This window comes from Glycine max, chromosome 12 (assembly GCF_000004515.6).
Source record: "Glycine max cultivar Williams 82 chromosome 12, Glycine_max_v4.0, whole genome shotgun sequence".
In the NCBI taxonomy this organism is placed as follows: Eukaryota; Viridiplantae; Streptophyta; class Magnoliopsida; order Fabales; family Fabaceae; genus Glycine; species Glycine max.
The window spans coordinates 2,393,415-2,465,503 of record NC_038248.2 but is presented as its reverse complement, the minus strand read 5'-3'; the positions used below and the strand labels follow the sequence as shown (position 1 = coordinate 2,465,503).

Sequence of the window (72,089 nt, the reverse complement as noted above, 5' to 3'; positions counted from 1 at the left end):
TCAAAATTTACTCCTGAAAACAAAAAAGAAATGTGTTTTTTTTCTTATAAAAGTGAATAAACAAAATAACTACTAACTATTTTTAATTTTAATAAACTGCTTGACCTGGGGTACAGTACGTTCCCTTAAAAGAATTCCTTAAATGTGCCACTTCCTTAAATATAAAGAAATTCCAACAAAAATTAAGGGTGATATGATATGAGAAGATTATAACAAAAAGGACAATTACTTACCGGTTTATTTTTCTTTTATGTAGTTCTTTTGGAACCTATCAAATATGTTAAAATTTTCACGTACCAAAATAAGTATAATTGGGTACGTAAGAGAAGCTGAGGTACGAAATTATGGTTTTTATTATTATTATTCAAGAACTTATGTATCTAAAATAATAACAGCACACTATTGAATACCAAATTACTAGTCCATGTGAACAGATAAAGGTCCACCTACCTTCTAGCCTCCAGATTCCAATATATTTTGGCCATTTGTCTTCAGTTCCTACCAAACACCCAAAACCAAGCCACTAGGAAACGACTTTCTGTAATTATTATTGCAAAAAAAAAATGTTATATTCTGGAAAACTTAATGAACGGAACTACATGTTCCGCAATACGGGTACCAAATTGAATGTTCAAAAATAAAACTTGCCCCCTGTAATAGGGTGTTGCTTTCTATACTTCCACTGTTATTTTTTTTTCACTTTCCATTGTATTTTAGAAAATCTACTTTGAAATAGACTTTCTAAAATGTAATAAAATATGCAGGAAACAATAGTAGGATTACATAAAGTTTTAGTCCCTTAATAATTTGGTCTTAAGTCCCAAGCATAATTCTGAAGAAAAAAACCCTAACCATAACTCAAGTCTATTTACGGTTTATCTCAATCCATAAAAAAAGAAGCCCGGCCCGTAAGACAATCCATTAACTATATATATATATATATATCTTTTTTAAACTTGTTTTCTATATAAAAAAAATAGATACCCACTTTCTAGTTTGACCATTTCACACTTTTAAATCTGCACGTAAAAAACTCTTTAACTTTTAGTATTTTTAATGTGAGAGATATTTTTTTTAACTGCCAAAATTTTTATTAAGAGGTAAAAATAAAGTACAAGGTGTATACTAAACAATCTCAAATAAAGATCTCATACTGCACTTGTACAATCGAGAAGAGACCACAAGATACATGTTGATCATGTTGTTACAACACACATCCACCATCAAAATGCAAAATGCACCCCTTCAAAACCAAATTAAAACAGCATGCGTGCCTCCCATCCTCATGAAACTCCCCTTATAAGCTTGTTCCTCCCCCTCGATCACTTTCACGAAATAAGTTTGACTGATTCCATCATTTTAGAAATATTGGAATTAACACCTTGAAAAATCACTTCATTCCTTGCCTTCCAAAGCATCCACACCACCCAAAACCAAATCAATTTTCCAACCTTCCCTATCCACACTTAACCCACAGCCAAGCCCCCAAACTGATTAAAAGAAATGAGACACAGCTTCATCTTGAAACGTTGTTGCAAGGCCAAATCATTGGCACACAAAAACCAAATTTGAGAAAAATCAAGGCACTCATAAAATAAGTTCTGCGATGATTTAAAGTGCACATTGCAATCAACACACCGCATCTCATCCCCTTCCAAAATACCTCCTCTTCTATGTAAATTCTGCTCGATGGAATCTTATCTTGCAACTCGCGTAAAACAAAAGAACTTACTTCTAAGGGAGTAATTTTGCTTCAGAAAATAATTATATTACATTATAAAATTTATACTTTATCGGTTGTATATTAGGTAGAGAAACTATTATATACTTTGGCTATTATATTAGCTATTATATTATGTTTATACTTTGTCTATTATATTTGGCTAATGAATATTAGTATACAATAGATTAATATTATATTATTTAGCTTTAACTTCTTATCCTTAAATTTTATGTTATTCCTATTTTTAAATTGTTGTCTTTGAACTTCTAGTTATAATTATTATTTTATTTTGACATGTTAGAATACTTTTTTTAATATTGTTTTTATGTGTGTAAAAAAAAAATCAGATTGTTAAGATATGACCATTCAAAGAATTCTTCGGACCAAGTTTGTTTCTAACTCTAAACATGGTTGCTAGTGTCAATCATGGCACACCAAATGTTATCTAACATATTATGACATTCTCCGTTCCAACTTACATATAAATAAATAAAACATATAAAAAGACTGATAAATAATATGTGGATAAAAGATTCGCATTCACTTTACTATTATCAAATAAAACTTATTAAAAATATATTCGGCTCAGAACAAGACCGTCAAAATTTACACAAAAGAAATTGTGTTAAGTCACTGAGGTAAAATAAAATAAAATAACATCATGTAATTAAAATAAAAACTCATTTCCAATGTCACATCCTATCAAAGCATTGTGTTCCAGCATCCTCTAGCATGAGGCACGAGGTTCTTTAAAGTTATCCACCTATTCATGTGTTGTTCTCACGAACACAAGATTCGAGATCATCATAGGATCCAAATACAAATAACATATAGTGAATGAGTTATAACATTTCTAAAAAAATACAAATGAACAAAGACGTAATCAAAATAAACTATGGAAGTAATTATAACATAGCTCAACTTAATATAATCCATGTCATTTCACCACTTTATTATTTAAAATTTATTTTTCAATCACGAATCACATCACGCATGAATTACACACTCGGGTCAAGACGTAATAACACTCATCAATTTCATAATAAATAATTAGCAAGTGTTATGCAACAATTATACTAAGACTCAAGTCTATATGCAATGTGGTACCATGTAGTGAAAAACCACCCTAGGGAACTTAGGAGTACATAACAAGACACACCACACAATGGGTATGTCAGGTCACTCTCACTAAGTAAAATCATAAGATGATCGATCAGGGTCACTCTGTTTTGCGAGAATATTCCAACCATATGCGATCAACATAAGCTTAAAGGAACACTTAAACCGAGAGTGTCTTTACTCCCAAGGCCTAGACTCTGAAAAATTCGTTAGGATCTCACCTTCCTGATTCAGGTCCAACCCCTAAAACAATTTTTGCACGCAAACACTGCTTATGAATTATACAATACTCACGATTTCACACTCGTGTTTCAAACACGTTTAACACATTGTGTTACAATTTAACACTTCAGATTCCTAACTAGGAATCCTATACTTTTCCTTTAACACTGCGCATATATAAACAATTTTCTCAAGGTAAACACCAATCGGGTTATTGTATAATTCACAACTCACAACACAAGTATTATCACATCAAGTGTTAACCACACACTTATTCACAATCAAATCTCATGTCCACAATTTAACATTTCATAATGTCACAATCCATCATCACATGTTTACGTGTATCTCACAATTTAACACATGTTCAACTTTACACTTATACTCAATTTCAATAACAATATTATAATCTCAAAGCAACATATTATCTCAAATTCATCACATATTCAATTTATCATTTACACACAATTTTAATCACAATTTCATGATCTCAAAGTTACAATTTATCATGCTCACCTAGTAAATCTTATAAAAAAACTTCGTACCCCATTGCCCAGAGGCTCTTCGCTATGCGAAGGTATGGGAGAGGAATATTGTACGCAACCTTACCCTTGCATATGCAAAGAGGTTGTTTCCGGATTCGAACCCATGACCAACAAGTCACCAAGGCACTAGTAAATCTTATCCAAAATATAAATAATTTATACAAAAATCTTTCTCATAACATGAGGAGTAAAACCTCTTAAATAATTTCACATAATCATATTAAAATCAAGAAATAAAAAACATAGATAAAAAATACGAAAACACCAAGAGCACTCAATTTATCATCTAATTCGCATCAGGACATCAATTTGTTCGTCAAACACAACAATATCGTATTTATAATCATAAAGAAAAAATTATAATTCAATAAACATCCCAAAATAAACTCAATTTAATCCTCTAAGGATCCCTACACATATTCATTCTAACCAAATTGCAATAAACTCATCTCTTACCTCTAAGCAGGCTCACATGTATAGTCCGACACCGATAGCTACATCTCTAGCAATTTCCTAAGATTCCTCAAATTTTTCCTTTGTTTGCTCGGTTAGGGTTTCCAAGCGTTAGAGAAAAGGAGAAGAGATTGTAGCCTCCATTTTACTGTCAATGTGCGAGACTAATTTCTCTATGCAAAAATATTATTTTACAAATCCCAACGGTGTGAGAAAATTGGTTCTGAAGATGGTGTCCAAATTTCACAATGATTCAACGGTTGAAGAGTCCAGGATCGTAGTTTTGCTGGGACAGGTTTTGGGTCTCTGTGGGGAAAGAGAAAGGTAGGATGCGAAGAACATTTCTCTCACCTCATACATTGTTTCACAAATTCCAAGGGTGAGAATATTCAAAAATGAGTTTCGAACTAGGTGCTCAAATTTCACAATGATCCAATTGTTAACAAGTTCGGAATCATCATTTTATTAAGACAGGTTTGGGTGTATGCAAGAAAAAGTGAAGGTTTTCGAGGAAGAGAAAGCATATAGACGTATCAAAACTGACCTAACATATCTCTATTTATAACTAGGGTATTTTCAACCTATTATTTATTCTATTTTTTTATTATTTTATAAACAAGAACTCTATTTTATTTCCTATCAAATGAATAAATAAAATATCTTTTTTTTTATTTTCCTTCAAGCCATTATTTTAATTAATAAAGTTACTTCTCTTTATTTATTTAATTATAAAAACCTCATCATTTTTCTAAAATCATTTATTTTTAAAGAAATAAAATCCTTTTTAATTTATTTTTAAAAAATGAGATATTACACATTAGAGAAAATATTATTCAATTTCATTTCTTATTTTTATAAATAGTTACAAGCATATTACATTTGATGTTTTCTTTTTTTAAGAAACATTATACAAGATTATTTCTTATAAATCTTTAAAAAAGAGAAATAAATAAAACAAAACAATGTAGTACATTATAATTATTAATAGAAAGCATTATGATTAAGTTTAAGACATGCTGTAGGAATACTTGTGGAATGGACAACAATTTGAACAACGCTGAAGACAAGACATTCAAACTATAGTGTGGGGAAGAGAGATAACGATAAGATGATGCCTCATATTATGAATATAGATGTCTCCAAAATTATAGCCAACATAACAAAGAAAACTAAGTAGGTGGCAGTGAAAGAAATGAGAAAGCAAAATATACATGTGACACGTAGGCCTAGGACGAAGCTTAATCATGACCAATGATTCCTAACAGAAATCCAAAACGGGAAACCGAGTTTTGCTCTAATACCTTAAATACACATGTTACTTGTCACTAATGGAATTGCAGAAACAGTTTCTGAGCAACTATTGCATCTAATTAGAAGGAGGGTCACTTCGATCAAACCACACTTTACATCTTTCTCTTTCTCTCCATTCTGCACATACAATCTTAACATGTCAATTCTCAAAGTTCTTTTGATTACCATCATTGTTTCATTGGTCATTTCTGCCAGCAGCGCCCATGATGAAGACAACAAGAAGATGACTTCTGAAAGCGATGACAACGACAAAGACAAGAAAAAGACTGTGACTTATGATGGCAGGTCTCTCATTATCAATGGAAGACGAGAGCTTCTCTTCTCCGGTTCCATTCATTACCCACGAAGCACCCCCGAGGTACCTTCTTCGTCACGTAACATCGGATCTATCATACGATACATTTCACGAGAAATTATTATATCATCTGTGGTTTCAGTCATTCTCAATGTAACATGTAGTCGAATTTTATTAATTCTCTGTTATAAACTAAAAATTCAACTCTAAGTTACGTGGAAATTGATTGACATCAGGAATATGTGGTTATCCGTGATCATGCATAATTTGTATTACTTATTAATATTTTCAAGATACTTGTTAGATGATTCATAATAATATACTACTAACCAATCATAGATAAAATAGAGTTTCAGCTAACTGTTTTGATGTGTATGTGTGCTATGTGTGCATGCACGCTTGTGTGTTTTCAGATGTGGGCAGACATTCTTGAAAAAGCAAAACATGGAGGCATAAAGGTGGTCCAAACTTACATATTCTGGAACATTCATGAGCCTGAGAAAGGCAAGGTAATTGAATTCCAGAACCAGAACTACCTCATGCATGCATGTAAAGTTTGATTATTATTCCAATTCCAAGGTTAATGAATGTCCTAGCTTGACTAATTGGTGGTTTGTTCCGTTTTCCAGTTCTCAATTGAGCCGCAGTATGATTACATAAAGTTCATGAAGCTCGTTCAAAAGAAAGGAATGTATGTAACCCTCAGGGTTGGGCCTTTCATCCAAGCTGAATGGAACCACGGGTATGCCCTTTAATTATTTTATTTCAAAAGAAACAACAAATACCGTATACCGTTCATGAATGGTGACCATACACTTTCTTAACTAATTAAGTGTAAAAAAAATTATACTCACACATGAAAATGAAATTTAATTAAGAAAGTGTACTCTGTTTATCTCTGATTTGATAATTTATTTCCTTCAATGTTAATACGTCAGAGGACTTCCATATTGGCTGAGAGAGATCCCTGATATCATATTCCGCTCTAACAATGAACCCTTTAAGGTAATCAACCGTGTTCTGATCTCCGTATATAGATATGTAGAACTCGCGAGCTGCTTCTAGTTTCTGGAAATTAAGACTATAATTCAAGATTACTGATTAAAATCATTTCTAATGTGCAGAAGCACATGAAAGAATATGTATCAACTGTTGTAAAAACGTTGAAAGAGGCGAAGCTCTTTGGTCCCCAAGGAGGCCCCATCATCTTGGCACAGGTTCTGATTTTCCACATGACCCTTCTGCAAGGTGCTCAATAGTATACGCAAACTAGTGCTCACAACATTCTATTTACGTGCTACAGATTGAGAATGAGTACAACCATATCCAACGTGCTTTCAGAGAGGAAGGAGATAATTATGTCCAATGGGCTGCGAAAATGGCAGTGTCGCTGGATGTTGGAGTTCCATGGATCATGTGCAAGCAGAGAGATGCTCCTGATCCAGTGGTAAGTTCATGAAAATATTTTGACATAATTTTCCTTCCTGATGGAAACCTTGATAAGTCATAGGAAACTTGTGGCGATCAAACCTATGACTTATCACTCACCTTCTCACAATATCCTTCCCTAATAGCAAACCAAAAATCAGTTCCTAAATTCTGAATTCTTCAAGGCGATTCGTTTCATTTCTGTGTTCGTATCACTTCCAGTGATCGATGATAAATAATGCATGTGTGTTTTCTATGACCTGACCATGCCTACTTCATCTGGTAGATTAATGCTTGCAATGGAAGGCACTGTGGTGATACCTTTGCAGGCCCCAACAAACCTTACAAGCCTTCTCTATGGACTGAAAACTGGACGGTTCAGTAAGTATATTCGTTAGTGATCAATTTTTTAGTCCTAAGTCAGTTCCTTTTTCATGTATTCATGCAATCAGTAAATTAGAACTCTCAAATGAAGATGAAATGACTCGTATTTTATCTTAGTATTTGATCTTCATGTAATAGTTCTGATTGACTATATGCATGAATACTTGACAAAATTGATTGTGTTACCTATTTTTGTGAGAAAAATAAAAATGACAGTCACTTATTTTTTTCAGTTTAACTAGTTCTTTTCAGGACATAATATTTCCCAAACAAGCACAATGTTCTAGTTTTGGCTTACCCCACTAATTTGTTGGTAATTTGAAACTACAGGTATAGAGTGTTTGGAGATCCACCATCCCGAAGATCAGCAGAAGACATTGCCTTTTCAGTTGCTCGCTTCTTCTCTAAGAATGGATCTTTGGTGAACTATTATATGGTAACAAATAACCTTATCATGCTACCAAACTTTTTTTACGAAATTAACTTATGAAAATTGTGCTTCTTACTAAACTCAATCCGAAACTGGTGTAGTACCATGGTGGAACAAATTTTGGTAGAACAAGCTCTGCCTTCACTACAACCCAATATTATGATGAAGCCCCTCTTGATGAGTACGGTATGCAGAGAGAACCAAAATGGAGTCACTTGAGGGATGTGCACAAGGCATTGAGCCTATGCAAGAAGGCCTTGTTCAATGGTGAGTCTACCGTCACAAAACTGAGCCAACATCACGAGGTAAGCATTGATCTGGCACAGCCTTCTCAAAATTCACATTTCCATAAGACAATTTAAGCCATGCTGCAAGTTTAAATTTCGCAGACTATAGTTTTCGAGAAGCCAGGAAGTGATTTGTGCGCTGCTTTCCTCACCAACAACCACACCTTGACACCAGCAACCATAAAATTCAGAGGTACTGACTACTATATGCCACCACGTTCCATTAGCATACTCCCTGACTGCAAGACTGTTGTCTTCAACACTCAATTTGTAAGTAACTTTTTTAACCCTTGCCTTGCTTTTTTACAAGTTAGAGAAATCTCAGGCTTGACTTTGTAGCTAACCATTTTGATTTTTGCATTGCCTCCTCAATCTTCAGATTGCTTCACAACATAATTCAAGGAACTTCAAGAGGTCAATGGCAGCAAACAATCATAAGTGGGAGGTGTATTCTGAGAACATTCCTACCACCAAGCAAATTCCAACCAATGAAAAGATTCCTACAGAGCTTTACAGTTTGCTTAAAGACACCAGCGACTATGCATGGTACACCACCAGGTGAGTTCATCTTCATGACAACAACTGAGGACATTTCAATATTCTCTTTATGCATCTGTAACTTATGTATGCAATGCAACTACTATCTGAGACTTTATATATTTACTGCAGCGTGGAACTGGGTCCAGAAGACTTGCCAAAGAAGAATGATATATCCCCCGTTCTCCGTATTATGAGTCTTGGCCATTCATTGGTTGCCTTTGTAAATGGAGAATTCATTGGTAAGAACACAGAAATTTGATCAAATTCAATGTATTTGGATTTATCCATGCATGGCAAAGTATTATATATATTCTCTATGAGAAACTAAAATGGGTACTGATATTTGGCTAATTAAATGTCTTGATGGTTTTAATTAAGGATCAAATCACGGTTCCCATGAAGAGAAAAGTTTTGAATTCCAGAAACCTGTAACCTTGAAGGTTGGAGTTAACCAAATAGCTATCTTGGCTTGCACTGTGGGACTCCCCGTAAGAGGCTCAACTTTTTTCCTTGTCTCAAATTTTCAGCAATTGTTTGTTTCAAGGAGGATAATATTATCATTCTTTTCTTGTGCTGTGTCCCCTTTGATATACAGGACAGTGGAGCATACATGGAGCACAGGTTCGCTGGACCAAAGTCTATTTTCATCCTTGGTCTCAACTCTGGAAAAATTGATCTCGCTTCTAATGGTTGGGGTCATAAGGTATTAATTAATTAATCTGTCGAAGTCACTGTTGAACAGGGTAAGATTGTATCTATAACTGAATTGGTGCCAATTTGCAGGTTGGTATCAAAGGTGAGGAGCTTGGCATTTTCACTGAAGAGGGGTCAAAGAAAGTACAATGGAAAGAAGCCAAGGGATCTGGACCAGCTCTCTCCTGGTACAAGGTAATAGTTAGTTGTTGGATTAAAACATGAGTTTAATGGTCATGAAATTAGGTGTAAACTAGTTATATATTATCATCCAATCACAAATTATTGTTGATATGACTTTTAAAATAATTATCATAAAAATTAATAATCTTATGATATATGTTGGATTGTGATTAGATAATGTGTAAAACTATTATTTCATACTGAGAGGGCATAACCCTTTTTCTCTTAAAACATTGTGCAAGTTTTTATTTTTATCTTTAAGGGGATTCAATTCAATCAAATTAAACATGTTTGAATTCTTTTATGATTTTGCAGACAAATTTTGAAACCCCGGAGGGAACGGATCCTGTTGCCATCAGAATGACTGGTATGGGGAAGGGAATGATTTGGATCAATGGCAAAAGCATTGGTCGTCACTGGATGAGTTACCTCTCTCCTCTTGGAATGCCTACTCAGTCAGAGTAAGTAAATCACTCGTCAACAAACATTATTCTTCTTCATTTAGTTTCTTATTTGTCCATTTTGAATTTGTGATTGTATCAGGTACCACATCCCCAGAGCTTTCTTCAATCCAAAAGACAACTTGATTGTTGTGTTTGAGGAAGAGATAGCAAATCCAGAAAAGGTTGAGATCCTAACTGTAGACAGAGATACAATATGCAGTTTCATCACAGAGAATCACCCCCCCAATGTGAAGTCATGGGCAGTTAAGAGCGAGAAGTTCCAGGCTCTTTCGAATAATCTGGTGCCAACAGCTACACTCAAATGTCCAAACCGCAGAACCATTAAGGCTGTGGAGTTTGCAAGCTTTGGTGATCCTGCTGGTGTATGTGGAGCCTATACTTTAGGCAAATGTAATGCACCTTCCACCAAGCAGATTGTTGAGAAGGTAGTAGAGCTCTCATTAGTAATTTTTTTAAAAAAAATAGATCATTATGTCTTATGCTATGACAATATATCAAGTTGAACATTTTTTTTTTGTTTCTTTTTTCCTTTGACTTTGTGCAGCATTGCCTTGGAAAACAATCCTGTAATGTTCCAATTGACAAGGACGCCTTCACTAAGGGCCAAGATGCTTGCCGAAATATGGTGAAGGCACTTGCAATCCAAGTGAAGTGTGAAGCCTAGCAACCTGCCACTAGGTGAAGTAGAGTTGGGTGGGTGGCCACGTTAGTGATTTGATTGTTGAAGTGGAGTCCATAGGCCCACATTTTAGTTTAGCCTTTGTTTTGTAGCACATGATACCTGAAATCGGTGTCTTTTACTTAACAAGCAACATTTTGTTTGTTCTGTTTACATTAAAAATGTAGAAAAAATTATGATTCAATTTTGTTTCATATTCGATCGCCGGCAACTTGTCATCCTTCTCTGAATGATAAAAGTCCCTTAATTTCTTGGTTCATTTGAATTCAAAAGAGTTCATTAATTATTCCGTTTATCACCAAAACAAAAAAAGTTATAAACTCTTTAAAACTCGCTAACATATGACAAAAAGTACTAACCTCACACTCCTCATTATTAGTTAACAATGCACACGATTGAATAACTTTTGGTAGTTTGTATTATTACCCTTGGGTTTCTTGTTAGAAGTCCACTAATTTCCACTTAATTTTGTTGGGTTTCCTTAGGTACTTGTTACGTTGCTCAATAAGAATCCTTACATATGAAAATGATGAATTGAATTTTCATGTTTGGTATAAGATTTCAAGATGTTTCACTTACAAATAACTTTCGATAAGATTACTTGTCCAATATTCGTACATTTTCATTTTGTGAGGTATTGGAGATCTTACGCGTTCATGCAATAGAAATATTTTATCAGATAAGATGTCGAAAATGCTTAACCCCAAATAATTGTTTAATGTTCCCCGGCAACTTGTCAATTTCTTGGAATAATTGTTTCATATTCCTTTCTATCATTGTTCCTTCACTCCATGTATGATTATTGTTCCTTCTTTTTTCCAAACTTATTACTCACTATTTGTACAGAATACTGTGTTTTGTACCAAGTAGCGGTGCTTTGTTTTGTTTGTTTCTTAATGGGAAAGAGATAGAACATAGTCTCTTTAATAAATATATATATATATATATATATATAGTGTAGTTTATTATATAAAAAGCACAAAACAATCTTGATCCATCGTCAAGATATATTTAAGCTCATTGACCATTTTTTCCGACAACTACTCAATGACCATTTTAATCCTTCAAATTTACAACTTGTGTTATTTTAATCTTTAAAAGTATTAATTCACTAGCAAGTTTTAAAATTAACATAAATTACCACTTTTAGAACCCAAAGTGGAAATTCTACAATCACTTAAAAGTTTAACTTTTATTTAACGATGTGCCAATATGTTTGGATCATATAAAAACACTATCAATTTTAAATTTTCTACTACGTATCAAACATGTATCAATCCAGGAAATAATTAGAACACAATTTAAATGCAACACAAAGATAACTAATTCCAAGTTGTTGTTGTTGTTGTTGTTAGGTTGTAGTGAGCTGAAACGGTTCAAATAGACTTGTTCATATTGAATTTAGCAAATTAAACAAATGGTCCATTCTTTTTGGTAAATTAGAACTAGATAATTAATAAGAACTAAGTTAGTTTTATTTGAACTAGATAATTAATAAGAAAAAAGTTATAGGTTGTTTTTCCCTTTTGAAATATAATAATATATGATAATGAAGTTTAAATCTTTAAGTTCCTCCAAATTATCAAACATTTCACCTGCTGTTATAGTCCTAATGATTTGTGAGTTAATGTTAATTGTGTATAGAGATAATATATGAACACCCATATATATAAAACACCATTAATAACTTTTTATATCTATTATTTTTTTATTCTCTCTTTTATTCGGAAACTTCTCTTCTTCATTTGATGCATTGAAGTTCATAATCATGCATTAGAATCCATAAAAATACTTTTCAAATTTTAATTCAAACATTAAATTTCTTCAACTTCATTATTCTTAGAATTACAGCAATAACTTTTTAGAGATCATTTATTATACGTACAGCATTTTTAATTTCCAGTGATATATAATTATTTTATTATTATGACTCGGTCATATTGATTCAATATATAATCTTAACATATTATATTTTTATTCAAAATTGTAAAATTTAAAATCATACTAAAAATATAATCTGAAGCACAAACTACATATTATAAAACAATAAATCAGGATGAAAAATTAATTGGATCAAAAATGTGAATTGATTTAATGAGATTGTAACACATTTTATCTTATATAATTTCTAAAACCTTCTTTATATATCAAACTTTTTTGTGGCATTCAGAATGAAAAAAAAAAGTGTGCACAATAATTACACCTTTTGGAAATAAGAGGTATGGGTATGAGACTGTTTTCAAAATCACAAGTGCTATGGGTACTCAACTCAAAGTAGCAGAATTATTGATTTTGGAGATAGACTGCCATTTACACCAAAGAATGGGTGGTAGGTTGGTTCCTGGTCTGTGTCTTAGACTGGGGAGTTGGGACGTCTTTTTCAGATCAAAACATACAACGCATCCTCGACTCATTAGCGACCAACAAATTAATTAATCGGTAACTCAAACAGTACTTATTTATGCTAGAACGCCTCATTTTGGGACAATCATAGCAAACAAGCATAGAATAATTCGCATTTTACCTCAACAAAAGCTCGTAACAGATCTAACATGAAATCATAAAGCATAGTATACGATATTATTTCTATTCCTTTTACCATCTTCCATACAGGTATGATAACTAACTGCCAATACTTTGAGTTGAAAACAGAATGATGAAAAATTTGGGAGGGAATTACTCAACATTCCTATTCTATTTACATGTAACAGCTAAAACGAGCTCCGCAAATTCCTTTACACCTTTAAAAACGAGGCGATCTGATTCAACTGCCAATAATCAAAGAATTAATATTAATTTAGTTTACCAACAAATGAAAATGAACAAAATAATAAGAGGCTCTTGGTAAGCTCACAACAATGGTCTAGTAATGTCAAGAATCATAGTGAGGTTTCACAACAATGGTAAACTCACCTGAACCATGTCACCACCTTTGATGTGCGTGACCCGAGAGAGGCCATTATTTTGAGAAGCAGGGAGGAAAGTACATGCAACCAAAAAATAATTAAGTCTCGAGTAAACCCTGATTCATCATCATATTAACATACAGGGCCGGGTTGGGTAGTTCCAGAACTCATGATAAATCAAAGGATCCCTGGCCTTCACTGATTGCATAGAGTAGCTTCTTGTACATAATTTCCTGTTTTAAAATGGAAATCAAAGATCAAAAGACACTTTGACATGCATGATCATATAACCAACAATGCTTTGCAGTGTTCTACCTTGGTAGAATAAGGAGGAAGCTTCAGGTAATTTGCACACGTCATCACACTTGGCAAGTCATCATCTGCTAATTCTGAAGGCCCATTCCCGTTAGATGAAGCATTAGCTGCACTTGACGAAAGCTGCACCCAGACATGTAAATGTAATCACTTACTAACATTGCATTTTGAAAACCCCCCTTCAAGAGGTAAAGGAATAGTGGAGCAACATATGTCAGGCAGTAAATCCAGACACATCTTGCTACCGAAGTTCAAATAGATCCTCGCCCCCCAAAAAACTTTAACATTCAAGATATCAAGTACAAAATTGCATGAAGGCATGAATGAATAACACAGGTTGCAAGTGATCAAAAATATTTTTCAATACCTTCCTCACAATCGTTAATTTTGGATTTAGAACTGCCAGTCCACCAGGAGGCAGCCTAGGTGCACCAGTAACAAATTGACAGAAGGCACGCTGCTGCTCTGGTGTGAATTCTCCCATAATTTCGAGTAACTGAAAATAGCATCATACAGGTTCAGCACCAAATATAACAAGCCTAAATTTCCAAAAACACAATTGTCCTTCTACAGGAATAAAAAAACATACATTAACTATGGCAGGGCTCTTGGCAGTATAACCATGGTCAAATTTTATATGATCAGCTAGTGTCTCAGTCTGCAGATAGGAGAAAAAAAATTATAACTACATTATCCATGGTAACATCTAAAAGATTGTTGTAAGCAGCAGTAATACTTTTGTATAAAAAAGAATACCTTCCACAATTCTCTCCGGCCGCAAAGCAAGTAATCCAGTTCTTGGGGAGAAAAAATTTGTAAAGATGAGATGTCAAAAACCTGAATTGACAAGAACAAGTGGGAAAGTGACAAATGTTTAGTTTTTGGACTCAAGCAAATGAACAAATTATCCAACTAGTTGTTCCAAGTTCAAACTATTGCCCAGCCCATCTCTTCCATATAAGTTAGGCTAGTAGCTCATTTCACTTGTAAAATTTTGACATTAAATAACTGAATATTTGACATCAATACAAAAAAAATGTGTATTTTCTAACTTCCATTCTTCATCTGCAGGGGAAGGGGGATACAAGGTTGGTAGCAAACATAAGTAAAAGTCAGAAACAAACATTTAGTAATTTCTTAATTGATACATCCGAGATTCAGGATATATATACAGTTCACTGCTCAAGACATAACCAAAAGTAACAATTTTTAGTAGAAAACAATGCCCCTTAAGAATCTAAAAGCTGAAAAATCCATACTCAATATTTTCAAATTAAACCCCAGTCAAGTTTAGTTTTCAATAAAATTGTTTGAGAGAAACTAGAAAAGGAATACCAAAAAGAATGAACCATTAATCAGTTAAAAAATACATGATATTTTTTATACTCAGCATCACCAAACAAGATGCACAGTCAAAGACAAAGTTACATGAATTTATTGAGACAACATATAACCTGATTAAACCCTGCTCTAAAAGCTTCCATTTGACGCATGATTCCAGTCTTAACCGTTGCCTCAACCACCATGGATATGTACTCCTCTAGATTATTGATGTCAACCTGAAAGTTTGACAGTAAGTTCAAAGCAATTTTTATTACAGACAGAATCAGAACCAAAACAAAAACCAGGTAAAAAAAACAGACTGAATACATACAATTTCATCTCCAGGTTTCAAGATGTACTCTGGATAACCAGGAAGTGTGAAGTCCAAGCAGAGATCTTCTATTGGGGCCCCACGAAAATGCAAATTAGCAAAGGTATCAGTGTAGCTACCACCAATAGATTCTATAAAACATTTCCGGCAAACAAGGGCATTTAACTCTTGCAAAGTTTTCCCAAGTTCAGCATCAATGAAAAGAATGTCATGCAAATCAAGCTCCTGCAATATATCAAAGGCTAAATATATAGAGACTAAAAATCAACCTTAAGATACACATGAAATCAGACAAGACATCAACATTTCATAACTTACTTGACCAAGAACAAGCTTATAAAATGCCACTGACAATGGTAAATCCAATAAGCGTCCATCTTGAAGAGCTTTAGCCATTACACGGCCTAATAATCGGAAATATTCAATCACTTTGAAAATTTGGGTACCCTCTGATGCATCAGCATTTGCAGGCCAAGGTCGAGGAAACAGCCCAAGAGGAGCTTGAACGAGTTCTCCATCTCCAACAAAAGAGCCTTCACTATTTTTCATTTTCTTTTCATCTCCATCAATTTCCATTTGATATTTCTCTGAAGAACCTGATCTCCACATTTGAAGTACAACTTTTTGTAAGTCATGACTGAGAAGTGTGTAGAACTCCAGAGTGGGACCCAGACCGGTGCCAACTTCACCAAAATATTCTACTTCAAGTACAGCCTTTTGACTAGAATACAACTCCATCACCTTAGCAGCAGAATCCAAAATGCGATTTCGAGAGACACGAACCTTTTGACGCTGCAATCTCCCAACCCTGACCTCTCTTTCATTTGTTGATCCATGACCATCAGCACCCTGCTGCTGCTGAAGGCGATACAATGCACGAGATAACCCAAAGGCAGTTGAATAAAAATACTGTCGCCGGGTCTCAAAAGGAAACAAAAAAGGGCACGCTTTAGATAACTGGTAACACCATGAGGGAAGACTCCCACTACATAAGGCAAGGGCATCTTGTATTTGCCTAGCTAATTTTGGAGTAAGTTTGCTGCTTATAAATTCCTCTGTAGGAACCCTAGCACCACTGGTAAAACTTAGCTCAACTAAATCCAAAATTTTTCCCTCTGCAAAGCTATCAGTAACCACTTGGGCCCTCAAACGAGATGCAAGTTGGTTCAAACCCTCAAGCACCCGCAATAATGCCAATATATTGTATGTAGGATTAGATTTCTCCAGTTCACAGGGCAATTCTCCCTGCAAAATACTATCTAATACAGATGTCTGATTTAGCTTGTCTTCAGAACTAGAATTCAATACAGACCCAGATTTGCCAGATTTTGAAGCATTAGAGGTTGAACCTCCAGGGGGAGTCCTATCTGTCTGGTTCTCTGCCCTCTGATAAGTTATAGTATAAATATCACCCCACAACCTGCTTCCATCACTGGATACATAGTCACTACTGCCAGCAAATCTCTCCTCATCATCTTCATCTAGCACAAGCTGCCTTTGAATTGCCTGATAAATAGTCAAATGCCTATTAAGCTGCTTCCCACCAGCAGTAAATATCAACTTTGGAGGATCATTAGAACTACCAAACAATGGACGCCCTAGTCGATCTCTTCCACCCCTGATACCTCTGCTATTGGCAGATCCAAGTCCAGCCATAGCAGCAGCAGCAAATGACATTGCACCTCTTGAGCTTGAGGTATAGCCACTCCTAAAATCAGCAGAGTCTGATCCCCTGACTGTACCAGCTTTGCTACTAGAACCTGAGGCAGCATTAGTCTGGCCACCATCACTAGTTGCAGGAGCAACATTACTCTCCTCCACTATGTCGCCCAATTTCACATCATGTACTTTGTCAGGTGAACAAACAGGAAGAGAATCATCCCTCAGTACCTGTGCATCAGAAAAAACAAAACAAGCACAAAAATTTTAATAGATACAACTGAATTTAATTATAATGTTCAATCTTGGTTAACAATAATGATGGTAGCTAAAATTAAAAATTTGGAAATAAAACACCAGGATTGAGCTATTGGTCAGAGACTTGGATTATGGATAGTTTGCATAAGGTCATAAACCAAAACTTCATTGCATCATTATACCCAGAAAAGAAAAATAGAAAACAAAGAAATGATAGAAAGACAGCAGCAACTCATTTTGAAAAAATTGTAAACAAGATTGAAGGACACCAGCACTGGAAATAAAAAAATAAAGATGCACACAGATTTTAACATATTTAAAAGCCATGTTAAAAAAGGAAATGATGTCAGAAAAGCAAAAAAAAAAAAAAGACAGAAACACAGTAATTACTTAAATGAGATACTCATCACCAAGGAAGTAAGAAAATCCTAGCCAAAGAAGAAGAAACAGTAGATAACATACATCATCATGGTCATCATCTTCATCATCAGAAATATCATCATCTTCAATCACCAATGCCTCATCAATCTCAACAGGGGATATATCCAAATCTTCATCCTACAATGTAGACATTGGAAAATGTCACTAGAAGGGTAAAAAAAGAAAAGGAAAAACAAATGACTACTTCAAGATACTTGGATTAGGTTCATGATTTAGTCCAAAGCATAGCAGGAAAAACAAATGACTAATATTTATACTCAAAGACGCCTTCCAAAAAAAAAAATTTATACTCAAAGATGCTTCCACCAGTTTAACAACCACAAGAACCTAGCTAAACAACATGCATGTAAACACTGCCATAATCAAAAGCAACAAAAAACAAAACAAGAAAGCTTCACCTAAACGGAAAAAATATGTAACCCGCCCACAAATAATCTAAAATATTCCCCAATGAGAGTCATACAAACTACAACTTCATGACAGACAAGTTTAATGTTATAAGAAAATAATTAAAAACTAAGCTAAACTGAAAATAGGAATCGATTTTGACTTTTTGAGTGGTACCATACTAAAAATTCTGACACATGCACTTAATGAAAGAAGGATGAGGATCAGCATATACAAAGTATCCATCTGATTACATCCAAATACACTATTACTTACAGCAATGTTACTTCAACGCAAAATAGATAAGTTATCCTCTCAGTGCTAGCTCTGCCTCAATTTTTTAGTAAATCAACACTTTTGCAGGGAAACCTTACAACAGCTTAATTTTAATGTATGTAAAGAAATCAATGGTGCAAAAAAGCAACTGTTCAACATAATCCAAAGAAAACCTAGGCAGTGTTTCTCATATTAGAGATGATATCTTAAATAGATAATTATAATCAAAAACCATTTATAAAACTAAATGGCAGAGGTAACATTTTAAGGATCTACAGACAACAAAATCCAGCATGTCCAAAGTTACAGATACAGAGAAATGTAAGATGTCTTTTCAAGCTTGCAATGAAAAATGTAATAATGCATCTTTACATCTTATATTGGCATTATCAAGTATTCTCTTCGTATTTCACTTTATAAGCCAACATGAAAACAGAGCATTCATAGTCAGGTCATACATAGCCAGAAGGAAGTTATAAATTAACAGAAGAAAAAAGTTGAAGCATTGTAAAGTCATCGCTAGGATTTCACAGTATATGATAGAACACCAAATGATAAAGTAATAAAATATAGGGTCTTGCTAACCAGTGCCAGGCACTGGTTAAGGAATTAAAAAAGAAAAGTTTTTTTTTGGAAATCATAGGAGGAGTACATTTTTACGCATCCCTCTTTTTACTTCCTCAACCAGAGCCCTAGCATTTACCTAAAATATATAGAACACTGAAATCACACAATACAGCAATACACTTGCTGTCCCAGAGACAAAAGTCTCCTATCACATACAAATACAGCAATACACCTGCCGTCCTAGAGACTAAAGTCTCCTATCATATACAAAAAACAGCACTAGCTGTCCCAGAGACAGAAGTCTCCTACAGAGTATTCTCTATCCACAAACTTAAAAATGACTTTACACTGCCCAATTACACCACATACTAACAGACATATACTCCTAATACATAACTACCAGCAGTTATTTTCTACACATAACTACCATCCTGCAGTTTCTAATACAGTACTGTTTTCTAAGACAGTTATTTGAGTTTCTTATACAGAATTGATTTCTAAAGCAGTTATTTTCTACAGATAACTGTCATATCTGCCCCTAACTCGGTTTCCATCAGTATACCTCAGAAGTAGAGTCACCGTTTACAGGCTTTATTTGAGCATCTTTATCAAGAGCTTCTCTTCTGCGAGTAGCATTTCTGGTCTGAGGTCCTCTTGCCTCCTCTTGTGCAGGCTTTAATACAGCTTTTCCCTTACCCTTGGAAGAGCTTGTGCTTTTATCTTGACTTATTTCCTTTCTAGATGTATCACCTATATTAACAGATGATCTGGATCTAGTAGAATGGCGATGGGTAGTTGGAGAGGATACACCAGCTCCTGTAGGAGTTGTCCCAGATTCAGAATTCCCAGCAGGTACAGTGGACTTCTGACCCAATTCACTTCGTTGGATACGAGGCCAAACAAATTCCTCAATTGCTGCTAAACTTGCTAATGGATCAACCAGTACAACATTGGATGAATAATCCCTAAGTGACCTTTCACCCTGGGCTCGACAAAGCCGCAACTTGAAGGGCTGAGATAATGCACTTAGTCCAGAGGAGAGGCGTGCACTCCCACTAGATGACCTAGATGAATGACTCAGCACAACAGGGAAACGCTCCAAGGAGGACAAGGCATTTTGAAGCTTCTGGACCAAGACAGTCATAGGAGCCACAGTCCCATCTTCAGTAGTAGAAGGTAGTGCAACAGCTATAAATAACTTAAACCTTGTAAGTGCTTGTTGGCGAAGCTTGGGAAGGTGGGTTTCTAATGGTCGATCTTTAGAGAAATACCCACAAGAAAAATAATTCAACAGAGCTGCAACAACACCACTACCAATGAATTCAAAAGTAGATACCCCATCTCCTTTGCCAAGTTCCTTTAGCATGTCAGCTATGATCCCAATTAAATACTCTTCCAGACCAAATCCAGAAGTTTTAGATTTCCCCTTTCCATTGGTCCTTTGTTCATCAGCACCAGCATTTAACTTCATGCAAAGATTTTTCAGATGCAAAAGATCATCAGTAATACCCACTTCAGCAGCCCCAGGATCTGAAGGAAAATACTTATCTTTAAAAGCTTTGGCAGCTGTACTAACAGATAACCGAATACTGGAATTTACTGTTGGCATATCCACAGAATTAGGAGGTGAACCAACATTTACTGAAACTGGAGTTTTCAAATCGTCCAAAGGATTTCCATCAGGATTGGAATTCCCACTGCGTCGCCGATAACGCCTAGAGCGAGATGATGCTCCAGATATAGAATCATTATCCTTCTCGGCAGAAGATGCCTGTGTAGAGATATTGGTCGAATTTCCAGTTAAAATAAGTTGGTCCACTGCATGCACAACACCTTCTCTAATGAACATCTTGGAGAATGTCCCAGGAAGCTTTTCCATAAGAATTTCAGCAATTTTCAAGGCAGGAAGCAAAACATGTGGATCTTTCCATGCTAAGACGCCAGCTAAGAAACTATATGATCAAAGCAACAATGCATAAATTTTCTAAACCCATAAAATCAGTGAGGGTATCAAGCAATATCAACTCAATTAAATTTCAACATACCTTGATATATTTGTCACACTCAACAAAGACTGGATCATCTCTGCTGTGCTGAAATACATCAATTTTCCAATGACAGAAAGGCATTTGTGCCGAACAGGACCATTGACACTAGAACCATATATCTATATCAACAGCAAGCCAATATCATCAATTAACCAAAGAAGACAAATAAGGAAGCAAAGGAGCAATTTATCAGAACATTTTTTTCAATTTAACAAATTTATCAAGCAAAGTTTAAGCAATTGATGCACAAATATCAACCTGTATTAAAACTGGAAGGAGATCCATCGCAAATTGCTTAAGTAGTTCAGGCTGATCATTTAATAGTTTCTCACGAGCCGATATCTCAGGAACATTTCCATTTGTGTCTTCTTGTTTTCCAGAGCTACCAGCAGGAGACTTCTTTACAATGGGCCCTTTCAAAAACATGTTGGAGATGATAGGGAGAGAAATTGTTCCATGTGGCAATGGAGGCAGAAGCTCATTCGTGAGGTTTACAATCTCAAATATCTATATATTTGAAACCAAGAATTAGAATAATGATGGATTTAAGGTCAGTGTCTGTTTAATGAACATTACGAGATAAAACTACACATGAATGACCAAAAGAAAAGTTCTGATGTTATACTATACCTGTTCTGGCGGCCTACTTAATGCAGGAGAAACAGAGGCCTTAGAAGAAACTCCAGAACCAGATAGAATATCTTTAAGAATACCACTAATTCCAAGAAGTAGTAAGGTTTTAGCTCCAAGAGGAGATCCACTCGCACAAGTTGAAAGAAGTCGGATTAAACCCTGCATATACCCAGGTCAAGGACCAAACTATAGGCAAAATGCATCTAACTAAAAGTAAAAATTGCACTTACAGTATATGTCGGCGTGCTGAGAGAAGCCTGACCACCCCCAGAACTGCTGTTAGAAATGAGGGAGGCAGCTTGTGTTACAAGTCCATGGTTGCACAATTCATCTAATTTGTCTGGAGATGACGCAAAAGCTTCAGCTATTCGAGTCAAACAAACAGAGGCGTGCTCCAGAACCTACAAAAATTGAAAATGCATAAGGTGAAGCTATAGATAAATATTTTATACCATGGGATATAGGGATCAAAATTTCCCTCTTCTCAAGCTAAACTTCCTTAAAAGGCAAGTTTATGGATGCAAAAGGAAAAATACAGTTTCCATTATGTGACAAGACTTGCAACAAAACATGACCTTACCTTGGAATCATGGTACTGAAGAAGGTTTGTCAGAAGAGGAACAGCTTCCATCACAAAATCAGCTGCATCTGAAGGAAGCTTTTTGCACATATTTGCAGCAGTAGACAATGCAACCCGCTGAAACAAAGAATAATGTCAACATACACTTGCTCACTAATGGCACCTGTGGCCAAATGATTTATGACTGTCCAAAAGGACCAGTGGGATGCAATCATCCTCTAAATGTAGGTACTTCACTGACAATTTACCTGAACTCCTGTTGAAAAGAAGTCCAAATAGGAAAGCACGGCCATAAGAGCACCTGCTCGTAGGCAGGCAGTGGGATGCTCCTGAGATATCTTCTTCAGAGCTTGAAGGGACTGTTCATGCCATCAAATACAGTAATCAAACTATATGAATTTCATTTTCAAAATGCTAAGTCTTAGATTAAAAAAAAAAGGCATAATTCTTCTACAACTGAAAATTTGACCCAGAAACATCGAAATATATAGTTTTAAAAACAATTAGGCAGCACCAGGGTTCAACACTGAAACACAAATATTTATTTTATAACTTTCTAGCACCATTTTCATTAATTCCACAATAGTCATGAACCAAGGAACAACCTGCTCAGCCAGGTCCATGTATTCTATGGTGAGCAACCTCGCACAAAAGATTGACACGGCACCATAATGCACAACAGCAGCACAAGATGAAGGGAGCACATCACAGAGATGGGTCAATGCTCTGGCAGCAAGAAGCATGATGTCAGGGTTGCTCTCGTGATTCAACAACCCCACAAGCACGGGAACAAACGAATCAACAGAGAATGTACTAAGTGACTCTTCAGTCCCAATCGAAAGCATCTCACAGAGCTGTGTCAATGCTTCAACCTGCCGCCCTTCTTCGCCATCCGCCCGCAATCCGAAGAGGATCTTTTTCAGCCTCCCACTCTGGTGAGAGGAAGACGCAGAACCCATAGCCGATGATGGAAGCAGATCATCCAAACCAGCACCAAGTTTCCGAAGAAGCCCCTGAAGTGCACTACTCGCAGAGGTCAAGTTTTGATGCAAAATCCCCACACCGCCTTCGCTGTCATTGTCATCATCGTCTCCGCCACCATCCATGTTCAATGCCAGCCCTCTGTCAGCATCCCTGTCCCTAATCCTAACATCATGCTCTTTCTCCTTCCCCTTGTCGGAGTTGTCTTTGTTGCGGCGATCGCGGCGGGAGCCAGAGGATTCATTGGCAGAGTCCATGGGAGGAGGATTCTTAGGGGGCAAGGGTTCCTTAGTCCGGGATGAACGGGAGCGAGTGTTCACGGAAGAAACGGATGCGGCGGCAGCGGCGGCGGAAGCGGAGGAAGAAGAAGAGAGGCGTGCACGCTTGCTGGAACGAGTGGTGGGACCAGAGGAAGGGGATGAAGGGGCAGCTGAGGAAGCCTCCGCCCGCTTCCGGCTCCGAGTTTCCATACAAAATCCACCCAACCCGATAATTATCAACTCGCTCGCCACCGAGCGCCAATCACGCTACCATGGATCCAATCTTTGTGGTGAGTTGAATGAATCGAAACCCTAGAAATTGGAGATAAGGGGATTTCACGTATTTCGAACGAGTCGCTGAGTGAGAATTGTAAGGAGTGTAATCATGAATAGCGATGAGGATTCAGGGGGGGCAGAAAACCCTAAGCCAGGGAAAGGGGTAAGTAAGAAAGAAAGGGAAGAATAAAAAGGGACAGAACAAAACAGGCTTTCATATGTAACTTTCTTTGCCTTTTTTATTGTTGAAAATTACAATTTCGCTCGGTGGATTGGTCATTTTCGTTCATCAAACGGAACTGAACTAGCTACGCTCCTCGGTGGCACTGTCGCAATGTGGCGCGTACACTTCGATCCCTCAACGTCGTCGTTTCAATAGACACCTGCATTGTATTAATATACGTTGCACTTGCACAATAAAGTTAAATTATTAAATTGTATTTAATAGAAAATGTATTATAATACAAATTTTAGATAAAAATATAAGATGTAACTGGTTGGATTGAGTTTAGTTTAATCTAATTTACAATATAATCCAATTAAACATAAGGCTGGTATTAATTGGCCGTTGGATTAGATAATTGGATTGAGTAATTAAAAAAAATTAAAAAAATGTATTGCCAATGATAAATCAACACATTATTTCTTCAATTTTTCTATAACTGCTTTAAATAAATACTGCCAAATCAGCTTTGTTTCAATAATTTTAGTTCTTAATTCTTATAAGTCAGTAGCAATTAATACTTATAACACACAAACCAATAATTCTTAAAATACTAAAAAATTGAAACAATAATCATGTAATGTTTATATACACATTTTAATTTGATTTTTTTGATAGAAGTATATTTTAAACACTTGTAATTTTTTATTTATAAAATATTCAAAAACAAATAAAAAATAAAAACTATATAAATCTATTATATATCACTATCAATATCTATAATTATTATAAAAGCAATAATTGTCATTTTTCTTCTAAATATTTTTACCTTTAACTATATACTCTAAATAGCTACAACATTTTATTTTAATTTTCAATAATAGTTATATTTTTAAAACAAATTACGCCCCAATGTACCCCAGAGTTGCCTATATACCAGACCTTCCCACTGAGAGTGCAAATTTGAAGTCTTTGGTTCCTTGCTTTGCTAATATATATGTCTCTCTCATGGAAAAGGTTGGTGATTGTCTGGTTTATTACTTCCCCCACCTACTTTGCATGCTCACTTGAACATGTAATGAAAGACACGAGTAGAGTACTAGATAGTGTTCTCATGCAGAGGTTTCTAGCTAGAATTAACGTTGATAGAAATCCCTTAATGGATTATTGGATGTTCTATTCTTATCGATCGGGGAAAGAGGAGCGGGGATAGGACTTTTTGTTACGGCCTACTTTTATGTGCAAATACAATGCATAGTCTTCCTATTGAAAATGCTTAAATCCTGGATATATTTCTGTTTTTTTTTTTTTTTTGCATGTACATTTGATTGCTATTTGTCTCCATAAAGTCTTGAAAGTTTTAAGGATATTGTTTATTAGATCAGTAATTGTTTGTACTTTTCGGAATACTGGACATGTATTACGGATCACACTAACTTTAGGAAATCACAATCACAAATCCCATTTTAACTTAACCTGAATGAAATAAATAATCTTTGCACTTGACTTGTTTAGAATTTTTAAAAAAAAAATCATCATAATCATTAATATTTACACATTTAAAAACTGAAAGGTGACTTTCTAAATGTTTTTTAGAAGTTATCGGGCTACTATAGTGATTTAGTGATGATCATTTATCGAGCTTTCAGTTGTTGTCGACAAGGGGCCGGTCATGTTCAAATAACCTAGTTTTCCTCCCTTATTAGTATAGTTTAGCAACTTCAAATATAAATTGTGACTGTACTTCTTTTTTTTTTTTTGGAAATAAAACACAAACATAAGTTAATATTCAAACATAAACCAGGGACATAGTTTTGCTTTTGGAAATAACACTAATCGATCCAACATTCAAGCTTTAAAATATTATTCCATTCAGACAAACTAACTAAAATTTGGTGTATGTTGATTTCTATTTTTTGTTTTGTGCGTCCTATTATATATATTTGCCTTGAAATTATTATTTGTTGCTTAAGATCTTGAGATAAAATATATCATAAAAAAGTGTATATAAAAATAATCTAGCTCTTAAAACTTTATGTAAAAACAGACAAGAGCTTGAGTCATACTTTTTCATATTTTTTTCTCACTCTTACTCTTTAAAAATTTGATTTTAAATTTTGTCTTATAAAATCATTTTTAAAAATTAATAACAAAGTTTTTAAGTCAGTCAATCATCCAATGAAATCAATCAAATTTCAAAGTGATTTTAATTTAATAACAAAGATGACATATGACCTGTTTATTAAAGCTTGACTTAATTTTTTTTAATAAAACAAGCAAAAAAATCTGAATCTGTCTAAACTATTTTTTTTAAAAACATATTTTAGTTTTTTAAATAACTCTTTTTTAGTTTAAATAAATTGGTCCATATTGAAAAGTCTTTTACCTTTATGAGATCATCAATAATTAAAAGTGAGTTTCTTTTTCATTGAAGAGAGAGAACTAAAAGTGAGGTTAAATTTGAATTAATCTAAACTAAAGTTGAATTGAAAGATATATATCTTACCAAGTAAATCTCTCATATAATTTTGTTTTGCAATAATCACACTAAGGTTTGAACCTAGTATATTAGACGGTGTTCATAAATCGATCTAATCCAATAAAACTTTAAAAAATCAAAATCCAAATAGATTAAAAATTTAAAAAATCAATTTTTTTATTGGATTGGATCATATTTAATTTTTAAAATAGATCTAATCCAATTCAAATTGATTTTTTTTTTGCACACACACGCATATATATATATATATAATATTCATAATTTAATAATATCAGTCATGCTTATGTTTTTATATATTTATAAAATTATCACATAATTTATACCTATTTATAAAAAATATTTAATTAAAGATTATTTTTACTAATTATTTGAGTTAAGATACATAAATATAATTATATAATGATATACAGATAAAATATTTGATATTTTAAATTATTTGTTATTATAATTATCATATATCTTATCAATTATTTAATATTTTCTAAAAAATAAAAATATGATTAAAATCAAAAACCAATAAAATTCAAACCGCATCAAATTGGATTAGATCACATTAAAGTTTTAGACAAAATCGATTGAATGATAAATTTATAAAAAATAAAGTGATTAAATCAAATGATTTTTCCTTCAAAATAGATCAAATCTAATCCACAAATGACCCTACCCAAACTCCCCACCACTATGCACATGGAATTGTTTTTAAAAAAGACTAATATTAAAGAACACTTTAAAAACAAGTATTTACCAAAACAAATTATATCACAAAACATGTTACTAATTAATATTCTAATTGTTAAGAATCCAAGTTTATGAAAGTAATATCGTTGACACATGGGAAATAATTATTCGCTGAGAATATATGCTTATGAAGGCAAGAATGTTTATATTCTAATTCCTGCATAACAACCATTAAAATATCTAATGGAATAACCAGTGAAAGCTGAAAATGTTCTTGAAGTGCTTATAAGATGTTGATGAGCTGCTGATTGAACAAAGTTGTGACTATGAGTAGTAAAGATAATTTTCCATGTTGCATTTGTGTAAAAACGAATTTAGTCATATCCAGTTATATATAAGAGTGTAACTACTGTGAGTTATTATAAATTTTTTATAACTAAATTCAACTTTTATGAATGAAAAAATAATACTTTATAATATTAAAAAAATATTATATATCTATATATATAATTTAAATTAAAATATAGTTAAAGAAATAATACTTGAATATATATGTTAATATTATATTGTATATTAAATTAATATGAAAAATAAACGGAATAAAATTTCAAATTAATATAAAAATTATACCACAAGTCTTATAAGATAAAAGAAAACTATAACGATATAATCACATAATAGTAATAACATAAATATCATATATGAGTTCTTATCAGTCTAAAATAATAGATTAAAATACAAATAAATCATCTGTTTGAGAATAACTAATTTAAAATAACTTTCTTTGAAACAAAACGTGCAACATTATTTGAAAATTAGTGGGTCTCACAATTGTGTCTTCTCTCCCGGATGTGATGCTGGAGCACGTGGCTTTGGGAGAGCAATGTGTAATTTATTTTTTTGCCCTTGATGCAACACAGTTTCGGCCAACTCACGCATGGATTTTGGGCTGGTAAAAAGGTCACAAATTGTATTTGCAATGCACTATGTTATATACCGTGGGTCGAGCCATTTAATCGATTATCTTTGGCTGATAATCAATTAAATGGTTGAGACAACAACCAAATTCACAAATGCGTAAATCTATTAATAGATTATCAAATACACTTAATGGATTAAATGGGTTTCATTGAATCAAATTAATTAAAATTTTAATTAATTATTAAAACGGTACCCCGATTATTTGATTGGTATGACGTGTTAAATGCATCAATTTAATCGATTAAATTTAAACAAAAGATACATTTAACCATATAATAATATTTTTATAAGTTTATTAACTATTCTTCTTTCATTTTATTCAAACAAAATAATCGGACAGTTCATTTTATTTCCTTTTTTTTTTAATTCTCTGGTTCTTTCTCGCATTTGTTCTATGTCCCTCATTGTAAATAAATAGAACATAACTAATTGAATTGAGGGGTGAGAGAGGTTCTGGTTTTAAAAATTAAGAATGTATGTGAATCGCATTCAATCTACAAAATCGTCAAATTTAACCAAACTTGGGTTTGATGTTTTGGACTCAACCAAAACCCGATCCAACCCGCACATAGTAAACAAACATATATCAAAATATTAATTGTATATTGTTTGTGCAATTGAGGGAGATAAATATCAGAAAGATCTACATCAATAGGACATGAACAACCATATAAGCAAATTTGACACCACACTTTAACTCAAAATCTTAAGGTCTAAGTTTATGGATCTTTTCCTTATTTATATGGTGCTCGACCTTTTCATTCTTACCTGATGAGAGACTTTATTTCACACTTGTACTCCAACAATCTCTCCCTAAAGTGTGATTTTCTTCCATATGATAATCTCCCCCTTGAGCAAAACTCATTTTTAATCTATGACTAAAGTTTTATAACTTAATCTTGGTTGCCCCGAATTACGTAGTTATTGCCACCAACATACTTCGGTACCTTACACTGTCGCAACGCCTACGAGACCCATTGATTGGCTTCCATGCATGGACTCACCCACTAGGAAGACGTTCAATACAAGGAATCCCCATCTCCATGGATTCACCACCAACTCCATTATACTCATTCAATTCAGTTACCAATTCAAACTGTCAACTTTAATACCAATTATTGTGCATCCGAGGGAGTAAATATCAAGGAGATTTACACTAGTGAGCCTTAAGGTTTTTGGTCAAGGTGTGTCAAACTTGTTTATGTAGTTACTTATGTCTCATTGGTGTAAATGTTCCCAATATTTATCTTCTTAAATGCATGACATATATTGAATAGAAATTCCTAAAGTAAGTACTTGTATGAATTTTGTTCATATTTTCATTATTGTATAGTTTAAGACTTTTATGTTTTTATAATTAGTGATTACTGTTGACTTAAATATTTTGAGTTGTAAAACAATGTTCTGTTTTATGAATACAATAAATTGTTAAATAGGTTATGGGTTTTATATTTTATTACCATGAATGAATTACTTAAATTTATTATAGGTTAATGATTTATGGTTTATTTTTCTTATTCAGAGAGTAATTGCAAAATTTATTTTAAAAATATCCCTCACATTTTTTAGTTTAAGTTAATATGTTTTAATATTTAAAAAGTTATTTTTTTAATGTTCTAGCCCAATCCAATTAAAAATGGGTTGGATAGGATTCAATTGCAAAAAAAAAAAAAAAACCAATTCAACCCAATTTAATTGAGACATTTGGGCCTCACATATTTAAAAAATCGTGATTTTTGGTTACTCTTAAATTTAATAGAGACATTTAATCCTTATAGTTTAAAAAATTTAAGGATTTTGATTAATACGTCAGATTATTAATGAATAATTGTTATTGGTAGAATTATTAAGTTATTTATAAATCATTAATTATTAAAAAACTTTCATTAAAGATCATTGAACCCAACCCTTCCCTCAATCTCAATCATGAACCTCAATGAAGCATTTGATGGATCTGAGCTACCACAAGAAAGCAACTTAAATACAACTTTGTCACACCAACGCAAGTGTGGAGAATTGACAATGCGAAGTGACAACGTTGTCGTCTTGTGTTTTATCCCATCCACCCTAGCAATCACACCTTTGCATTTTTTAGCGTAGCGCAAGCTTCGCGTGCTTTAGATCTTGCTCAACAAACATGATGATGCCTTGTTAGACACCAAAATCAGAGATAACATCTTTGTCAGCTCAACGTTGGTCAATATCCGATCACCGAAACATGATGAGTTTCACACAACCTTCATTCGAATCAACTGAACATTATTAAACCCAATCAATCCAACACAAAAAATCTCAACGAACAATAACAAAAATAGAATTAATCTCATTAAAATTATCAATGAAGTGAAATTAGGGATTGGGGAAAAGCAATTTGTGGTTAAGATAAAGAGGAAGTGGTTAGAGTTCAATAAACTTTGATAAAAGATTTTTTTAAAATGAGTAATGGTTTTTAATTAATTTATAAATATTTATTAGTAATCTAACTAATTAACTAAAATTCTAAAATTTTTAAACTAAAAAAAATGAAATATCTCAATTAAATTTTAAAAAGATGAACTAAGAAATCAAAATTATTATCGTAAGTTGCAGTCACGTCCATACATATGTTAATGCCTTGAATAATCGCTCATTATAATATCAAAGGTATGGATTAATAACTGGATGACCGGACCCATGACCCATCCGACCTTTCTTTTTCCAACTACCTATTATATTGTCAACCGTCAAAGTGTTGAATCATAGTTGCAATAGCTTTCAGTAAAAAAAAAAAAAAAAGAACTTGCCAATACGGATGCTATATCATATCATAAAAATTGAAATATTTTTTTATTCCCCATAATTTTAATTTGTACATTAAAATTAATCTCTCTCTCTCTCTTTTTTTTCAATCTGTTTTCTCTGTGTCTTATTTTCTGTCGTTATAAACAGTGTTAAAGATAAATTGCCCACCTGTGAAAGGTAACTCTTTGTCTTATTTTACATGGAAACTAGCCAGGTGTCGTGTATCCGCGTAGAGGCATTGGCAATCACGGTCACCATCAGGTGATCTGGCTGAAACCCATGCCGACAGCTTTCCATGCACGCCACGTGTATAATTACTGCATTTATGTATTATTATTATTATTATTAAGATTATTTCCATTCATAAAATTATATTTTATGGACCATCAAACAGAGGTACCATGTGTTTGAGTCCTCCTATGCGACTGTTTAATTTTTTTATATTGTTTATAATAATTTTATCCGATTTAATATAACATATTTCAAAATGTTGTATTTTATATTAATTTTAGTTCTCTTTTATTAAGTTTTATAATATTATAATTATATATTATATATATAATTTTATAGTTACTGAACTAGTTGACTTTGTGAAAGAAAGATAACTGTGATGTAAATATTTTTTATGGATGCCTTGCTTTCTGCATCCGTCTCTCGCCGTTCAATTGGTTCGCCTTTCTGCCCCCACCTCTACTATAAGGACAAAAACTCTTAAACGATCTTTTCCTCACTTTTTTCTTCTTCTTTAAAATAATTGATCTCTTGAAAAAATAAAAATAAAAATAAAATTACACTGAACTGAGTAGAGGAATGGTGTAGTAGTGGAGAGAAATCGCGATCTGGAATAGGGTTTAGCTGAAAGATCGAGTTGAAATGGGTTTCTTTGGTACCATTTTGGGGTTTTTGGGATTTGGGGTTGGGATTTCGATTGGTCTCGTGTCTGGGTACTTTCTCTTCATCTACTTCCAACCCACCAATGTTGAGGTATGTATATGTGTAGCAGCTATATGCAGCATATGATTCTTTAATCATTGTTGTCTTTGTATTTGACTTCAATAACTGTTATTGTGGCTTGTGCAGGATCCTGAAATCAAGCCATTGTCGGAGCAAGAGCAAGAGACTCTGCAACGAATGTTTCCAGAGATTCCTCTTTGGATAAAAAATCCGGATTTTGATCGGGTAATCTACTAGTACTACCCAATTAGTACTTCGTTTTTTTTTTTTTTGGCTTTAGGATTTGACTACTGAACTTATCTGTTTGATTTTTTTGTCAAGCTTGATTGGCTGAACAAGTTTGTAGAATATATGTGGCCGTATCTTGATAAGGTTTGCAGTTTTGATATACTTCAACTCTTCGAGATTAACACCTACTAGGCTTGTGATTCACCTTGTTTCTAAGCTTGTTTGACTATAGAGATTTTTTTTTTTAAATTTATTTAGGCAATTTGTAAGACTGCGAAAAACATTGCAAAACCCATAATTGCCGAACAGATTCCTAAATACAAAATTGATTCTGTTGAGTTTGAAACACTCACATTGGGGTCGCTGCCACCAACATTTCAAGGTTAGTAGATCTGGATAAGAACCTTTTAGTTGCCTGCGCAGATACTTAGGGTATTGCCAATGTTTTGTGAACAGTGTTAGCTATTTTCACGGAGTTTCTATTCTATTGTTTACGAAGGGATAAATATTGGATTTGGATTTTCTGCAGTCAGTGAGAGAGAGAATTTTGAATCTTAACCTTTAATTTTATTTTGTAACCTTACAAAATTAATACAATATTAGAACAAAAGAAATAGCCATTAGATCATGACTGCACCCTTGACTGTGTGAAATGTGCCTCAGTCAATCTAGGTCCATAAATATCGCTGTTTTAAGACATTGCCTGTGATACCAAAGATAATGCCTTTTTGGGATATGAAACAGAGTTAGAGAAAGAGTAACCAGTATTTACACACGAAATCTTCTTATATGGCTTGTTGGTCTTGAATCAATATTTTCTATTAAATTCAAGGTTTGAAATTTTGATAGTACTTTCCTTGAACTTGAACTAACAAGTTGGAGGCCAGTTTCTGGTTAGAACTTGAAGAAAAGTTGATGTATTATATAATGCATTTCCCCATAAGATCCCCTGTTGCATTTTACTTGTTATGTATGAGTCAGTTGTTATAGTCTTAAAGATTACCCTTTCATGTCTTCATCTTTACAATAAAGGATTATTTGACTTGTTTCTTTGCTATTCTACGATATAATTGATTTATGTCATGATAACTTATTTGTTATGTCATATAATATGAACTTTCTTAACACTTTTGTTAAATTCACATTCATAGGGATGAAAGTTTTTGTGACTGATGAGAAGGAGTTAATTATGGAGCCTTCTGTAAAATGGGCTGGAAATCCTAATGTCACTGTTTCTGTTAAGGCATTTGGGTTGAAAGCAACTGTGCAGGTAACTTTGTTGTGTTTTTGTGTGTATTTGTAGAGAGGGGATAGATAGTTTTTTTCCCCTTCCCACTAAGGGCTCTTATTTCTCCAGGTTGTGGATTTACAAGTTTTCCTCTTGCCTCGCATTACTTTGAAGCCTTTGGTTCCTAGCTTTCCGTGCTTTGCCAACATATACGTCTCTCTCATGGAAAAGGTTGGTGATTGTTGGGTGTATTACTTCCCCCCACCTACTTGCATGCCCCCTTGAACACGTAATGAAAGACACAAGTATATTTGATAGTGTTGTCATGGAGTGGTTTTAGTTGGAATTAGCATTGATAGAAACCCCTTACTGGATGATTGGATATTCTATTCTTATTGGGAAAGAGGAGCTGGGATTGGTCTTTCATTCTGACTTATGTGCAAATACAATGCATTGTGTTCCTATTGAAAATGCTTAAATTCAGTTTATATTTTTGTCTTTTGTTGCATGTACATTTGATTGCTATATGTCCCCATAAAGTCTTGAAAGTTTTAACAATGTAGTTTTCCAGATCAGTAATTGCTTTTACTTTTAGGAATACTAGAAATGTATTAAGGATCACAAACTTCTTGGAAGTCACAATCACATTTCCCTTTTCTGACGTAACCTAAATGAAATAAATAACCTTTGCACTTGATTTGTTTAGAATTAAAAAAATTCACCATAGTCATTGATATTTGTTAGATGAGAGAACTAGAAAATGAATTAATTGAAAATTTGTGAATGATTACACAATGATTACTATATATACATCAACTTGGAACTAACTACCTTCTAACAAATTAACTGAAATAACTACTTTTACAACTACTTTTACTAACTCTAATACCCCCCTCAAGTTGGAGAATATATGCTAATAATTTCCAGCTTGCGGATGAATCCATGGAAAGCTGCAGCAGGCAGAGCCTTGGTAAACACATCAACTACTTGATGTTGAGTCTTGACATGAATCAATGCAAGTAGTTGTTTCTGAACTAGTTCACGGATGAAATGGCAATCAATATCAATATGTTTAGACCTCTCATGATGGGAAGGATTAGAGGCCAAGTGAATTGCAGACTTATTATCACAGAAGAGCATGGCTGTGTCAACAGAAACCTCAAAGTGTTCTAGCAATTGCTGTAACCAAATCACTTCACTTGCTACTGAGGATAAGGCAGGATACTCTGACTCAGCTGAGGATTTTGAAACGGTGCCTTGTTTGACAGATTTCCAGGAAATCAAAGAGTCTCCCAGGAAAACACAAAAACCAGTTGTGGATTTTCTGGTATTCAAACAACTCCCCCAGTCTGCATCAGCTTAGGCTGACAAGTGTAGCTTGTTATTTGCAGGGAAGAAGAGACCTTGACCTGGAGTGGATTTCAAATACTGCAGCAAGTGATGAACTGCATTTAAATGAGTAGACAAAGGATGCTTCATATATTGACTAAGCTTGTGCACAGCCAAAGTAATATATCTGGCCAAGATATGGTCAGATACATAAGCCTGCCAATCATTCTTCTGTGCAATGAAGGATCCTCAATAGGATCACCATTAGTTAGACTGAGCTTCAGATTTGGATTCATAGGTAGAGTTGCAGGTTTGCTACCTAAGAAGCCAGTATCATCAAGCAAAGATAAAGTGTATTTTCTCTGACTTAAGGAGATTCCTTTGCTGGATTTAGCAATTTCCAAGCCTAAAAAAATATTTGAGAGAACCAAGAACCTTCAATTTGAACAATGATTGTAACGGAACCTGTATCCGAGTAACACAAGCAGAACTTGGTCCAGCCAGGATGATATCATCCACATACACCAGTAAAATAACCAAGGATGAGCCAGATCCATGTGTGAACAATGAATAGTCATTTTTAGACTGTGTAAAACCATGCTGAAGCAAGGTAGATGAAAATTTGCAGAACCACTGTCTTGAGGCTTGCAAAAGACCATACAAAGACTTATTGAGTTTGCAAACTAGACCCTTAGTACTTGTTTTATAACCCTGAGGTAAATCTATGTAAACTTCTTCAAACAATTCTCCATTTAGGAATGGATTATTAATGTCTAACTGCTGTAAACACCAATTTTTAGCAGCAGCTACGGCCAATAAGACTCTTACAGATGTAAGTTTGGCTACCGGTGAGAAAGTATTTGAGAAGTCAATCCCAGCTTGCTGTGCGTAGCCCTTGGCTACTAGTCGAGCCTTGTATCTATCCACTGAACCATCTGCCTTGCATTTCAGTTTGAACATCCATCTGCAATCTATGCAATGCTTGCCATCAGGCAAAGGAACTAAAGACCAAGTGTTACTATCCTCTAAAGCCTTAATTTCCTGAGCCATGGTTTCTCTCCACTCAGGAAAAGGAACTGCCTGGTGATAAAACTGAGGCTCATATGTGGTAGAAATCTGATTGATAAAAGCCTTGTAATCTGGATTGAGTCTATCCAGGGAACAAAATTGATAAATTGGATAAGTTTGTAAAGTATTGGAACACACAAAGTCAGACAAATAAGGTGGCTCTTTAGACACTCTTGAGGATCTCCTCAAAGGAACTACTGGCACAGAGGTTCCACTGATATCAGCAGTGGATGCAGATTCAACAATAGTTGTTGTTGGTGAAGTATTCACAGCATCTGAAGCAGGAGGATCTGAGGATGAATTGTCAGCAACAGGTAAAGGAATAACCATGTCATCAACAAAACGTGAAATATCTTAAGTAGGTGTTACTCCCTAGAAAGGAAAAACCGTTTCATGAAAACCACATCTCTAGAAACAAAAAATTGTTTAGTTTCCAGATTATACAACTTGTAATCCTTATAACCTGCTGCATATGCCAGGCAGCCAAAGGCTCTTAAAGAGTGATAGTCTGGCTTGGAAGCAAAAAGCACATGATAAGGAGACTGCTGTTGTAGAACAGGAGAGGGAACTCTGTTGACAAGGAAAGCAGCAGTGGAGATACATTCTCCCCAAAATTGTATTGACAATTTGGACTGAAAAAATAAGGCCCTAGCCACATTCAATAGATGTTGATGTTTTCTTTCCACCACTGAATTTTGTTGAGATCTATCCACACAAGAAAATTGACGAAGAGTTTCTTGTTCTGCTGAAATTCAGTAAGAGCAAGCTCTTTTGCATTATCAGACCTGAGACACTTAATAGTGGCTCCAAACTGAGTCTTAACCTTTTGAAAAAACTGTTTAATGGCACTAGCAGCCTCAGACTTGTGTGTGAGTAAAAATATCCAAGTAAAACGACTACAATCATCAACCAAAGTTAAGAAAAATCGTTTCCCATCATATGTAGGTTTACCATATGGTCCCCAAATGTCACAATGCAGAATATCAAATAATGAGTGGGAAACATTATTAAGTGAAGTAAAGGATAATCTCCTAAATTTAGCAAGAGGAGAAATTTGACAATCTGAAGTAGAAAAACTATGAGACATATCAAAAGGAATTTCATTGCTCAAAAGTCTAAGAATCTTATCAGATACATAGCCAAACCTTGAATGCCAAACAGAAGCATTCTTACGGGGTACAACATTCTGACAAGAAAAAACTGAATTTGTACAAGAATTGTATGAAACTGAATTACGAGTAGTAGGATTGTCATCAAAACAAGCCGAGGAGGACAAAACATATAGGCCTTCAGTGAGATCACTACTGCCAATCTTCTTGGAGTGAGGCACCTCTTGAATAAAAAAATGTGTTTTAAGGAAAGTGATTGATAGATTACTGTCAGCTAATAAAGCACTGACAAAAAGCAAATTGAAGTTGAATCGAGGTACATAAAAGACATTGTGAAGCAACAATGTGGAAGAAATTGTAACTGTGCCAACAGCTGCTATAGGTATTACTGTTTATTTGGTAACACTAGTTTTATCTGACACATATCTATAAGATTGAAAAAGTGTTAAAGAGCATGCCACATGAGTGCTGGCACCAGAATCAATGATCCAACTACCACTAAGTAGAGGATTCACAGAAATGGTAGACATAGCTAGACCATTAGAAATAGAATTGACTTCTAGAGCAAACATAATCATACCACTAGGAGTATTTGAGTTCTGTGTGACATTTGTTGCCTTACCCTGAAGGAGACTCATCAATTGTTGATACTGCTGGGCTGTGAGTTGAAACGAAGGTGTGGAATCCTTACCAACCTCACCAGAAGAAACCTGGTTCACAGAACTAGAAGAAGCTTGATTTACAGAAGCTGAAGAAGGTTTGTTCTTCTTGTAATTTGGTGGATATCCAATCAGTTTGTAGCATTGAGCTTTCGTATGACCCTGAATGCCATAGTGAGCACAGATTGGGCGATCTTTCTGAGCATTCTTGTTTTTGGAATCAACACCATTCTTGATTGCAAAGGCATGAGAAGACTCAACATTAGCTGAAGCACCAATTTCCCTCTGCTTTTCTTCTTGAACAATAAGAGAAAAAACCTTGGTGATAGAAGGGAATGGATCCATGGACAAAATCTGACCCCTAATAGAAGAATAAGTTTCTTTGAGACCCATGAGAAAATGCATGGCATACTCCATTTGATCATGATCACTCCATGGTTTGATGCCACTGCAAGTACATGTGTGAGCAGGTTTTAACTCATCAATGACTCCCAAAATTGATCTCAACTTCGCATAATAAGAAGAAACTGACATGGACCCTTGCTGCAGTGAAACAAGATCGCGTTTCAGCTGAAAAATGGGAGGGCCATTGCGTTGCTCAAAACGCTCCTTAAGATCACTCCAAATAGCCTTAGCTGAAGAACAATGCAAAACACTAACCTACATCTCCTTCGAAAGTGAATTCAGAAGCCAAGAAGCAACTACGTTATCGTTGCGATGCCAAAGAGAATGAGTAGCGGATCCAGTAGCAAGTTCTGGAATGGAACCATCTACAAAACCGAACTTGTTCTTGCCAAGAAGTGCCATCTTCATCGCCTTTTTCCAAGAACTATAATTGTCTCCAGACAGAGGATGAGAGAAACAAGCATCAATCCGGGATTATCGGAAGAATGAATGCTTAGAGGATTGGATTCATCCATGGCTGCCATGGGAGAAAACTAGAGAAAGCTTCAATGAAAGAGAAGAAGCTTGAAGATGAAGATGCTTCATGAGAAGCTAAAAAACTATGAATGCGGAAGAATTTCTCTTGATACCAAGTTAGATGAGAGAACTAAAAAATGAATTCATTGAAAATTTGTGAATGATTTACACAATGATTTCTATATATACATCAACTTGGAACTAACTAACTTCTAACAAACTAACTGAAATAACTACTTTAACTAACTCTAATAATATTTACACATTTTAAAACTGAAAGGTGACTTTCAAAATATTTTTGAGATATTCTAGGGCTATTATAATGAAGATCATTTATCAAGCTTTCAGCTTTAGTCGAAAAGGGGATCATGTTTAAATAATTTGCTTTCCTCCCATATTAGTAGTTTAGCAACTTCAAATATAATTGTGATTTTGGGTGGGTTTCTTCCATATGCAAATGATTTGCAATTGTAGGTATGTTTTTGTTGATGCTTATGTTGATGATATCTGGAGTTATTATTGCCATTTTATGATATCCTTGATGATGTTGAAATTCTAACATTTTTTCATCCTGCTTAAACATAATTAAATTGTTATTTGATTTTATTTTGAATGTTTGAGGAAATTTGGCAATGTTTTATTCCTGCCCAAAATTGATATCAACCTGTGATTATTTTATATATGGTACTTATCTTCTTTCTGTTTTTGGTGTACATTATCTTGCAGCCACATGTTGACTTTGGGCTAAAGCTCATAGGGGCTGATCTTATGTCTATTCCGGGAGTCTACAGGATTGTTCAGGTATAAGATGGTATCTTCTTTATCTGTCTGTTTGCTCCCCCTCTTTTCTCCTATCTTAATGGTTAATGTTTGAGGTCTGAAGTTGCTTACACTCTTCTTCCATTCATTAAGCCAGAGTTGCCACCACCTGCATAGTAGACAATCTCACCATGGTAGATATGAACAATTGTTTGGTCAAGTAGATTTTATTTTGAAATGAGAGATATTCTCAGCACAGGCCATTGATTTGTGTCTGCACAAACATCTTTGCTTGCATAATGATGGGGAAATTATCATGGAACAATTTCTTGCATCAAGCTGGTGATGTGTTTGCACATGACAGATAGAAATTTAATTGCTAAAGGAAATAAGAACTTGTGTGTTAGTAACTGAACTGGCTTGTATAATGTTGCTGTGAACATGTAGTGTAGGGGTCTGAAGTTGAATTGTTTGTGGGCTTGCAAGGTTTTATTTTACAGTTCATTGAGGGTGTAATTGGGTCTTCTTGTTTAAAGTGGTCCAGTGGTTCAGATTCAGTTGGGTGCTGTTACCTTTTTAGATTGAAGCCAGCTTTTTGTTTTGACATTTTCTTCTCTGTTAGAATTAGTTATAGAAATATCATTTGATTGGACACATCTGTTAAATTGAAAATTTGTTATGGCATCTTAAATGCCTTCCATTCTCTCGATTACGCTACCTTGATTTATTATTACAGATTAAAGTGTACACAGAAAACTGGTGGTCATATTATGTATAGCACATGTAATGTATTCTTTGGTTCACGGTGTGCACTTGTGGAGTTGTGGTTTATTCTTTTGTAACATATCCATAATTTTGTTGTTGTACCAAACTTGTTTTGGTTTTGGTTTTGGTTTGTTGAAGTATTCATCACTTTTAAACTAACTTAAAGAGTGTTGTTTTCAGGAGCTTATCAAAGATCAGGTTGCAAACATGTATCTATGGCCCAAAACCTTGGAAGTTCAAGTGTTAGATATGTCAAAGTATGTTACTTCGTTTCTATAAATGTTTGTCAAAATATAATGGTATATTACCTTGACTCTTTTCTGTTTTTTCTTGTGAATGTTTTTGGGAATCTTAGAGCCTTGAAGAGGCCTGTTGGAATTTTACATGTAAAGGTTCTGCAAGCAATGAAGTTAAAGAAGAAAGATCTTCTTGGTGCATCTGACCCTTATGTGAAGCTAAAGCTTACTGAGGATAAATTGCCATCAAAAAAGACTACTGTGAAGCACAATAACTTAAATCCTGAATGGAATGAAGAATTCAATATAGTTGTTAAAGATCCAGACTCCCAGGTTTTAGAGATTAATGTTTATGACTGGGAGCAGGTAAACCTCTTGAACTGTAAGTGTTTAATCTAGTTTCTTCTTATGATATCTCAACTGAATGTTGTTTTTTTGTTTCTGTGCTTAGGTTGGGAAGCGTGACAAGATGGGTATGAATGTGATCCCTTTAAAAGAAGTTTCCCCTGAAGAGCCTAAACGTTTTACTCTTGACCTCCTAAAAAATATGGATCCTAATGATGCCCAAAATGAGAAGTCACGAGGGCAGATTGTTGTAGAATTGACATATAAACCCTTCAAGGAGGAGGATTTGGGCAAGGGGTTTGAAGAGACACAGACAGTACCAAAAGCTCCTGAAGGTACTCCAGCTGGTGGAGGTTTGCTTGTAGTTATAGTCCATGAAGCTCAAGACGTTGAAGGAAAGTATCACACTAATCCACATGTACGCCTTATTTTCAGAGGGGATGAGAAAAAAACCAAGGTACAGAATCCCAAGAAAATACTTGCATTTTACTTCATATTTCTTCTGAATTATCTGGAATAAATAAAATAGCAGGCTCCCTAACCTTTCCCCTGGAGGATAGGGAAAAACCCTCTTTACAAGCTTGGGTTTTAATATTCCTTAATGAGTTTCTGGAATTCTTTCCATTCAACTAAATCCCTATAGGCTAATAGATGCTACTTAGGAGGAGGGGTGGGGGAGGGGGTACAGGTTCCAGTTTGGCAAATCTCCTTATAGAATGTGGTATACTGTCAAAGCTTTTAATGAAACATACTGTAGTTTTTAATCATTCTACCCAGCATATGGTATTGGTTTGTTAGTTTAGTAGGTTGCTAAAACAACTGATGTATAATGACATGGTTGGTTTGTCTGGTGAATTTTTCATGTCTATAGTCGAGTGGCAAATTCATAATTTTTTTTATTAATATAACAAAAAATACAAAAGAACAAGAAGATAATGGGATGCAGATGCAAATGTCAAAGATGAAAAGATTGGAGTGATACATGTACATTACATTCAGGTTGATAGTCACTTTTGTATGGAATGCTGATGATACTATGGTTACAATCACAGCGCATTAAAAAGAACAGAGATCCAAGATGGGAAGATGAGTTCCAGTTTATGGTGGACGAGCCTCCCACCAATGATAGATTACATGTGGAGGTTGTCAGCACTTCATCACGAAACCTGCTCCACCAAAAGGTAAATAATCATAGCAACTCTACAGTTCTGAATTATGTGATGCATTATCATTAATATGATATGCAAGAGTGAGTTAGACTAGAAAGCCTCAAATTGTTGAAAAAAGTTAAAGTACTTGTGGAATCTGCACAAATTTTTAATGATTCCAAATCCAGATATAAAAATGTAGGCTGAATTATACACAAGTGCCTTTAGCTTCGGGTAATGTCATGTGCAACTTACCTGCACGTGCTTCCAATTAAAAAGCATTTTACACGCAACATGCTCACAGTTATCTATTTTGATGGAAGCTTAATAGGATTATATATTTGGGAAGTTGATTGTTTTAATTGGAATTGAAGAAAGTAAATCACATGTCTCAAAGTTCAAGGGAGTTTTATATAATTTAGCCAAAATATATGTTGAGGGATGATTGTATTCATGTTTCTAGAATGTAATGCATATGAAATTGACTTCATTAGTTCAGAGGAACATTATTTTGAATTTTCGAGAGATAGGTTTGTGCGGTAAACTATACACTCGTACTGCTTTTCTATACTCCATGGAGCATCTTTGGTTCAAAGGGTTTCTTGCATTTTGCCTTTTATTGCTAAAATATGAAAATTATGTGTCCACGCATGGCAACTTTATTTTAACACTTGACGATTCCTGGCTTGCTCAAATTTGTTCTTGTAAAAAAATAGTGCTTTGCCCTGAAATTAAGCCCAACGTTTTTTTTTTCCTTTCATGTTACTTGATATGACTTGAGTTTTATTATCTGCTGCTCCTTACGGCGTTAGGAATCATTGGGTTATATCGACATCAATCTTGGGGATGTTGTTGCCAACAAAAGAATCAATGAGAAGTACCATCTTATAGACTCCAAGAATGGTCGCCTCCAGATAGAGTTGCAGTGGAGAACCTCGGAAGCATGATGATTAAATTCTCCATAGATTTGTACTTCTGTTTCCTTTCTCCCCGTCTTTCCTTTTTTAAAGATTGTTTTCTATGCAGTGCAAGGAAAATGTGAGAAAAGGGTATTTCTTGTGCTCTTGTGAAATATATTGATTTTATTTGTCAATCATGTACATGTTTGAGATAAAAAGGTCTGAAATAGCAAAAGCATAGATATGATTTGGTTTTGATTATATACATTTACCTTACTTGGTATCATTATAGACGACCTATATGATACGTATGCAGCTTTCAGCTTGAACCATAAGAACCATAATTATTGTGTTCATCCTCCCCCCTTAGATTAAACTGTCGACTACCCCAAATGAAGCAATGCAATTTCCTTACAATGAAGTAACAATTTTGCTATTGGGTACTTAAATTAAACTCGTGAAATTTTGGAAATCATTTGCAGCCAATCATGTTTGGTTTGGAAAATTCACAGTTTACAAGAGGTAATATCTCATCAACGGCTCCGTGCGCTGCGGCTTCCATCCGTTCGTAGAAAGAAAATCGTACCGTTAACTGGAAATTGTCTAGACGAAAATTCCTCAAATTCGGCCTTTTTATTTTCTTTCTTAATTTGTGTAACTGATCAACACGGACGGATTCAAAAAAATTATTTAGTGGGATAAAAAAAGAGTTTAATGGTTAAGTACTGATAGCGTAAAATCCAATCACAAATCTTAAAAAGATAGTTTATAATATTTTTACAAAAGAAAAATATAAAAAAGTAGTTTATAATATTTTCAAAAACAAAATATTAGTAGTATAAGTTTTTATAAAATGTAGTCTCATGATAAAATAAATTAAATTAACTAAGTTTGTACAAATTATAATTAGGTACTTATTTCTTTGACTCATTATATGTACTTAATATTAGATGAGCGGAATTCATTTAAAAAATTACCTTATGAAAAGTAACTCTTATTTTTTTTTTAAGTAAAAAAATTATCTTGCGGAAGCAACTGTGTACTCTATAAGATGCATCTGTCCCTGCAGTGAACAAGCACAAGTTGGCTCATTTGTCAAAAATCCATACCAAAATTTTTCTACTATACACAACGACCAGCTCTACGAGAATTCTCTAGTTTTAGTTTTTACGTCCGAATGTGTAAAAGTTCTACTTTTTATTTTAATAAATTTTAACTATATTGTAACATATATAATAAACATTAATTTTTTAGCAAATATTTTGAATGCATAAAATTTTTAATTGAGGACACATTTTTTATATATACATTTTTTTTTACCAAATATTATTTGTTTATAATTTATGATTTACTTTTAGAAAAAAAAATATGAATGTTTGATTTACTCTTAAAGTAATATGAATATAAGAAAAGTGATGGAATGACTTAATTGACTTAATTGTAATAGGTCAGGGTTGAGTTTGGCTAAAATGTCTACATTTAATTTGGACTAAAAAATTTAAGTTTAAGTCCTATATTTTGTCAGATAGATTTAGGTCGCTCCAGCTAATTCAACTCATTTTATTATATTTAATTGTAGACTTAACATTTATTGTTCATATAAGGATAAGTATGAATTTCTCTTGCAAAATATAATTTATGACTCATTTAATTCCTGCAAAGTGAGCATATGTGTCAAATGAAAGAAGAAAAAACATGCATGTTATAATCAAAGAATTTGGTTAATAAAACTACAGTTTTGACACTAAAATTCCGGGGTATTTTTATTTTATTTTATAACGTTTGAAAAAAGTAAGTTTAAGTGCCAAAAATCTATTTAAGAAAACAACTAGCGTTCAATATAATAAATACAAAAATAAAAACAATTGCTCTTATTTAGTTTTATTGTTTTAAATAAGTCTAAGTTTTAAACAAAAATCATAAATAATCCATAAGATTGATGCAACAGACTTTGTTGTGTTTACATATGAAAAACATTTATTTAGTGGGAGAATCATGTTTGATGGGGTCTGTGTATAAAAAAATTTGAGACCTTCAATGATCAGATAAAATTCAGTGGATTGGAAAATATTTGTATTTTCTAACAGGAAAAAAAAATAAAAATCATAAACCAAATACAATGAAAAAAGTTTTCAAGATTTTTGTTTAAATACATAAAATTTTATATCAATATCTAAGAAGGAATTTATTTAAATACACAATGGAATAGCTTTTGGACAGATGGGTAAGAAAATCGGGCATTCTCTGTCTCATCTGAAATAAATTGGACATTCTTCAATATTGGCCTTTTGCTGTATGGAGGTAAGACATGATAGACATCTCCTTTACAGATTTTTTAACACTTATTTTTAGTGCATAGTAGTTCTATTACAAAAATCTCAATTTATAGTTTTATTTAATAATAAAAAAATGTGAATGAATTTTGTCCCTTCCTAATTTGAAGCTTGTGAGGCAATTAAGTAATGTGACGTGGCAAGAGAGAAGTAGAATAATAATATGCGATGGGATTGGGAATAGGAACAGCACCCACACCCATACAAATTACAATACAATTATCCGTTTTCCATTCACATTTGTCAGTTAGTTAGCAGAGTGCAGTGACTTGAGAATGGCCTTGCCAGTGGTCGTCGACGCAGAGTACCTCAAAGAGGTCGACAAGGCTCGCCGCGATCTCCGCGCACTCATCGCTAACAGGAACTGCGCTCCTCTCATGCTTCGATTGGCGTATGTACTTCTTCTTCTCTCTCTATCGCTTTTATTTTTTCTTTAGTCGAACAATTTCATGTTAATTCTTAGATTTCGAGTTGGTCAACGCTGCGATCGTGCTATTGTGTTTAGTTTTTCTGTGTTTGAATTAGCTTAATCTGATGCAGCTGGCACGATGCCGGAACTTACGATGCTAAGACCAAGACTGGTGGACCTAACGGTTCGATCCGTAACGAGGAAGAGTATTCTCACGGCGCCAACAATGGCTTGAAGAAGGCTATTGATTTCTGTGGTATGCTTTTTCTTAATTGAGTTAATTCCTTCGCTTTTATCTTTTCCTAAAATTATCATTCAATAATCGTTTTCATTTTGCTAGCTAGCTAGCATATTTGTGGTTAGGATTTTTAATGCTCCGTCCGTGCTTATCTATTTGCACATACTTTGAGTTATTTGAGTATTGAATAACAACATGACATACAGTCTTGAATTTGATTTGTGTATTGTCATGGTCGTGCCTTGTGTTGAATCGAACCTATTCCAATTTAACACGCTTAGGATGTTCTAACCAAAATAGTATCATTGGTTGGAACTATGTTGGTCTCCTTGTCTTTCTAAGAGTTGCTTATTTTCTGATGTCACAGAGGAAGTGAAGGAAAAACATCCTAAAATTACATATGCAGATCTCTACCAGGTGATCATTTGTTTTCATTCAGTTGCTATGAAAGTCTGTAGTGAATCTGATAATTTTGTAATGAATTCATTAGGTGAAAATTGTAGAATGGGGTCAATGGACTTTCAAACTTGTCTGGCATGTGCATGATAGTTGATTACGGGTTCCATTTTCGTCCACTATCAATTCAAATGACTCTTTTTGTACACTGTTTTTAACTCAAATCTCATGGATGCTGCTGAGGCTTTGGTTTTCCCGTAGTGTTAGGTGGGATTAGTTTATGACTCTTGTTTCTATTTTGTTCCCTGATCATGATTGAATTTCAGTATGATGTGGATGGATGAATCTTAAAAGTTACAGACTTAACATGCCAGTGATGTAGTGCCTTGTTACACGTAAGAGTCAAGACTCATCTTCTCATAATGTTTGTCAACTCTGATTACTTATGGTTTCAAATTGTGGACCACATCCGATGATGCGGCCACAATAATGTGGGACTTGTTGTTGTAGTTGTGTTCACAATCACATCACACCTTTTGATGTGTTTGAAAATCACATTAAGATCTGCAACATAGCACCACAACAGATGCATCACACAGCAATGGGAATCAAAGTCCTCAAACAAATTGTTCTTCATTCTTTCTATTTCTTTACTTAGTAGATTTAAAGTGGATTTCGAAGGGTTGGGGAGATTTTAGGATGTTGGTGAATTAAAGGTGGGATTTGGGAGGGAGGAGCAGGAGATGTGGGATTTTGAATGTGAGTCATGATAATTTACGTTCAGTGCAAGCATAAAATAAGTTTATACCGCAATGGCCACAATATTGAATCACAAATCACAATAGGTACAATTGCAGTGGCCACAAACATGTCTGCATCCACAACCACAATTTAAAACCAAAGACCACAATTTAAAACCAAAGACCACAATTGCAAAGAAATTAGCAAACTTTTCCTAGTTATTCAGCTTGTCTGGGATGTTTTGTTCATTTTCTCTATTCTCTTTAAGCATAATAATTTATCTTCTTTTCTTGTACTTATTTATCTCTATCCTCTAAGAAAATCCCTTTTCTTTCCAAAGACAGCATGGGTTGCTTGTTCTATTTAATTGGATACAGGTTTGCTTTTCTTGGCCTTGTACCTTATCTGTGAGGTTCCAAGGTTTTTGAAAAGTTGTCAAGGAATTATGCTATGCCTTGAATTTGGGTAAGGGGGCTGTTCTGTGATGGAACCATTTTAAGGGGGAGAGCCCAACTTGATTGCTCTTCTATAGACTTCATTTTTTGAGCTATTTGTTTGGTTAGTTGCTTTATGTGATTCGAGAGCATATGCATTTTGATGAGATTTTGCTATTGATATTAATAACATGAATTAAAGGAATACAAGTATGACCTAATCCCCTAGTTAGAGAACCTTCTCTCTCAACTCCCAATCCAAATCAAATATTCCACACCTACATTATTCTCATTCTCTCCTATCATGATTACCAAACTCTTGAGTTAAGTCGTTAACTCTTACAAGTTTACAAGTCCACTTACTCTCTGCGAGTTGACTCATGTGCAAACACTCTTTTTAGTAGACTCGGCGTAGACTCAATGCAAACTCGGTAAACTCTTTAGTTTACCATCGAACTAGCGAGTCAGTAAGTTAAAGAAATTAGACCAAAACACAAGTCGTTTTGGGTTGTTTACTGTACGTTTAGGATTCAACATACCTCTATTTAGTGTGTTGCTTCTAAATTGAAGAACCCTCTCCTCTAACAACATCAAACTTTTATTCTCCAACAACATCAAATCCTCGACGAGAATGCTCTACCACTATTATCATCTCTGCAAGTTATTATCTAGTAGTGATGCATCACTACACTTGGTTATTTAAGTATTGTGGAATTTATGATTTACTGTTTTATTTATTATGTTGTTGATATGTTTAATTAGTATGTTATTTATAAGTATTTTGTTATTATTTTTATATGAAGTAGACTCTTACGAGTCTACGAGTTAAGTTTGTGTCCATGAGTTTCAATAGACTCTCAAGTTTGATAACCTTGGCTCCTATTTAACAGATTCCCCTTTCTCTCTCTGTAACTACTTTCTCTATAACAACCTTCCCCTTAACTTCTAATTTCTGCCAACAGGCATGTTGGGCTTAAGAGTTTTGGGCCTCTAGGTATAAACCTGGAAAGGCCTACCTATTGTTGATTGCTGGATCCTATCACATTTGCATTCCCCTTAATCAAATTCTAGCCCTGCCTCCCAATTATTTAAAAGGAACTCATGATCTGTTTCATTCTGCCCAGTGCCCACAAATCTCTATCAGCTCAAAAGGGAGGGGGAACAAATCCCTAAAACAAGAATTCTGGGTAGCTATATCTATTTTGTATTAGTAGCAGTAATACACCTAGAGGTTGCTAGTTAAGGAGTGTACAGGAGTACAATTGAAGTTCAAGCTTCTATGTAAGTTAATGCAATGAGTTTCAAGTTTTAATAGCTTAAGCATTTACCTGGTTGTGGTCCAATTCTTTTGTAGCTAGTTTTTGAAATGCATATAGTTAACTTAGTGCCTAGGATTTCTACAATAAAGGTGAATACCGTTTGATTTTCTTATACACTAATGTACTAATGTTAAAGGTTAGCAAATATCAGCAATTTGATATTCTGAAAATCAAAATTTTCCTTAAGATTACTGAAATAATTTATATCAAAATCAAGCATTTACTGGATTTTTGTGTATATCACATACAAGCCATTTAAATCCAATGAGTGCATGAGTCCAGATTCTGTTGAAACAGAGAGGGAGGAGATTATCACTCATTGACAAATAAAAAAATAAAAAAAATTGATAGGTCATACCTTGTTTAAAACAAGATTTGCATTCATAAGTAGAAACGGACTTAAACTAACTGCCATATAGATTATACAAATCTGATTAAAAATAATTTCTTTGTCCTTGTGCTTCCAGCTTGCGGGTGTTGTTGCAGTTGAGGTTACCGGGGGTCCCACAATTGATTTCGCTCCTGGTAGAAGGGTATGTTGTGCCATGCCTTTGGTCAGAATATTAATTGTTAGGAAATCATCGGATCTTGTTTTGTTAATGTAATTTTCTGTTCTTATAGGATTCAAAAATATCTCCTAATGAAGGGCGGCTTCCTGATGCTAAAAAAGGTGTTTTTAAATTTTTTTCAGTGATAAAACTATTCTCTTCACCTGGACTGTGAAAGATGTTCTATTTTTTGTATTCCCTTCACAATGGACGAGGTTATGAATGCGATATGAAAGCATAAAAATATGTCAATGCTGTTGTTAGGTGTTTCACATCTCCATGATATCTTTTATCGAATGGGCTTGACTGACCGAGATATTGTTGCACTATCTGGAGGACATACACTGGTAATTCTCCTTTTGTGTAATATCTTTTTATTACTTGCTGTGATTATGGCTAGATATTCTTATCTTACTTTCTGTGGTGATCTTATAAGGGGAGAGCACATCCAGAGAGATCAGGGTTTGATGGCCCTTGGACAGAGGACCCTCTGAAGTTTGATAACTCATACTTTGTGTAAGACTTGTGTTGTATGAATGCTATTCATTTTTGCTTTTCTACAAAGGCATTTTGTAGAGCTTCACTTTTGCCTTGCAATACCGAAAGAGTTTGATTTTTATCTACAACTAAATATCATCGTTAACATCAGGGAACTTTTGAAAGAAGATTCTGCTGGGCTGCTTAAACTTCCAACAGACAAGGCTTTATTGGAGGATGCTGAATTTCGCCGTTATGTTGAGCTATATGCAAAGGTAATTGAGATTAATTCAAATAACCACCGTGTGAAATTTGTTTGACGCTGTGTCCTAATTACCAATTAATGTTTCTCAATAGCATTTCATGGGTCTATTTGTTTACTATAAACACCATGAAGCTTGTAATCATATTGCATTAATTATTAGATCAATCTTTTGGCCTGAGGTACCCACTAGGGTTGGCTTAATGGTTGGTCAGGAATTAATAAAACTACGTACTTTGCCAACAATTGACTAAACTTTGGTCTTTTTTCCTTCTTTAGACTAATGAAACTAAATAACATGCCTGATAGTGTTAGCACGCACTTGTATGTAGAGTTGTAGAATAACTTATCTAAGACATCAGTGTGAAGTTTCTATTTTGCTCTAAAGCTATTAAAGAAAATTAAGAGCATACTGTTTTCAGCAAAGTTCTGACTGCTGTCAATGCACCATTGAATTGTGTGAATCTGTCTGCCATCTCATTTTTATACTGTCATTCTGGCAGGACGAGGATGCATTTTTTCGAGATTATGCTGAATCACATAAGAAACTTTCAGAGCTAGGCTTTGTGCCAAGTTCAAAGCCGATTTCTATTAAGGATGGGACCATACTGGCACAAGGTGCTGTAGGAGTTGTAGTTACTGCCGCAGTGGTGATCATCAGTTACTTGTATGAAGTTCGCAAAAGAGGGAAGTAAACTGGACTTGTTCATTTCACTTGGCTGTTACGTTTGCGTGACCCTGACCCATAATGTGAAAACAGGGTTCATTTTTGCAGCTTCAGATTCTGTTTACTTAGTACCAATAAAGAATAATGCCACAGCCATTCAGACTTTTTTTTATATGAATAGACTAAAACTATCCCTAAATACTCAATTTGGTAGCAACTTCCTAATATGTTAATACAAATTTTAGCATTCCCAGTTACGTGTTGTTCTCTGAAAGGTTAGAGGGTAGACATGCTCAAAGAGACTAATTTGTTGTGTTTGTTACGCGCGAGGAAATCAGAATTATGAAAACCGTGACTGCACTAGCCGAGAGAATTGTGAAAATCATGCTTATAATTAGACTGCAGTAGCATAGAGAATTCTCCTGTTAAGTGTTAACCAGGTGTAGATAGTGTTTTTAATATACGATTTATACTTTTTCATTGATAATAAATTGCTAATTTTTCTCATTGTGTTATTATATTAACACTGTATAATAAATATCATTACTTTTAAATTTATTGTTTGTGAAATATAACTTCATAATTGAATTAAAGTTATATAATTAAAATTGTATTATAAATATTATTCATGCGAACAATTTAATTAGATCTAATAACTATAGTATAATTCAAGTCTCCTCATATGATTATGTAAAGTTTAAGTCTACCTTATTTACATATTTATAGGCACAAAAGTCTTAAACATTGGATCATTAATACTTGATAATTATACATCACTCATTTTTTGGTGTACATACATACCCGCGAATGTCCAAGCAATAGGAAAAGAATATTTTTAACATTAGATCATTCAAGCACGTGTTGAATATAATGAAAGTATCAAATGGGGAGTGGAGGTCTATTTCTTTTTCTTTGATGAACAAAGATACACAAGAGAAGGTGCCATGTATGTCAATGAGCGATTCATCAAATTCAAGCCCTTCAGACAATGTGTCCTATTTTTAAATAGGAAAGAAAATTGAAAAGCGGTAAAAGGAACGAAAAGGAAGACCTACACTATACTATACAACAATGTGAGACTGAGATTGAGAAATATCGGAATCTGCGGTTGGTGTCTGCCAATACTGTCACAAGAAAATTGTCTCCTTTGTGAGGCAAGGCTATTAATCCTATTATTGAATCTTTTTAAAAATGTTATCCACTAGTATATAGACATAGCAGAAAAGGTTCATGTTGAGGAAGACACACATGTGGAGGACAGCCAAAGAGGTAGGTAAGGGGCTTTTAGAAGTTAGGACAGCCTCCCACGAGTACCTAAGCACATGACAAACTCGTGTTGCTGTGCTGGCTGTCACCACACACTACAGAAACAAAACAATCATGTAAATGCAAATCGTACGCCACAGACTCACTCTCTGCATAATGTAATGTATATATTTTCCTTTCAATTTTTCATCTTTGTTTGATTTTCTTCCCATCCCATGTGGTGTGCAGCAAGAGAGAACCCCTTAGGTTGCTCCTCCTTTTTGGGTTAGCTAAGAAGCTCATTATAGGCTGATCTTGTGTAATAATTACACCCAACTGATAGCGACCATGACTACTGATGCTCAATTTATTGATGTGCGCTGTTTCGCGCCTTCCTCCATCATTTATTATTATTGCTAGTACTAACCCTTTAGTATTATACGCACATTGCATCTTTTGGGTACCCTACGAATTAGAGTTAGGTAGTGTTGTTACCTCACCCAATAAAATACCATACAATTATGAATGCAATTATATGCTCATGATCTTAGCTGAGTTGTTCATTCTCTTTAAAAACACAGAGGATCATTTTCTTTTGCACATTAAAAACAGTGCGTCAAATTTTGGTTTAGAAGCAAAATGCAGTTAAAATGAGATGTTTTCACTAATTAAAAAAAAAGAGGTTTCAAGTGTGGTAACGTAACTCAACTCATGTCATTATGTGCCATAGTTTAACATATATAACTGGTGGAGGATTTGGTCTAGAATTGCAAGTACAGTCAGAAAAGAGTGAAAAGGTGGGTGAAATACTCGCAAATAATTACGCCCATGTGGACTGAATCTTTTCCCCACAATATTGGTGCTCTTCCTCCTTGAAAGCAACCTGTACCCATGAAATATTAACTCTTACCATCCACTTGACGTTCACACAGGGAAAGAGAAAGAGTGGATAACTATGCACTTGGGGGGGCGATTATGACAACAAAAAGATGAATGAGTCCCCCAATCCTAACCTTTCCCTAAACTTGCAACACAAGGTTTGGGGGAGGGAAGAGGAAAACGAAAAGTGGAAGGTAAACCAAAAACAAAGTCCATATACAACCACTACCACACTCACTCATTTGGCATTTCCCATTCTCCCCTTCTCTTATTTCAACCCCTCCTCCAACACTTCTAGAAACTTGTCTATTTGATTTTGATCCCTCTCTTTCTCTCTCATGCATCATAATGCACCAATAGAATAAAGAACCACAACTACCATTACCATCTCTATGCTTATGCACATGAATAGCCAACTACTGATACATTTCTTTCAGGAATTGCCCGTTGCAACTAACTTACCGAAATTGCTAAATTTTTTTAAAGGAAATTTAACCCACACGAAGCTCTTATGTTTAAGGCATGGTATTGACTGGTTATCCACATGTACTGTATTTCTACATTAAGTGGTGATTTTCACGGAACTAGTAAAATTAAAACTAGTGAATAATTGTTAAGTGCCGTAAAACGAACTATTATTAGAATATATATGTCAAATTATGTTAATCATTGATGATCCAATGTATGCAGAATCTTTTGGACACAGAATTAAACTATTGTCCAAAATTAAACTACCATCGAATGCAGTTACCTGCTGGTTTGAAAAAAACATCTCACCGTCTTGTGTGTGCACACATGTAACATTTTTTTATATTACAATAAGAAACAAAGTTTAGAAAGACGAGAGGTTGTAACATTCCAAAATAATAATAAGAATCAAACGCAGACGTGTTGAGGTAAGTAGATCCTGAATCAATTTGATTCCATTGTCACATGCACAGTAAATGAAATAGCCAATTTTTTAATCCCAAATGATTAAATATAGAGGTAGCTTACTCCTCACATAACCACAGCTTGACATTTCATTGATCAATTATTGAAGAAAGACGGAGAACTGATTTTTTTTTACTTAGCACAAGATTAGTAACTAAGTTTGGATTTTATATTAGGATAACGCGTATGAGATATAAAATATGTTCTCTCTTATTCTAAAAGGGGGCAAGAGATCACATCTTGTTTTGCCTTACCCATACTTTAATACACTCTACTTTACACCAACCTGAAGGTTACGCATAATTAATGTCTTTTAACTAGTTATATCATTGATGCAAATATAGTAGTATAAATATATAATCAGATAGGGAGAGGAAAGAGAGAGAACCAACAGCCACTCTCTCTCTTTAACCTGCCTCACCAACTCGCATCTAGAAGCAATTATAGGGTCTTTCTCTCTTCTCTCTCTATGTTCTGTCCCCTCTACTTTGGAGTCAAAAGCCTATAAAACCACACCCAAACTTCCTCTTGAGCCGGCTTCTTAATTTGTTGCTGCAAGCCAATCCTAATTCCTATTCTCCTATCCTTTTACATAACTCTAAAGTAAGAAAAAATAGAGCAATTTCACAACACAACTCTTAGAATTGTGAGTTAAGTATGGGAAGGTCCCCTTGCTGTGAGAAAGCTCACACAAACAAAGGTGCATGGACTAAAGAAGAAGATGACAGACTCATATCTTATATTCGAGCTCACGGAGAAGGCTGCTGGCGTTCACTCCCCAAAGCCGCCGGCCTTCTCCGGTGCGGCAAGAGCTGCCGTCTCCGGTGGATCAACTACCTCCGCCCCGACCTCAAAAGAGGTAACTTTACCGAAGAAGAAGATGAACTCATCATCAAACTCCACAGTCTCCTCGGTAACAAGTAAGCATAGCAAAACTCATTTCACCACCACATCAATGAATATTAATAATTCAAAACAAATCTTATCTGAATTAAAATAAAAAACAAAAAAAAACAACAACGTTGTTGTTGTTGTTGTTGTTGTTTCAGGTGGTCTTTGATAGCTGGAAGATTGCCGGGGAGAACAGACAATGAAATAAAGAATTATTGGAACACGCACATAAGAAGGAAGCTTTTGAACAGAGGAATCGACCCTGCTACTCATAGGCCACTCAACGAAGCTGCTTCTGCTGCAACTGTTACAACTGCCACCACTAATATATCTTTTGGGAAACAACAAGAACAAGAGACAAGTTCTAGTAACGGAAGCGTTGTTAAAGGTTCCATCTTGGAACGCTGCCCTGACTTGAACCTTGAGTTAACCATTAGTCCTCCTCGCCAACAACAACCTCAGAAGAATCTTTGTTTTGTTTGCAGTTTGGGTTTGAACAACAGCAAGGATTGTAGCTGCAACGTTGCCAACACTGTTACTGTTACTGTCAGCAACACTACTCCTTCTTCTGCTGCTGCTGCTGCTGCTGCTGCTTATGATTTCTTGGGCATGAAAACCAACGGTGTTTGGGATTGCACCCGCTTGGAAATGAAATGAAAATTCAACGAAATTATACCAATTAGTTAGTGTTTTTGGAGAGAAGTCGAGAGAATGAAATTCATTAATTTTTTAATTTTCTCTCCTATTTTCTTTTTCTTCTCTTGTTTGTATAAATAATTAGTCGCTGATGCATAATATATAGTACCGGTACAGTTGAACATTTTATTGCCCAATTTTCCCTTTTGTTGTTACTCTTCACTTTCTTTTCTTCCGGCAATTGATGGTAGTCATAAAGAAGAGAACATGAATTTGATTTGGGTTTGCTAATTTTTTTATTTTACAGAGGTCTCTCTTTCCAATTGGAATGAGTAATGACAGCTCTTTTAATTATATTTTACTGTATATTATTCAATAGTTTATCTGCATCATCACATCCCAAGTCGTGGTTAATCTTTTCTGAATTTTTAATGAATTTATTTACATCCTGAGTTTGAGCTAGCCAGAGTTTTGAGTATATAATTATTCGCGGCTTCACATGGATGCATCATACAATTGCGCTACAAATCCCTGCTCCCCTAGATGAATCCTGTGATTTGGTGTTGTTTATCATTGTTGTTCTTATTGTTATGATGAATATTATGTATTCATTCATGCGTCATATATATCCATGTAGGCTTTTGGATGATGATCTTTATTTCCCTTTTTCTTCCCCCTTTGAATTCTATTTGGCATCTTTTTGGAGGCTTTTGGGCTTGTCTTTTATGGAGAAAAATAAAAAGAAAAGGGAGATGATAGATATATCCATGTATATGCAAACAGTAAATGGATAAGCTGAGAGAGGAGGAGAAATTCTTGAGATGGAATGCTAATTACCTAATTAAAGTTAAAATAATGCTCCATATACATTTAAACATTTTTTTTAATTTTTAAATATAACTAATCTCATTTTGTTTTTATTATATACTTACACTCAACTTTGTCACATGTTTATATATATTCTCATGTGGCTCAGAAGGATCTTAAATACAGTATCTTCCTCATTTCTACTGAATCACAGTTACAGCTAGCTCAAGTACTGATAAATACAAGACTATGTAAAACGCGTGAATGAACCAGCAGAATCCGTAGTACCACATATTTTCGTTCTGCCAACCTTATTAACATTTAATTATTTAGGCCATGCTCCAACCAACTTCTTACTTCGGTATGTATAGTTAGTGTAGATGCCCAACATACCTAGGTTTTGCTATACTTTATTTTACCTCACACAGAGATCAAGTATGCACTATGCTCTTCTAAATTTGGTGATACGTCTTCATAACATATTTGCAATCAAATTAGAGAAATGATAGATAGGTAAAACTGATAAGATTTTGGATCAATGGATCTAACCAAGTACAGCACTATTAATATATATTAATTAGGTACTTAATTGGTTTCGTCAGGTTAATCAAACCCCAGCAACCCTCAATTAGTTGTATTCACTAAGCACCCTTGTTTGTTTTCAATCTACATCTATATTTATGGTTAGTTATTTAAAGAATGTTTTTTGTGCTGGCTTTAGGTCATGTAATGGTAGTTGCGTAATTATCTTTCCAAACTTTTTTGGTTTAAATCGTGCTTGCTTGGTGCGAGTATGCTTTCTGAGTAGTAGCTACTAGCTACAAAATTGCGTATTTGACGATATATAAGGAACTTTTGCATAGGTAAATGGCATAAATCACATTAAAAGGTGGGAGCAACTAAAATAAAATTGGCAGTAAATTGATCCTACCAACCATTCAAATTTTATCTGCCGCATTAACTCAGGGTCATGTCATGGGGTCAGAGAGCAATTCGATTGGATTGGCCAGTTCTGGGTGCCTTGGATTAATGGGGATGTTTTCCCCAACCTAATGACACTACTACATTAAAGATTGTGATATTCGTGTATATATGGATGAATTCCTGAAATTGTTTTATTAGAAAATTACATTAATTTATTATATAGCATATCTGTATGGAATAAAATATCTATTTTAATAACGATTGATAGAAATTATTATTATTATAGCATTAAAATATTTATATAAGAATTGGTTATATATATATATATATAAAATAATCATCATAGGTGTAGACTTTATTGAATAATTAGTCTTATAGCAATAATGTAAGAATTAATTTAAAACAACACAGAAGTTAGAATAGAAGTGTGAATGTTGTAGAAATGCAAACTAAATTATAAAATAAAAGAGAATTATTGTTAGTAAAAAATCCAAAAAAAAATAATTGCACTTATAAGAAAAATAAAGATTAAACTTTTAATAAAAATTACAGTGAAAAACATGAATAGTAATAAAACGATTTTATTTATAATTTTTGAATGAAATTCCTAAAGAAGGCTGAAAAGCATTTGTCTTTGGAAAAAGTAGTTAAAGACATTGGATATTAGGATTAGATAACAACGAGCAGAAAGGACAGAACGGGTGGTAGCTAATTTTCAACCAGATCCCAAAACTATGCCCTTCCCACAGATAATGGGGAGCGTCCCTTTTCAACCATCCCTTTTTCCTTTTTCCTTTTTCCAAAGTGTTAGGTAGAGACATTAGAAGCTTCCATAAGAATTTTTCTTTTTATTTCTATTTCTTCACTATTATTTTACTCGCCCCTTGTAAACTTTTTTATTAATGGCGCAGCCAACAAGTGCCCTAAGGTAGGGGACTTTTGTGATTTTAATTTATTGCTTTCTGAGACCGTCAAATAGCAATTGGGAGAAGGGGTGGGATTGGTACTTATTATTATTGTTTCTACATCCTCGATGTTGTTAAATTGGTTCAACCTCCACCCACATCACATGCATGACTTGTAGTGGGTCCTTTTGGATTCATATCTAGATCCTCACCGCATCAAGGAGATTACTAAATAATAGACAAGGATGCCTTACATAAGCCATTGTTTGGTGGCAAGTTCTTTATATCCAATTCTGTTTTGGGGATGTGCATGTGTGTGCATATAGATATGGATCACATGATAATAATAATAATGTTGATAGAACCTTAACCAAACTTGATAAATAGTAGCACACATGTGTGTACATTTTATGGCCATTCCATGGGGTCCGTTATAGGTTAGAGAATAGAGATTGTTCGGACATTTATCTGCCTTCCTCTTATCTATCTACGGGTAAACTGGGCCTTGCTATGCTAATTATTGTTCATTCCAACTTGTTACTATTTTCTTCTTTTTTGTGTGCTAATTATAGGCATGGCATACCGTCAAGTTTGCTAGAATTTAGATTTCACAAGGCTATGAATATGGGGTATTGAACTATTGGTTTACCAACATAGATGAACAATACTGGGAAAATTGTATTGAAGGGCATGGCGGAAAATGGAACATAAAGTAGTAAAATTAAACTTTGCAATTTAAACGTTTAATGATCACTTTGTTTATTTCCTGTTATTTAGGAACGAGTGAATTAAGTGGAAGAGGACTAGTGGGGGTAGATAATGAGTAGTTCCACTTTTCGGGATTGACCATAAAAGTGGACAGAAAGAAAACTAGAAAAGAAAAATCAGCGGTCAACCGCGAGATGGCCTTCCATTGAAATTGAATGTTAAGAAAATCAGAAGGATTGCATTACTAATATATACTTTCGTTTATCTGTCCTTTCTCTAATCCACTTGCATATGCAGTTTTGAGAGAATAAAATGAGACTTTGTAATAAATTATTTTCTTTTCTTTCATTTTCTTAAAGCTAAACAAAGAAAGAAAAAAACATTCTTAATTTCTTTCTTTTTCTTCTGTTTACTCCCTATTTCTTTTAATTTAAATAGCTTAAACAATTATTCATTTTCTCTTCTGTTTTATTTCTATCCATAATATTTCTTTCATCTCTATAGAACTGCAGGTCCAAATTCATAATAGAGATTGTGTCTGTAGCTTTTAATTTCTTTATAACAGTACGAGGGTATCCCTCATACGAAAAAATTTCAGAGATATTTTTTCCGATTAAAAAAAAGTCTTGTCTCATTTTTCATATACCTACTCTAATTATCGTCTCATTATTGGGAAGGATGGGAAGCTGAATGCCGTGCAGCAAACATTATTCATGATTGAAAAACGACTAAAATGGAGGATATCTTTTAGCAAATGGAAAGAAAAAAAATTACAAAGGGAGAAAACAACATGCACTTCTCTTGTGCGGTAAGGAGTTGGACAAAATTTGAGGGTTCCTCCTTCAATTGACTCGTGGTTGGTACCACTCCCAAAAAGTAGGGATACTTTCCTTTCGTAATCAACAATTAAGAAACAGAAACGAGGTTAATGTGCGAGTTAGGCATCTATGTCTCCCTAGCTAAAGTGGGTTTGGCATTGAACAGGTTGTAGGTTGTAGTTGTACTAAATTTAGGGTTCGGGAGGTATAGGTTGCAGCCATGCACTCTCAAGACACGGAGCTAATTATTTTTGTCGATACTTTAATTTAATCACTTGAGCACATAATTTTCCATTTTATTTTCAAGATCAGCTTTCTTCTATCTAGAGATACTCAGATGCAACATGGGCACAAAAGGAAGTTAGAAGAGACCAAGGTGCCGAGGAAATATTTATGATGTTTACCTAACACTTATATTTCATCATTCAAATACATTAGTCATATATCAACTAGGAGTATCCACTGATTTGGAGTGGTTAATATTATAAGAATTGAATACTACTGTATGTATTACATAGAGGGATTTATCAAAATTTTAAGAAAAATCGAAAGTGAGCTAGTAATTAGAAACTTAAATAGTTTGTATAATGTAACAAAGTTAGTGTATGTTTAGATTAAAGTTAGAAAAGTTTAAAAAGTATTTTTAGTTTCAAAGTAACAATTTTCTTCTTCTTCATTTGATGCATTGGAGTTCGCAATTGTGTATTAAAATTTACAAAATTACTTTGCAACCTTTAATCCAATATAACCTTAAACTTCCATATGATGTCATCATTGTATTAAATTTAAAATTAAATTTCACAAATCATGCAAAATAAACATGAATAAATTCATAAATAGGCCTCGAGGAATCAGTTAATTTAGTTGAGAGGATTGATGTTTAAACTTTAAAGAATAGAATTCAGAAGCACTAAAGTTAAAAAAATATTTATATTTATAAATAATGCCTTTATAAGTAATTTTACAAGAGGCAATTTTATTTGGATGATAAAATAAAATAACATATCTGAAAATTAATTTTGTACACCGCATGCACAACAATATTTATGAAAAGGAAGAATATGAAGAATTAATTAAACCTACATTAATCACCATCGAGTGCATGATGAATTTGTGCATGATTCTGTTTTTGTTTTTGTTTAGTACCAGATTTAAGTGTATAATTATATTAAATACTTAAAAATATACATCGATTTTATTATACTTGGACAGAATTTTCGATCACCATCCAACACATGGATTAAATAACATGAGAATTCAAAGCTTAATAAGATTTGTTGATTTTTCTTTTATTGGTAGGCATTAAAGATAATGTCAAAAAACTTATTACAACCCATATTATTCAACCAACTGAATGAAACCTATTTGAAAGATATATCGAATTTGAGTTTTAAGTATCAATAGAAGAGTAAAATATTTTTAAAATTGATCAGACATGTAACTTTTTTCCATTCATTTCTTACTAGATCAGTCATGGGTAGTCCACTTCCATATCTTCAAAAATTAATTAATTAAATAAAATAAAATAAAAGAGAATATCGGAATTCATAACAAATTTATTTGTCCATATATTATTTCATTCTATCTTTTAGGTCCAAATACTTTTGGAATATTAAAATTAAGTTTAATCAAATTGTTGTCTATATTTTAATTCATCACTTCTTTCACATTAAGTCACCGTTTGTCCTTTATTTTTACCTATTAGGATTGGGCTAATGACAAGGGGTGGGAGTAAATGTTGTATAAGTATTTAGGTTCGATTTTCATTGTTGTTACCGTAAAAAAAGAGAGAATTTTTTTTTTATATTGTTACATTACTTTCATCTAAACTTATGTAGTAGAAGTTAGTAATTATATAGAGTTTTGAGTTGATCCCATAAAAATAGCATTATTGAATTGAATAACTAACCTATGGTCTGGGCCCTGAACGTTACCAACTCGAGTATGTTTTGGGGCGGTAGTTGGTAGCCGTCCGACGTAGGCGCATGTGCACTGCTGCGGCGGTGGGTCCTCTCTTTTCTAATCTTTATTGTCAAGAATCAATATATTCCTCAACTCAATATTTCCACATAATACATCTCTTTCTTATCACCATGCCCTCATCCTATAGTATAATTATTTTCCGACACTTTCTCTAATCTAATCTTGGTTTTAAGGAAAATCTCTCACTTAATTGATTTGATTTAATCCATAATTCTTCTCTCTAATCTCTAGAAGACTATTACATCATGATGGAACACTCGTAGAAAAGTCCATGGATTCGGTGATGTAATCAGCTAGGGGAAAAAAGGATTAATTATATAAAGCGTATCAGAAATTATCTTTGTTTAGGTCTTATTCACTTTATAATGATGAATTCCGAGATACTGGTTTTAAAGTTCCTCTTGTTTAGTCTATTTTTTCTTATATTTTTAGGATATCAGGTAAAATACCAAGAATCCAAGCTTAGGGATTGAACATGAATTGCATCAATTCTTTTATTCTTGTACCGTCAATTATTATATGCAACAATAATTACTAAACGACAATCAATTGTGCTCTTCACTATTTTTCTATATTTGACTGCATTCGGGTGACCTTGGTCCAAGATGACTAATTTGATCTTTGAATATATATCTACTTGCACAATTGTAGTAATAGAAAGCCAAAGTGTTTTCTAAGTTGATTTGGATTAAGATAAGCAGAGGAAAATTCAAAAGGTTGTCAAAAAATTGAGGAGTTGAATATGTGTTTTAGCATGTGATCTTTTCATGATAAATGAACACAAAAAGCAAGACTTTTATCTTTAACTTTCAAGACATGCATGGGACAGAGCCATTACTGAGGACGGGCAGAGTCAAACCTAATACCCTATTACCCTACAAGTCTAGATAGAATTGGATCTCTGGTTCAGCTTCTGGCACTTGGTTGGTACCATTTTTTTTTCTATTACATCTGGGGTCTTGTGGTTGGGCAAAAATTGGATAACTCTCCTCGATAAATACTAGCAACAGTGGGATGTATCTAAGCTACTCTTCCTTTTCATGAACAAACAAATTAAACAATCCCCAAGTTTTTTTATGCAATGAACAAATTGCTAGTTGCCACGCAGGTCCCTTGTGAGAGACACAGAAAGGAACATTCCAACCCTTCCCTGCCTCATTCATATTAAATTAAACGCAAGAAATGCTCTAGTTTGAAAGATGTTTGTTGTAGTAATTAATTAATTTTATTATCCTCCCCATTTCTAATTATAAGATTATTTTAATTAATTTATATCTCTTTAAGAAAAGTAATTAATTTAATTAATTACATTAAATATGTTAATTATTTATAATATTATTTAAAATTATTCTTTTCTTATCTTTTCTACCTAATTAATTACTTTTCATTAATGTTAGAAGAGAAAATAATTAAAAAATGATATGTAGTAAAAAAAATAATTAATATATTTATAAATTAAAAAAGAAGCTTATAAAAAAATAAATATTTAAAAAAAAAAAATCTTATAATTAGAGAAGAGGGAAAGAGTAAGATGTATGCTTTCTCTTCTTTCTAGTTGGTATGTGTTATTTAGCTGCAAACTTGAAAAAAAGGTACTAGTAATTATTTCCCCTCATCCGTATGTGTTTTATTGCTTTGCTGCATAGTCATAAGCTCATAGTTGGCAAATTAAATCCTGATGAAATTTGCCATTGTGTTATTAAATTTTAATGCCTTTACTCATTAGGTCTTGGTGTGGAGCAGCTCTTTTAATTAATTTGGGCCATAGCTGGGCCTGAACGTACCAAACCGTGAAAGCGACATGTGCATAGAAGAAGGACAGAGCACCGTGCGCAAAATAGCAAAAATGTAGCGGGTAGGAAAAGTTCACAAAGTTTGGTGAGATGTCTATGATTAAATAATGAGATAGGCACATGAGATGAGGGAAAAGCACAAAAAAAATAAATTATATGATATAATAATGAAAAAAGCAAAAATAGGTTCTGGACCTGGAGCATGAGAGAGTGGAGAAGGATATTGTAGTGTGTGGATAATAAGCATGGATGCCCATGTTGTTAGGTAGTGGTTGCTTGGATTTAGGTCATGATCATTCTGCAAAGTCATCCTCACCCCCATGTATCTCATCTAGTCTTTTCTCAGTCAACCATCTGTCCCTTTCACAAACTCAACCTCAGCCCACAACACTTTTTTTCTTTCTAGTATTATTTTTCATTTTTTTTTAAAAAAAAAAAACTAAGAGGTACTAAGAACTTTTATTCCACACACGATTAATCTTATCCCACCAATCAACTTCTTTTAAATAAAATAGTATTTTCAATTACAATTCTATTAAGTTGGAAATCGAAACTTTAAACTTATCAAAAGAAGTCAAGTGTAAAACTATTTGTATTAATAATTTTTTCTATGAACTCTTATAGGTAATTAATTATTGTGTGATCTGCTCTCTTATAGTCTAAAAAGTCATGCTTTTTTCCTCTTTTTGTTCACAACTCTTGTTCTACTTACCTGATCAACATGTCTTGCCAACACTATCTTTTAACCTTACGCACACAAACCTGTTTCTATCAGATTCAGACGAAGTGGTCCATATTGACACTGCGCATAGATGCCATTTGGATGTGCGCAGTCGAGGAAAGAAGATTTCTACGCACGCTCATCACTTGAAAAACAATTTGTGGAGTTCAATTTTGAAGAATTGATCCTTTTGTGGTATTCCATTAAATGTTTTTTTAAGGATACAAAATAAAGAAGAAAAAATATTTAAAAGCTCAGTAAATGTTTTTTAAATTACTGATCATTGTTTAGATATTTATATATTAATTAGAAAATTCCCAAACAAGGGAGATTATAAACTATAAAATAGTTATAATAGTAAAATAATAAGCACGTCTACATTTCAATATAAAGAATAAAATTCAACTAAAATTTAGACGTGGGACATCCTTATTCAGGGACATGAGATTGGTTTTTTAATAGTTATAGTAATGTCTATATTATTATTGTTCATAGAGTGAAGATACATACATATATATATATATATATATATATATATATATATATATATATATATATATAATATATATATATATATATATATATATATATATATATATATATATTATTCTAGTTAAAAAATCATTTTTTCTTACACTTTCTCTTCAGCAAAATAAAAAAAAATAGTAACTTCAGTCCTATATATGAAATAAATATCTAATTTATCAACATTGATAAAAAATATTAAATTAATTCATTTAAATTAATAATATAATAAATTTTGATTTTATTTCAAAATTACCTATTAGATGGTTTAAATGTAGTTATTTTTCAATTTTCAATAATGAGTTTACCTTGTTCCTAGTTATAAGATCATTTTCAAAAATTTGTTTGTTTCTTTTTATAAGACCATTTTCTAATTTATAGATATTTTAATTACTTTTTCTTGTATATTCTTACTTTATTATTCTCATTCCAATAAACATTAATGAGAAACAACTAAGTGGAAAGAGATACAATAAATGGGTAATCTTGGAATGATAGTATAAATAATTGACAAATTTAATAAGATTAACTAAATTAAATATTTTTCTTAAAAAATATGAATTAGTTAAAAATGTCTTATAACTAGGAACAGAGGAAGTAATTCACTAATTCATTAAGATTAAGAAAAATTATTAATTTAATTTATGGTAATAAATTTATGAAAAAATTTAAAACTATCTTTGTCATTAATATTTCTTTATCTTCTAATTGTTTGTGAATACATTATCTTTCTTCTTTTAATTAGTGATATTTTTAGTATAAAAATAATTAATATAGATAAAACTATATATTGGGTCTAATAAAAAGAAATGATTAATCATTATTTCAAATTTGAGTCGTATAAATAAGAAAAGAAAGAGTACCAGACCTCACAATTAATTACGAGTTAAACAACTAGCAATTAATACACTTGAAAGTAGTCTTATATTTCTTATAATAAAAAAAAAATTCTCTTGTTTCTTATATGAATGAATGAGTGGGATTATTCCAACTTAATCGAAAGTATTGAGTTCAAAATTTAGATAAGAAATCATAATAAATACTTAGAGGGAATTTTGTATTATCTACATTGATCTTAACTGACTTTAACTATACTACCTTATTTTGAAGATACATGTGATTCATACAAAAAAAACAAACAATAAATATATTATTATCCATATTTTCTCTTTTCTATGTTTTGTTTTTACATCCAAACATACTATTAATGTAGTTGTGTAAAAGAAGACTTAATTATCAATTATATCCTTAAATTATTTTAAATAATTCAATTTAAAAGTAACATTAGTCCATGGCGTTAGTTCCACCAGAATTAACTCTCATTTTAAAATGTGAGAAGTTGTCATAGTAGTTCATAAAATTTGAAAAATATTAAATAAATATTTAAAATTAAAATTATTGTCATTTTAATCCCTAAAATATATACTTTATTATCATTTAGTTCCTAAATTCCATAATTTTCCTCTAGTGGAACTAACGTCAAAGATTTCAAGAATTTATTTGTTATTTTTCTAATTCTAGAAATTACTATAATAGCTTCACAAATCCAGAAATTAAAATGGGAGTTTAATTAATTGAAATAAATGAAGTCCAAACTCTTTTTTATTTTTTATTTGACAAGCTGGTTTTTTGTTTTTATTGTATTTTATCAGTTATAAGCTTTTCATTGATTGTGTTGTGTATAAGTGTAGGATAAAGTGAGAGATTTAAGATTAGTATCCTAGAATTTCCTGAAAATTTACGGTGTTTGGATAAAAAAATTAAAGCAAGTAAAGTATTTTAACAGGAAACCGATTGGATCTCAATGTTCTCTGCGTGAACAGTATTGGAGTGCTTCTGGGCACTTCTACACGTGCTTGAGAGAAAGATGTATAACTCCATTGCATGATGAAGAGGTACAAAGCATGAATTTTCCAAAAACTTGTACCAAACATCCACCGAGAAAACTCCAAATGTTTCCAAATCAAAGCAATCTTCCAAAAAAGTTTTGGCCGAATCAGTTGTTTGGTTAATTGATTTTTTAGACATGGCATTGGCATCACATGGTGTTGGTGCCCTTTAAAACTAAAAATCCCGAGGCATACCAACTATAATCGATCTTAAATTCGATACCGACTTTTAAACGGTTAGCTTCAATTATTTGGGTTTATTTTCTCAGTTTCTCTCTCCACCTAACAAATAAGTAAGTCTTGTTTCAATTTCTAAGGAACCGATTATTTATTTTTGATAAAATTGTTTTTTTAACAAGGGTTCCCTCTATCGTTTATGTTCAAATGAGGCTGAGTAGAATTTTCATTTGTTCTTTTCTTGCAGGAAATCTCTCCAAGTTTGGGCTCACATTCGTGATTTGACTCCTTCCCGCAGGCGTTTCACTTCTTTAGAACGCATTACTGACTCTTTAATTAAGGGCAGATCCACATAAGGTGTTTAAGGAAAATTACGTTGTCTGGGATTACAGTCTACTGCATCTGGCTGTCTAGGAACAAGCTGATTTTTGAAGATTATCAATTTTTTGTAATAGAGGTTATTAGCAAGATTAAGTTTCTTATGTATAGACAAACGCACCTGTTGTATTTGTTTTAACATCTTGATATAGGTCTTCTTGTATTAGGGAGATTTTTTATTTTCTTTAACCGTGAGGTATGCCCCATTTATTATTGTATCATTTTGAGTTTAATATAATTTACATTTTTTACAAAATTCTTGTTTCAATTTCTTGAAGAGGATAACTAACTTTACAAAGTCTTAACTTTAGATGAGAGCCAGAGAGACTTCTTTCAATTTCTTGAAGAGTATAACTAACTTTACAAATTCTTATCTCAATTCCCAGAGGCTTGCCGCACTTGTAGAAAAGCATGAGAAAACTTATCCAAAAAAAGAAGAAGCTTGAGAAGCAAGATAAATTTAAAAAAAAATAAAAATGAACATGGTTTGTAAAAGGTGTCATTAAATTGAACAACCAACGGAGTTGCTTTTGACAAATTTAATATTGTCTTAGCGCTTCTACCAACTAGCTTAACATAATCAATCAATTTGAGATCATTACAAGCTGGGCGTGGATGTGGATGTGACGTGGCTTTTGGATCTCTTTGGCAAAACATTAACTCCTCTTGAGACCAACCAACAACTTTCTCATTTCATTTCACACGCTTCTATATTAATTTCTCTCCCCGGTAAGAGATGAAGAGAGAGAGAGCGAGGTGCAGGATCATAAGGAGTATAAAAATATTAATCAATATCTTTAAGACATTAGTTAATAAATTAAATAAAAATATTTTTTATTGAGATGCATTAAATTGTATTATTTATGATTTTTTTTATACTTTTATTATAGTTGTATAAAAGGATGGAAGTTAGTTAAAATAATTGACAATTAGTTAGAATAACTGGCATAGGAAGTTAGTTATTATTATCAGTTAAGCGGGTTAAAATACCTAGTATATAATCTTGTATCTCTTTATTACCCATGAATAAGAATTTGAGAATGCACCTATTACTCATATCTCTCTGTTAATATGATATCAGCAGAGATAAACTCTTTTCGTTTTCTCTAATCCCTTTCTAGCTCTACTTCTCCTTTCTTCGGTTCTTCGAAGTTCCCCCATGGGTGCCATGGATGATTCCAATCCTTTTCTCATACAACCCAGTGATAATCCTGGATTGAGTCTTGTGACTCATCCTCTATCTGACGAGAATTATAATTCTTGGAAGAAAGCCATCAAGATGGCACTTCTTGGAAAGAATAAGTTTGGTTTTGTGGACGGTTCCATTCTTGAACCACCATTGGAGCACTCTAGTCATGCTTTATGGCAGCAAAATGATAACATCGTTGCATCTTAGCTTCTCAATTCTCTTACAAAAGAGATACAAATAAGCATTCTTTACTGTTCCACTGCTCAAACCATTTAGAATGATCTTAAAGAAAGATTTGAACAAAGAAATGGTCCCTTGATTTTCCAATTGAAACATGAACTAGCAACCTTGCAATAAGGTTCTATGTCCGTCTCATCCTATTATTCCAAGTTGTGATAAAATTGGGAATCAATTTCTGAATTAAAGTCTGCATATTCATGCACCTGCAACCACATCCATCCTTGGCACGACTATGCGCAGATGGAGTATGCCATGCATTTTTTGATGGGACTCAATGAATCCTATGGTTCAATTCAAGGTCAGATTCTTTCTATGGACCCTTTCCCCCTTATTACTCGCATTTTTTCTCTAGTGGTTCAAGAAGAAAAACAGAGAGAATTGGTGCTTCTATTTCTGCTTTCAACTCTACGAATGATGTTTCACAGTCTCATGCCTTTGCTGTCAAGGACTCCAAATATCAGTCTGACCACAAGTTTAATGCCAATTCCAAGAATCGACCCCTCTGTGCACATTGTGGTCGACTATGCCATACTTAAGATAAGTGCTTCAAGTTACATGGGTTTCCCCCAAATTACAAGAAGAATAAGCCTTCTTCTTCTAATACTGAAAGCAAACAATGAATCAAGTCTCAACACCCAATTTTGTTCCTGATTTTCATCTCACTACCCAACAATACGGCCAACTCGTGAGTTTGCTTCAAGCATGAAATTCAAATGTTGTTATTCCCAATATTGAGTCTTCTAACGCTGGTATGGTCTTGTGACTGTTGTCTGCTTCTTTAACTAAGTTTCCTCAAAATTGTTGATTCAGGTGCGAGCACTCACATTGTTTGTTCCATTGATCTCTTTGATTCCTATCAATATGTGTCAAATCGTATAGTTAAATTGCCTAATAATGCAACAGTCTCAGTCATTGCAGTTGGTACTGTGCATTTATCTTCTTCTTTAACTTTGCATAATGTGTCTTTTATTCCCAATTTCGCCTTCAATCTCCTTTCAGTTTGTGCATTCCTTACCAATTCAGCTTACTCTATTTGTTTCTCTTCAAATTAATTTGTCATACAAGAAATGCCTCATTGCAAGAAGATTGGTAGAGGGGATCTCCTTCAAGGACTCTATGTCTTGAACCTCAAGGATACTCATTCCACTTGCAATGTTTTTGTTTCTAATTCCTATATAAATTTTGTATCCAATACTTATACTCAAGCTATTAATTGGCATAATCACTTTGGCCATGTATCAGACAGTGTATTGAAAGTTCTGAGTAATAAAATTCCTTTTTCCATCCCTAATGAGTTTTCCACAAAGAGTTGTTGTGTGTGTCCTGTTGCTAAGTTTCGTAGATTATCTTTTCCTTCTGTTAATAATGTTTTTGATAAGTCATTGGATTTGATTCATTGTGATATTTGGGGACCTTATAAGCATTCAACTTATGATAATAATCGTTACTTCCTAACAATTGTGGATGATTGTTCACGATTTACATGGATTTTTTTGCTCAAAAATAAATTTGAAGCACCAACTATGATCATGCGATTTTTTGCAATGGTAAAGACTCAATTTGCAGCTTCAATCAAATGTCTAAGATCAGATAATGCCAAGGAGTTGGCTCTTATAGACTTCCTAGCATTTCAAGGGACCTTACATCAATTCTCATGTGTTGAAAGACCTCAACAAAGTTTTGTCGTTGAGAGGAAACATCAACATTTACTTAATGTTGCTAGAGCATTATTTTTCCAGTCCAAGGTGTCTATTACTTTTTAGGGAGAGTGTGTTATTACTGTTGCTTTCCTTATCAATAGATTGCCTTCACCGTTGCTGAAACAAAGTACTCCATATCAGGTTCTTCATGGTTCTTCACCATTGCACCTGATTATTCCATTTGGAGATCTTTTGGTTGCCTTGCCTTTGGAGCTACTTTAGCTTCTGAGAGGAAAAAATTCTCTCCAAGAGCAGTTCCCTCTGTGTTTGTTGGTTATCCACAAGGAGTCAAGGGGTACAGGTTGTATAACTTGCATACTAGGAAGTTTTATGTTTCAAGGGATTTAGTCTTTCATGAGAGCATTTTTCCTTTTCAAACTTTACCCAACTCATATCAAGAACCTGATTTCCTTAGTGAATTAGTTATTTCCTTACCCATTCCTGAACCTATAACCTCAAACATTCAACCTAGAGCCATTGAACCCAATACTTCTGAACCTGATCACCCTATTCCCCCTGACATAAGTGATCTGCCTATTCAGTTATCTGATTCTACAATTGATACTACCATTGGTGCATCATCTACATTGTCTTCTCCTCCCTTAAGAAGATCAATTAGAACATCTAACCCTCCACCTTATCTTTCTAACTATATTAAACCACAACCTAGACAAAGATCTCATCCTATCCAAGACCATTTCTCTCCTCAATGAGAAATGAAGAGAGAGAGGTGCAAGATTATAAGGAGTATAAAAATACTAATCAATATCTTTGAGACATTAGTTAATAAATTAAATAAAAAAATATTTTTATTGAGATGCATAAAATTGTATCATTTATGATTTTTTTATACTCTTTTATCATCTTTACAATAAATATTTTTTTAAATTTCTTAATCAATGTCCTAAAGACATTTATTTAATGTACCCTAAAAAGTAATATGAACAGTGAATACGTGGAATGCTTGAAAATCAAGATAGATTCTTCAGTTCCAAGGTGAGGATTGAAGTGAGAACGACTCAGCCGAACAAACTGTATTAGCTATTGGGATGGTGGGCTTTTCTTTTCATTTCGGCCTTTGGGCCCAAAAGAGAGAGGCTTACATATTGCTATTGTATTGTCAATCTTTTGCTATTCGATTGATCCCAATCAAACTCTGGTCTCATGCCGAATGACCAGGCTCATGACAATCTAATTAGGCAGTATGGACTTGTTGTTCGCACCTCTTTTGGGCCTGATGGAGGACGTGTGGACCAATAAAGGAAGACTTCGGCCTAAGAAATTTACTTTGGACTCGCCCTACTGCCCAAGTTCATTACCACTGGAACCTCTGTGTTGGAAAGACAGATATCCCAGACCCCAAAAACAAAAAAAGACTGAAACCAGGCAACACTATTATGAATTATGGCTTATGACTCAAGAGGACATTAAATGATTTTAGAAGAAAGGATTTACTTTTTTTAAAAAATGTTTTTAGTTGTTGTTTTTTTTTTTATTAATTAGTGTTCCTTAACATTTTTTTGTACTTATTTTTAGTCTCTTAATTATTTTTTTCATTCATGTTTTTAGTCTTTTAACTCTTTTTTTTTTTTTACTATTTTAACATCAAACCAAATAACAAAATAAACACAGTTAACCGTTTGATTATGAAAAGGAAAAAAAATCTTCACATCAAAGATAGGCATGTTGCGAAAGAAAATTTTATGATTTGAATTGTAAGAGTAATAATTTTTAAACATCTAATATTCTAAGCCCGACAAGCTCTATTAATATCTTTTATTCTGTTAGTCTCTCTTCTTATTGTATTATATACTTATTATATCTGTCGCTTCTCTCTCTTTCATTTTTATCTCTCTAACTGTAGATTATTATATAGATATATCCAAGATATTTTCAGATTTTAAATGTATATTTTAAGTTTGATCTATCAAGCTAAAATACAAGTCCTCTTCATTCAGCAGTTCTGAGTTATCGACTATTTTAATGTAATGTAAAATTTGTGATTAGCATTATTAAATTAATTTTAGGTAACTTTAGGCCGAACTCAGCTTCGGGATCTCTTTTATGGATTTGCCATTTGTAGCAGGAGACAAGGAAGATTCAGTGTCAGATTGTTTTATATTTTGGTCATAGTGGTTTTAAGATATGCAAGTGACAGAATGAATTAGTTTTAGGG

The 72,089-nt window shown here is 33.7% G+C and overlaps 5 protein-coding genes across 5 annotated transcripts; 4 read left to right on the top strand and 1 right to left on the bottom strand.

Moving 5' to 3' along the window:
* The first annotated feature begins 5,593 nt into the window (after window positions 1-5,593).
* Window positions 5,594-10,958, top strand: LOC102663614 (beta-galactosidase 13). The gene is made up of 18 exons (XM_006592006.3): window positions 5,594-5,731; window positions 6,082-6,177; window positions 6,298-6,410; window positions 6,607-6,673; window positions 6,793-6,885; window positions 6,972-7,115; window positions 7,383-7,477; window positions 7,811-7,916; window positions 8,012-8,215; window positions 8,300-8,467; window positions 8,577-8,755; window positions 8,867-8,976; window positions 9,116-9,225; window positions 9,333-9,440; window positions 9,521-9,625; window positions 9,929-10,074; window positions 10,157-10,502; window positions 10,622-10,958. The coding sequence occupies exons 1-18, from the start codon at window positions 5,597-5,599 to the stop codon at window positions 10,739-10,741; spliced, it is 2,445 nt and encodes an 814-aa protein (XP_006592069.2). The 5' UTR covers window positions 5,594-5,596; the 3' UTR covers window positions 10,742-10,958.
* A 2,353-nt stretch (window positions 10,959-13,311) lies between these two features.
* LOC100783336 (E3 ubiquitin-protein ligase UPL3) lies at window positions 13,312-24,233 on the bottom strand. The gene is made up of 18 exons (XM_003540828.5): window positions 23,086-24,233; window positions 22,729-22,839; window positions 22,481-22,597; window positions 22,131-22,301; window positions 21,898-22,059; window positions 21,526-21,774; window positions 21,265-21,386; window positions 19,782-21,171; window positions 18,011-18,106; window positions 15,950-17,521; window positions 15,632-15,856; window positions 15,432-15,536; window positions 14,734-14,814; window positions 14,567-14,635; window positions 14,345-14,473; window positions 13,978-14,100; window positions 13,670-13,895; window positions 13,312-13,524 (listed from the first exon to the last, which is right to left on the bottom strand). The coding sequence occupies exons 1-17, from the start codon at window positions 23,929-23,931 to the stop codon at window positions 13,830-13,832; spliced, it is 5,634 nt and encodes a 1,877-aa protein (XP_003540876.3). The 5' UTR covers window positions 23,932-24,233; the 3' UTR covers window positions 13,312-13,524; window positions 13,670-13,829.
* Window positions 24,234-31,689: 7,456 nt separating this feature from the next.
* On the top strand, window positions 31,690-43,009 carry LOC100781189 (synaptotagmin-2). The gene is made up of 12 exons (XM_003540824.5): window positions 31,690-32,084; window positions 32,181-32,279; window positions 32,376-32,426; window positions 32,541-32,664; window positions 33,434-33,552; window positions 33,640-33,741; window positions 39,323-39,397; window positions 40,301-40,377; window positions 40,476-40,722; window positions 40,808-41,158; window positions 41,754-41,882; window positions 42,662-43,009. Exons 1-12 carry the CDS (start codon window positions 31,974-31,976, stop codon window positions 42,794-42,796), a joined length of 1,620 nt encoding a protein of 539 aa, XP_003540872.1. The 5' UTR covers window positions 31,690-31,973; the 3' UTR covers window positions 42,797-43,009.
* A 2,263-nt stretch (window positions 43,010-45,272) lies between these two features.
* On the top strand, window positions 45,273-50,829 carry LOC100170727 (peroxisomal ascorbate peroxidase). The gene is made up of 9 exons (NM_001251432.3): window positions 45,273-45,472; window positions 45,622-45,746; window positions 46,096-46,145; window positions 49,086-49,151; window positions 49,240-49,288; window positions 49,431-49,513; window positions 49,603-49,682; window positions 49,816-49,918; window positions 50,409-50,829. The coding sequence occupies exons 1-9, from the start codon at window positions 45,357-45,359 to the stop codon at window positions 50,598-50,600; spliced, it is 864 nt and encodes a 287-aa protein (NP_001238361.1). The 5' UTR covers window positions 45,273-45,356; the 3' UTR covers window positions 50,601-50,829.
* A 3,193-nt stretch (window positions 50,830-54,022) lies between these two features.
* On the top strand, window positions 54,023-55,246 carry MYB54 (MYB transcription factor MYB54). The gene is given in 2 exon segments (NM_001248694.2): window positions 54,023-54,549; window positions 54,679-55,246. Coding segments are annotated over 2 exon segments (762 nt in total). The 5' UTR covers window positions 54,023-54,286; the 3' UTR covers window positions 55,178-55,246.
* Window positions 55,247-72,089: the final 16,843 nt, after the last annotated feature.

Coding starts and splice junctions, on each gene's coding strand:
- LOC100783336 (XM_003540828.5), bottom strand. CDS start 23,931: ATGGAAACTCGGAGCCGGAAGCGGGCGGAGGCTTCCTCAGCTGCCCCT. Junction 18,107..19,781: donor ACGGTGACTCTACTTCTGAG/GTATACTGATGG, acceptor TCTACATTGTAG/GATGAAGATTTGGATATATC. Junction 15,857..15,949: donor ATAAGCTTGTTCTTGGTCAA/GTAAGTTATGAA, acceptor GATATATTGCAG/GAGCTTGATTTGCATGACAT.
- LOC102663614 (XM_006592006.3), top strand. CDS start 5,597: ATGACTTCTGAAAGCGATGACAACGACAAAGACAAGAAAAAGACTGTG. Junction 9,441..9,520: donor CTAATGGTTGGGGTCATAAG/GTATTAATTAAT, acceptor GCCAATTTGCAG/GTTGGTATCAAAGGTGAGGA. Junction 10,503..10,621: donor CCAAGCAGATTGTTGAGAAG/GTAGTAGAGCTC, acceptor GACTTTGTGCAG/CATTGCCTTGGAAAACAATC.
- LOC100170727 (NM_001251432.3), top strand. CDS start 45,357: ATGGCCTTGCCAGTGGTCGTCGACGCAGAGTACCTCAAAGAGGTCGAC. Junction 45,473..45,621: donor CCTCTCATGCTTCGATTGGC/GTATGTACTTCT, acceptor AATCTGATGCAG/CTGGCACGATGCCGGAACTT. Junction 49,289..49,430: donor GCTTCCTGATGCTAAAAAAG/GTGTTTTTAAAT, acceptor TGCTGTTGTTAG/GTGTTTCACATCTCCATGAT.
- LOC100781189 (XM_003540824.5), top strand. CDS start 31,974: ATGGGTTTCTTTGGTACCATTTTGGGGTTTTTGGGATTTGGGGTTGGG. Junction 32,427..32,540: donor TGTGGCCGTATCTTGATAAG/GTTTGCAGTTTT, acceptor AAATTTATTTAG/GCAATTTGTAAGACTGCGAA. Junction 39,398..40,300: donor GAGTCTACAGGATTGTTCAG/GTATAAGATGGT, acceptor TGTTGTTTTCAG/GAGCTTATCAAAGATCAGGT.